We start from the raw sequence: 72,089 nt of genomic DNA, 5'->3' as shown, positions 1-72,089 counted from the left end.
TCTGAGCACTATGGGACTTAACATCTATGGTCATCAGTCCCCTAGAACTTAGAACTACTTAAACCTAACCAACCTAAGGACATCACACAACACCCAGTCACCACGAGGCAGAGAAAATCCCTGATCCCGCCGGGAATCGAACCCGGGAACCCGGGGCAGCATCTGAAATATGAACAAATACCCTTTCATCTGAAGAAGATTCTGGAAATATATTTCTAATACCCGCATTCACAAATCTGGCGATTGTAGAATTACTTACTTTTTCAAGTTCTTTGCAGGCCGCGAAATTGGAAGAAGAGAGGTTCTTCTTTTAATGCACTAACAATAAAATTGGTAATGTAACGGCCATAAATGTCTGTAGTGTCGTCAACTGAAATCCATATAATGCTGTCCTTGAGTTGCGTATTTCTTCCAGAACATCGATGTAAAGTACCTATATGTAATTTTTACGCAATGTTGATTCCTCTGGTATATTTTGATTTAAGCAATATTTGCGCAGGAAGCCTTTTTCACTTTGTCTGCCTGTTACTATTCCTCCTCTGTAATGATTTCGCTAGGCAGTTGCCTCTCGGTTAGCGATTCCACTCAGTTCTAGGTCTCGGTCAATCTGTGAGACATCAAAACTAGATCGAGCTAGGGACCACCCGCCTAAATTATTAAAATATTGTAAACAAAGAGCGAAAATATGCATCGTCACTAGTTTTTAGTTATATTATGCAATAACCGGTTAAAAGAAGCCAAATATGCAAATGCATATGCAACATGCAAATGCATATAATCTGGTCTCTTGTGATGTGTACTGCATTACGTCATAATCAAAAACTTATTGTGGTCACTTATGAACCGTTAATGTCACCTACAACGAATGACACTTTAGGCGTTAACGAGTTACTTTCGCGCACACACAGGATTTTTAGTTTTGCTGTCGAACCTCTTTCATTCTAAACTGCAATTCATCTGATAATGAAAAACATGGCTTCAGCGTGATAAATACTTACTTAGGATGTATTTACACTGAAGCTCGAAAGAAAATGGTATAGGCATGCGTATTCAAATACAGAGAAATGTAAACAGGCAGAATAAGGCGCAGCGGTCGGCAAAGCCCATATAAGACCACAAGTGTGTGGCGCAATTGTTATATCGGTAACTGCTGCTACATTGGCAGGTTATCAAGATGTGAGTTCGAACGTGGTGTTACAGCCGGCGCACGAGCAATGGGACACAGCATCTCCGTGGTAGCGATGAAGTGGGGATTCTTCCATACAACCATTTCATGAGTGTACCGTGAATATCAGGAATCAGGCAAAACATGAAATCTCCGACATTGGTGCGACCGGAAAAAGATCCTGCAAGAACGGGTCCAACGACGACTGAAGAGACTCGTTCAACGTCACAGAAGTGCAACACTTATGCAAGTTGCTGCACATTTCAATGCTGCACGATCAACAAGTGCCAACGTGCGAACCATTCTCCGAAACATCGTCTATAAGGGCTCTCGGAGCCATAGGCCCAGTCGTGTACCTTTGATGACTGCACGACACAAAGCTTTACGCCTCTCCTGGGCCCTTCAGCACCGACAAGGACTGTTGATGACTGGGAACATGTTGCCTGCTCGGACGAGTATTGATTTAAATTGTATCGAGATGATGGACGTATACCAGTATGGAGACAACCCCATGAATCCATGGACCCTGAATGTCATCAGGGGACTGTTCAAAATGGTGGAGGCTCTGTAATGGTGTGGGGCGTATGCAGTTGGAGTGATGTGGAATCCCTAATACGTCTAGATACGACTCTGACAGGTGAAACGTACCTAAGCATCCTATCGGATCACTTGCATCCTTCATTTCCATTGTGCCTTCCGAAAGGAAATACCAGCAGGACAATTCGACAAACCACACGTCCAGAACTGCTACACTCGTCTGAGTTTAAACACTTCCACTGGGCACCAAACTCCCCAGACAAGAGCGTTATGAGCATTGTTGAGCATATCTGGGATGTCTTGCAATTTACTATTCAGAAGGGATCTCGACCCCCAAGTACTCTTACGGATTAATGACAGCCCTGCAGTATTCATGGTTTCGGTTCCCTCCAGCACTACTTCAGACATTAGTGAAGGTCGTGCCTCGTCGTGTTGCTGCACTTCTGCATGCTCACGGGTGCCCTACACGATATTAGGAATGTGTACCAGTTTCTTTGGCTCTTCAGTGTAGGTTCATGGCGTTAGAGCCAAATCTTCAACTTACTTTAAGTGCTGACATTCTTCACGGGTTAGCAGCCGGACCATGTCGTCGTCCAGGCAATATTTCGGCGGACCAGCTGGCCGCCATCTTCAGGTGCGTTAATGCTCGTGAACTGCCTCGCCGGAACTGAATTCCAGCCACAACGACGGAAACCTTTTAACACCACGAACAGAGCACCGCTCCTGGGCGAGATGATAAGCAGCGCCTCCTGGCGGCAAGTAGACACGCAGAGCGCCGGTAAGAGAATACGGCAGAAACGATAAATCACAAGTTAGCACTAGTTAGAAGGATCCAGTGGTCGAAAAGAAGACCGTTGTTGTTTAATGTTGGACGAAATCGGGTTCCATATGGAGGCAGTGCACGAGCATTAACTCACCTGAAGATGGCGACCAGCTGGTCCGCCGAAATATTGTCTGGAGGACGACATGGTCCGGCTGCAAACCCGTGAAGAATGTCAGCAGTTATTACGCCGGGAAAGTCTAAGAAATCATACGTTATGTGCTAATTAGTAGATGATTCAACATTCTCTATGCAATTGTAATAAAATGGACAGGAAGTATTGGTTCTTCTACTGGTTACCGCTTGAGTTAAGTTATTAAATAAATATATGTCGCTAAAGTTGTGGCTCTAACACCCTAAAACTACCTGAATGATAAATAAAACAGATTTATCATAAGTCGTTTTGTCATCATAATACAATTGCACAGCCGTGGAAGCCCACAGTAGGAAATTTTCTCCAATTCGTCTGTTAAGTCTGACCGGACTTTCGTGAGTAAAATAATGATCTAAACAAGAAATAGGATGACTTCACTGTAAACCCTCCCGTATCTCAATTCGTCACGAACACTGGATTGCGCCAGAGACGGTATCCGGTCCACCAGCACACGAGTTCGACTTGCAACAGCTCTTGTTGCATTGTTAAGCTTCGGTAACCACCAGGGACAGAATCTGTCTACAGTACAAGCACTTGCTTACGTCATTGAGAATAGTTGTGTGCGTCAAAGACGGTGTGTGGTCAACATGTTTACGAGCAGCTTGTGGAGTGCAGAACAAGCGGAGTTGGCGCACGGCCTGGAGCCACGCCGGACTGCACAAGAGAACCCCGCCGTGTAACAGGGCGGCGCTGCGCAGCGTTGCGTGGGAGGAGAGGCGGCAGGTAGCGGCCAGCCCGCGCCACGAGTGACGCCCCGGGGACGGCGGCCGGCGCCATCGGTTCGCGGCCGTGCTATATTACAAGCGTTAAATCTCCCGCCGGCGCTCGCGCTTGTTCCCCGGGCTATCTCACTCGCCGCCCGAGCAATAAATTGGTCGCGGACGACCGTACCCCAAGGATCACTCGTCCCAGGATCCACCGTCCCTCAAGAAACCCCATTTGCGTCGGCTTTCCTTCTCCACTCCGATTTGCAGACCATAAATATTGATCTCCCGCCAAATTTTTAGCTCGTACAGTGCCGTTTTGATGTTTACATTGTTCAACAACATACACTCCTGGAAATTGAAATAAGAACACCGTGAATTCATTGTCCCAGGAAGGGGAAACTTTATTGACACATTCCTGGGGTCAGATACATCACATGATCACACTGACAGAACCACAGGCACATAGACACAGGCAACAGAGCATGCACAATGTCGGCACTAGTACAGTGTATATCCGTCTTTCGCAGCAATGCAGGCTGCTATTCTCCCATGGAGACGATCGTAGAGATGCTGGATGTAGTCCTGTGGAACGGCTTGCCATGCCATTTCCACCTGGCGCCTCAGTTGGACCAGCGTTCGTGCTGGACGTGCAGACCGCGTGAGACGACGCTTCATCCAGTCCCAAACATGCTCAATGGGGGACAGATCCGGAGATCTTGCTGGCCAGGGTAGTTGACTTACACCTTCTAGAGCACGTTGGGTGGCACGGGATGCATGCGGACGTGCATTGTCCTGTTGGAACAGCAAGTTCCCTTGCCGGTCTAGGAATGGTAGAACGATGGGTTCGATGACGGTTTGGATGTACCGTGCACTATTCAGTGTCCCCTCGACGATCACCAGTGGTGTGCGGCCAGTGTAGGAGATCGCTCCCCACACCATGATGCCGGGTGTTGGCCCTGTGTGCCTCGGTCGTATGCAGTCCTGATTGTGGCGCTCACCTGCACGGCGCCAAACACGCATACGACCATCATTGGCACCAAGGCAGAAGCGACTCTCATCGCTGAAGACACGTCTCCATTCGTCCCTCCATTCACGCCTGTCGCGACACCACTGGAGGCGGGCTGCACGATGTTGGGGCGTGAGCGGAAGACGGCCTAACGGTGTGCGGGACCGTAGCCTAGCTTCATGGAGACGGTTGCGAATGGTCCTCGCCGATACCCCAGGAGCAACAGTGTCCCTAATTTGCTGGGAAGTGGCGGTGCGGTCCCCTACGGCACTGCGTAGGATCCTACGGTCTTGGCGTGCATCCGTGCGTCGCTGCGGTCCGGTCCCAGGTCGACGGGCACGTGCACCTTCCGCCGACCACTGGCGACAACATCGAAGTACTGTGGAGACCTCACGCCCCACGTGTTGAGCAACTCGGCGGTACGTCCACCCGGCCTCCCGCATGCCCACTATACGCCCTCGCTCAAAGTCCGTCAACTGCACATACGGTTCACGTCCACGCTGTCGCGGCATGCTACCAGTGTTAAAGACTGCGATGGAGCTCCGTATGCCACGGCAAACTGGCTGACACTGACGGCGGCGGTGCACAAATGCTGCGCAGCTAGCGCCATTCGACGGCCAACACCGCGGTTCCTGGTGTGTCCGCTGTGCCGTGCGTGTGATCATTGCTTGTACAGCCCTCTCGCAGTGTCCGGAGCAAGTATGGTGGGTCTGACACACCGGTGTCAATGTGTTCTTTTTTCCATTTCCAGGAGTGTATATTACCATTCAACATCGTGTGACTGCGTTGTTTACATGGAGGCGACACAAACCTCGTAAATCATCACACATACTTCCGCAATAAAAACCATCAAACGCCTCAGCTGCGTGACCATGGAATCAGTCACTACTGTATAAGTAGTGTGTTAATTCTGATACTGTGCGTGCAACTCCTCATAACAGTTTAGCTAATGGCCAAGTGAACGAATATCGAACGTAAAATTGAGATGTGATAAACAGAAGATCAAATGTCTCCGCCGATAAGTGTAGATGAACGACAAGGACAGTAAATGCGAATATCTTTCAGGGACATACGTATCAAGGAACGGGCGTTGCCGGTTGGTATTATGATGTTGAAAATACAGTATATCAACATAAAAGACATCATATGTACGCCAGTGCCTATAACACTTTTTTTCACGATTGACATTTAGACCTTGGGCCATTATGAAATGCAGCCGAAAAATACAGAATGTTTATAAATTATTTAACAAAATCGTTGTGTATCTTGATAGTCGGCCGATTATACAGAAGGAAAAATGCAATTGCGTAAGTATGTTACTTACATTTTTGGGGCTTCAAGCCATGTCAACTTAGAGTGAGCTGACACATTTATATGTTGTTTATCTGTTGTTGTCATTACTATTAAATAGATTCGTGACGCTGTTACATATTGCAAGCACACATATTCATATGTCATAAAACAACGTAGTCTGTAGAAACTCATGTTCGTTAGCCCATGACTAGGCACTTATGTAACAGCGTCACGAATGTATTTAATAGTAATGATAACGACATATAAATGTGTCAGCTCATTTTAAGTCGACATGGCTTAAAGCTATAAAAATGTAAGTAACATACATAATTACGCAACTGCAGTTTTCATTCTGTGTAATCGGCTGAATATCAAGATACACAACGATTTTGTTAAATAAGTTATAAACATTCTGTAACTTTCAGCTGCACTTGAGAATGGCCTAAGGCCAAACTGCAGTCACTGGCGTAAATACGGTGTCTTTTATATATTTCTACATGACTGTGAATCCCAGGTATAAAAAGTTAAATATCAATATACTATTTTCTGATGACACCATTATTCTCAATGAGAGTGAAGATGAATTATACGATCTGTTTGAATGGAATGAACACTTTACATCTAGATCTACGTTTACATTTACATCTACGCCGACATACATACTATACAAGTCACCGTACGGTACATGACGGATAGTACCTTGTACCATGATCCTGTTCCATTAGCAAATACAACGAGGAAAAACGACTATCTACAGGGTGTTTCAAAAATGACCGGTATATTTGAAACGGTAATAAAAGCTAAACGAGCAGCGATAGAAATACACCGTTTGCTGCAATATGCTTGGGACAACAGTACATCTTCAGGCAGACAAACTTTCGAACTTACAGATGGCGCTGCAAGTGATGTGAAAGATATAGGGGACAACGCAGTCTGTGGGTGCGCCATTCTGTACGTCGTCTTTCTGCTGTAAGAGTGTGCTGTTCACAACGTGCAAGTGTGCTGTAGACAACATGGTTTATTCCTTAGAACAGAGGATTTTTCTGGTGTTGGAAGTCCACCGCCTAGAACACAGTGTTGTTGCAACAAGACGAAGTTTTCAACGGAGGTTTAATGTAACCAAAGGACCGAAAATCGATACAATAAAGGATCTGTTTGAAAAATTTCAACGGACTGGGAACGTGACGGATGAACGTGCTGGAAAGGTAGGGCGACCGCGTACGGCAACCACAGAGGGCAACGCGCAGCTAGTGCAGCAGGTGATCCAACAGCGGCCTCGGGTTTCCGTTCGCCGTGTTGCGGCTGCGGTCCAAATGACGCCAACGTCCACGTATCGTCTCATGCGCCAGAGTTTACACCTCTATCCATACAAAATTCAAACGCGGCAACCCCTCAGCGCCGCTACCATTGCTGCACGGGAGACATTCGCTAACGATATAGTGCACATGATTGATGACGGCGATATGCATGTGGGCAGCATTTGGTTTACTGACGAAGCTTATTTTTACCTGGACGGCTTCGTCAATAAACAGAACTGGCGCATATGGGGAACCGAAAAGCCCCATGTTGCAGTCCCATCGTCCCTGCATCCTCAAAAAGTACTGGTCTGGGCCGCCATGTCTTCCAAAGGAATCATTGGCCCATTTTTCAGATCCGAAACGGTTACTGCATCACGCTATCTGGACATTCTTCGTGAATTTGTGGCGGTACAAACTGGCTTAGACGACACGGCGAACACCTCGTGGTTTATGCAAGATGGTGCCCGGCCACATCGCACGGCCGACGTCTTTAATTTCCTGAATGAATATTTCGATGATCGTGTGATTGCTTTGGGCTATCCGAAACATACAGGAGGCGGCGTGGATTGGCCTCCCTATTCGCCAGACATGAACCCCTGTGACTTCTTTCTGTGGGGACACTTGAAAGACCAGGTGTACCGCCAGAATCCAGAAACAATTGAACAGCTGAAGCAGTACATCTCATCTGCATGTGAAGCCATTCCGCCAGACACGTTGTCAAAGGTTTCGGGTAATTTCATTCAGAGACTACGCCATATTATTGCTACGCATGGTGGATATGTGGAAAATATCGTACTATAGAGTTTCCCAGACCGCAGCGCCATCTGTTGTTGAAAATTGTAACTACTGTAATTTCGAAAGTTTGTCTGCCTGAAAATGTACTGTTGTCCCAAGCATATTACAACAAACGGTGTATTTCTATCGCTACTCGTTTAGTTCTTATTGCCGTTTCAAATATACCGGTCATTTTTGAAACACCCTGTATATGCCTCTATGTGAGCCCTAATTTCTCGGATCTTATCCTCGTGGTTCTTACGAGAAATGTGTGTTGGCGGCAGGCAGTAAAATCGTTCTGCAGTCAGCTTCAAATCCGTGTTCTCTAAATTTTCTCAATAGTGAAAGAGCTTCGCCTTTCGTCCAGGGACTCCCATTTGAGTTCTGAAGCATCTCCATAGCACTTACCATTTCTTCGAAACTACCGGTAACAAATCTAGCAGCCCGCCATAGACCTTCGATGTCTTCCTCCAATCCGACCTGGTACTGATCCCGAACAGTCGAGCAGTACGCAAGAATAGGTCACATTAGCGTACTCTGCTTGGTCTCCTTTACTGATGAACCACACTTCCCAAACATCTATCAATAAACCAAAATGGATCATTCGCCTATCCAACCGTAATCCTCAGCAATTCGTTCCATCTGCTAAACGACGCGACTTTGTCAAGGAGGATACAAATAATATTGTATCAGAACATTAGTTTCTTGTTTTTCCTAATTAGTCTAATGAAGACAGAATATGGATTTAAATAGAAGAAAGACGAAAGTAAAGATCAGTATCAGAAATGAGAACAGCGGGAAACTCAACATTAATACACGTTATCACGAAGTAGATGAAGTTAAGGAATTCTGATACGTAGGCAGCAAAATAACCCATGACGGATGGAGTAAGGAGGGCGTAAGACGCAGACTAGCGCTGGCAAAAAGGCCTTTCCTACCCAAGGCAAATCTACTAGTATCAAACATAGCCCTTAATCTGAGGAAGAAACTTCTGAATATTTGCGTTTGGAACATAGGGTTGCTTGGTAATGAAACATGGACTGGAGCAACCAGAACAGAAGGGAATCTAAGACTGAGATTTGGTACTGTAGAAGAATGTTGAAAATTAGGTGGGCTGATGAGGTAAAGAATGAGGAGGTTTGAGCCGTGGTGACTAGCACTAGTCTTCCTCCACTAGCGTCGCTGATATCGACGCTCGTCTGGTCTTGTATCTCTGACTGTTCCGCCTTTGGTTTTCCGGCTTGGCGTGTGTCTGTCTCTCGCTGGTCGGCATTCAACGAGCCAACATGTTTTGCATGTTTTGAAGGCAGGCCCTCGTCTCTATCCGCTGTGACTAGGCCCCGCTGTCCTCTCCATCCTCGCCGTTTTGCCGCATGCCGGGTGTACGGTGCTGATTAGTCGGTGCGTTAGCGTGCGAAACGGTGGCGGGTCCGTCATCTTAGGCTAGACATCTTCTCATCGCGTAACTGGAAGTATTAAGTTACGTATGATTCATATTCTGCTGTTAACCTGTGAAGACTTGTGAAACTTATGGTGGCATGTTGTATCTGTTGGAGATCAGTTAAGGATGGTTCTGAATAAGAGAGTTATACTGAAGTTACGAAGTCTAAGGCTTTGAAGTGTTGTTCACTGCTTGTTTTAAAGGTTCCTTGCAGTGTTGATTTGATGTAGTACGTTAGTTAGTGAGCTCTTCGCCCAGTTTTGGTTTTAGACTTTCTTTTAAGATGAAGGGCAGAGCTTTGTAAGTTAGTGTAATTTTAATTGTTATTTTATTCGGTAAATCTCTTAGTTTGGTTGTCAGTTCTGTTACAGATAGTCGCATAGTTAGTAAGCCTTGCATGGTCTTGAAAAGCTGAATCACGAGTTAAATTTGTGTGCCGCGTGAATTATTTGATGTTGCAGAAATAGTCTGGTATGTGGGGCAGATGGGGTTTGCCGCCTTGGCGGGCAGGCTCAGATCGTGTGTATGTGTGTGGCGTGTTTTCTGCGCTACTTTGCAGCCTGATCATCTTTGAAATTGCTTGGTGGTTGCTTTCTACTCGTTGGTTCCGAGTACCACCGTGTACAAGCTGTGGTCCCAACATTTAGTTAAATATCTGGCCAGTCCACCGGGACAGACGAGATCTGTCTATAATCAACTCAAAGTGAATCATTAGTGTTGTGTAAATTTTGGTTACGTAAGCAATGAATTGAACAGTGGGCTTATGGTGCTGACTGTCTGTGATCCTTTTGCAATCAGATGTAATTATTATCTTTAAAATATTGTTCGTTATATTACCTCATGGCAGACGGTTCTCTTAAGAGGACAAAGGTCCGAATTAAATATTATGTTGTTATTCTGATTAGTAATAAATAATGAAATTGGCTCTATAGTGTGACAACCACAAGTTTGTCCATCAGCAAAGATGCCTAGTCAAATGTTCAAATGGCTCTGAGCACTATGGGACTCAACTTCTGAGGTCATTAGTCCCCTAGAATTTAGAACTACTTAAACCTAACTAACCTAAGGACATCACAAACATCCATGCCCGAGGCAGGATTCGAACCTGCGACCGTAGCGGTCTTGCGGTTCCAGACTGCAGCGCCTTTAACCGCACGGCCACTTCGGCCGGCGATGCCTAGTCCTATCTCCTTTGAGTAGCTGTGGTTAAATTGTAATTTTGATTTTTCTAGCACATAAGTTGAGCAGTCACACAGCTCAAGGTTCTCTGCAGAATCGGCGAGAAAAGGAACATATGGAAACCACTGACAAGAAGAACGGACAGGATAATACATCTGTTAACGCACCAGGAAATAACTTCAGTAGGTACTAGAGAAAACTGTAGAGGGTAAAAATTGTGGAGGAAGACAGAGATTGGAATAAATCCAGCAAATACTTGAAGACATAGGTTGCAAGTGCTACTCTGAGATGAAAAGGTCGGCTCGCGTTAGAAATTTCTGACGGGCCGCGTCATACCAGTCAGAAGATTGATGACTAGAAAATAAAATCTCCATTACAATCACCTCCTTTTGTATTTGGCTGAATGAACAAGAGCTGGATGCTTAGACATACGAATGGTATTCATATATTTTAATTGTCACACTCCCTCCATCCCTCCATCCACCATGTAAACGATATGGTTTGTAGTTAATTCTTTTTTTCTTGCAGATACGTGCCTTGGAACACACTAAAATCATCGCGCCACAGTACCGTAACACACAGACAGAAAAGCCAGAACAAAATAGCGCCGCCAATTTCCGCTTCATCAGTGAGCTGCGCCCATTTGGTTAGGCTGCTGTAGTGGGATACTACAGTTGAAACATCCCCTTTGCAAAATTAGAAATGACAGTGCTGATAAACCTCTTGCGTTATTTGATTTTCAAACAGCTGAGCAAAACTGAACGTACTTAGACATTTCTCTCTTTACTTATTCTGATGAACAGTAAACTGACATAAATACATTTTTTAGCGCAACGCAGTCTGACTTTCAATAATCCGTACAAAATAATGGCCCTGACTAACAATACCCTATACCTTTCATGAATCACTTACCTCACAAAAATCGTCGTTACTCGAACTACTGCAATACAGCGAGAGCCAATTCTGCCAGCTAAATAAAAGATTCTAACTACTGAAGGCACTAACTACTTATAGGCATTGTTAGCAAATGAAAGATTTTGATAGAGAACAAACAATGTATTTGCCCTAATAATGTTCTAAAGTCATATATATATATATATATATATATATATATATATATATATATATATATATATATATACACACACACACACACACACACATATATATATATATCCAGTATTACAAATTTACTCTTTCTGATGGACACACGTCGAGATCGTCCGCTCTCAAAATTCTGCCATCTCTCTCCCCACATACACCACTGCTGGTGGCTCACCTCCAACTGCGCAACGCTATGCGCTGTTCACATCCAGCTGCCCAACACTACAATAGCAAATATTCCAACAATGCAAACCAGCCACAGACTGCGCACAGCACAGTCAGTGATTTTCATACAGAGCGCTACGTGGCGTTACCAACATAAAAACCTAAATAGCCTACTTACATAGTACTACGCCGCGTGGATTTCACTGTGTGCCATGACTGCTAACATAGACGCTGTCCGATCAAAGATATCCGGACACCATATGTAATGCAGAATTGAACACTAGATGCAGTCCTGTTACTATAAAAGGAGTCAAGAGAGTGTTGTATTTTCAGCAGAGAAGCAGATATAGCTAATGGCTTGGTTAGGAGAACTCAGTGACTTCGAATGTCGAACAGTCATTGGATGCAACTTCGCTTACGACTCTATAAGATACATTTCAATCCTGTCCCCCTGTTTAGCTGGGTGGTAACATGTTTGTCTAACATACAGTCTGCCCGTGTTCGATACCCGGTCGAACTGGAGATTTCCCCGCTCGTGGGTTGGGTGCTGTGTTAGCATCATTTCATCATCACCGACACGCATGTCACCCAATGTGACGTCGCCTGAAATAAGACTTCCAACTCGGCGGCCGAACGTACCCGGATGGGGTCTCCCGGCCGTCAATGCCACACGGACATTTCACTTCATTTCAACTCTCATGCAGCTGTCGAAGTCTGCCGTTTGCGATGTGAGTCCGGTTGAAAACGCAGAGGAACTAACACAGCGAAACAAAGGCTAGACAGACCTCACATACAGCGGAGCAGGGACCGTCGCCGTCGAGCTATCTAAATTAATAAATACAATTCATGGGTGCAGGGTGACAGTCAAAAGCAATAGGAAAGAGCGCTGCACATTGGTGGAACCAAAGTAAAATTTCCTTCCTTTCGTTATCAAATTAATTGAATGTGCAAACCAGTTAAAGCAAGAATAATTAATTGTCGTAGAGCATTGCTTTTTAACACACAGTTACAGCCCAGGAACTTCAGTTGATCAGACTAGTAACTACACCTAGCAAGTACACAAACGACTTAGGACCCAGTGATAAATGGACACGAAGGCGAAGCCCTTTCAAGAAATTAAATGTTACACACAAATATGATTAAGGAACAAGATGCCTGTCCCCTAAGGAAGACCACCTTACTACAACACTGACCAGTCTTAGACGGACCAAGTTTTACTAATCAAAAACCTTAATATGATTACGACAGGTACAGGACAACAGAATTAATGTCCAATGTGACGATACCTAACGGTTAGGGCTGCTGAGTAGTTCCAAACAGAATCCGATAAGAGCAAGTTGCGTCTTCGCCAGCGGTTACCGCTCGGCCCAAAATTAGTCACCTAAACCCCCCCCCCCTCCCCCTGAATATATACCTTGCCGTTGGTGGTGAGGATTGTGGGGACGTGCAACCACAACGGAGTGGTATTTGTTGAGAGGCCGGACAAAGATGTGCTTCCTTAAGGGTAGCAGCAGCCTTTTCAGCAGCTGCAGGAGCAACAGTCTGGATGATTGACTGATCTGGCCTTGTAACATCAACCAAAACGGCCTTGATGTGCTGGTACTGCGAACGGGTAAAAGCAAGGAGAACTACAGCCGTAATTTTTTTCCGAGCGCATGCAGCTTTACTGTATGGTTAAATGATATTGGTGTCCTCTTGGGTAAAATAATCTAGAGGCAACATAGTCCCCCATTTGGGTCTCCCGGCGGGGACTACTCAAAAGGGCGTCCTTATCAGGAGAAACAAAACCGGGCTTCTACGGATCGGAGCGTGGAGTGTCAGATCCCTTAATCGGGCAGGTAGGTTAGAAAATTTAAAAAGGGAAATGGATAGGTTAAAGTTAGATATAGTGGGAATTAGTGAAGTTCGGTGGTAGGAGGAACAAGACTTCTGGTCAGGTGAATACAAGGTTATAAATAAAAAATCAGATAACTATAATGAATAAAGAAATAGCTACTACGAACAGCATACCGAACGCATTATTGTAGCCAAGATAGACACGAGCCCACGACTACCACAGCAGTACAAATTTATAAGCCAACTACCTCCACAGATGATGAAAAGATTGAAGAAATGTATGATACAATGAAAGAAATTATTCAGGTAGTTAAGGGAGACCAAAATTTAATGGTCATGGGAGACTGGAATTAGATTGTAGGAAAAGGAACACAAGGGAAAGTAGTAGTTGAATATGGACTGGAGGTGAGGAATGAAAGGATAAGCATCTGATAGAATTTTGCAGAGAGTGTAACTTAATCATAGCTAACACTTGGTTTAAGAAACACAAAGAAAGGTAGTATACATGGATGAGGCTTGGAGACACTGGAAGGTTTCAGACAGATTATATAATGGTAAGACAGAGATTTAGGAACAACGTTTTAAATTGTAAGACTTTTCCAAGGGACAGATGTGGACTCGGACCACAATTTATTGCTTATGAACTGTAGATTAAATCTGAAGAAACTGCAAAAAGGTAGAAATATAAGGAGATGGGACCTGGATAAACTGAGAGAACCAGAGGTTCTATGGAGCTTCAGAGAGAACATAAAGAAACCATTGACACGAACAGAGAAAAGAAATACAGTTGTGGGTGAATGGGTAGATTCGAGAGATGAAATGGTAAAGGGAGCAAATGATCAAGTAGTAAAAGACGAGGGCTAGTAGAACTCCTTGGGTAACAGAAGAGATATTGCATACAATTGATGAAATGAGAAAATATAAAAATGCAGTAAGTGAAGTAGGTGAAAAGGAACACAAACGTCTCAAAAATGAGATCGACAGGAAGTGCAAAATGCCTAAGCAGGGATGGCTAGAGGACAAATGTCAGGATGTAGAAACATGTATCATTGGGGGTAAGACATATACTGCTTATAGAAAATTTCAAGACACCTTTGGAGAAAGAACGACCTATTTGAATGTCAAGAGCTCAGATGCAAAAACGTTATAAATAAAGAAGGAAAGCAGAAAGGTTGAAGGAGTATATCGATGGTCTATACAAGGGCTATATAATTGAGGGCAATATTATGGAAATGGAAGAGGATGTAGATGAAGATGAAATAAGAGATATAGTACTGCGTGAAGAGGCCCGTGAAGTTGACAAGATTCCATTAGAACTACTGATAGCTTTCTTATGTCTGGTGAGCAAGATGTATGAGACAGGCGAAATCCCTTAAGATTTCAAGAAGAATAAAATAATTCCGAAACAAAAGAGAGGAGTTGTTGACAGGTGCGAAAATTACCGAACTACCAGTTTAATAAGTCACGGATTCAAAATACTAACACGAATTCTTTACGGATGAGTGGAAAAACTGGTAGATGTCAACGTCGGGGAAGATCAGTTTGGATTCCGTACAAATGTTGGTACACGCGAGGCTATACTGACCCTACGACTTATCTTAGAAGATAGGTTAAGGAAAGACAAACCTACTTTTCTAGTGTTGCAACTGTGACCAGGACGGTCGTGGGGTAGCACTGACAGAAGGCGCGGCGGGACCCACGGAGAGGCCCGCGAACAACAACTGTAAGTAGGCGGTTTAGGTTTTTTTATTCGTAACGCCACCTCTGTATGAAAATCACTGGCTGTGCTGTGTGCAGCCTATGGCTGCTTTGCATTGTTGTAATACTCGCCATTGTAGTGTTAGGCAGCTGGCTGTGAACAGCGCGTAGCGCTGGGCAGTTGGAGGTGAGCCGCCAGCAGTGGTGGATGTGGGGAGAGAGATGGCGGAGTTTTGAAATTTGTCATGAACTGCTATATTTATAAATGATGATATCAAGGTAAATACATTCTTTGTTCTCTATTAATATCTTTCATTTGCTAACTATCCCTATCAGTAGTTAGTGCCTTCCATAGTTTGAATCTTCTATTTAGCTGGCAGTAGTGGCGCTCGCTGTATTGCAGTAGCTTGAGCAGCGAAGATTTTTGTGAGGTAAGTGATTTGTGAAAGGTATAGTTTAATGTTAGTCAGGGCCATTCTTTTGTAGGGAATTTTGAAAGTCAGATTGCGTTGCGCTATAAATATTGTGTGTCAGGTTAAGCACAGTCCTGTAAAATTGTTCAAAGGGGACGTTTCACAACACAACGGATAAGGACGGACACGACTAACATAGGACAGAACGAATACGACAAGACTGAACAACAGAGTCATAAGGAAACAAACTCGTAAATGAACCAGGAAGAAAGCAGTCTAGCGCAAAGGAGATGTAAACCGACATAAGCTAGATTAGACTGACTGGCTGAGCTTTTTTTTTCTTTATTATGATTTCATTCCCCTGCCCCATATGGGCCGGGGAGGGCTGTCAGCGGCACAATCCGCCGCTCTTCAGCCGAGTGCCATGACAAACGTAAAATAAGAATAAAATGTTACATTCATATGGCGATAAAGGGGAACAGAATAACGGTAGAAAATGGAGGTAAAAAAAATAGACTAACACGGAGACGTTCATGGAGGACAGTTATAAAAAGGCGCCAGAAAGTTTAAAAAAACACAGTTGGCGATTCTTCAAAACTGAATGGACAGGCACACGTTAAAAGTCGGCCACAGTAGTAAAAACACTCTGGAACAACACACTTAAAACCCTCTTGGAGCACACACGACTAAGAATAAAAATTGCCAGGCTGGATATGCCGAGGGAAAGGGCAGAGAGGATTGAAAAGGGGCAGCAGGGGAAGCGGTGGGGTAAAGAGAGGAGGGGCATCAGTGGGTACATGAAGAGGCGGGAGACACGTGGGGCAGTAGATGAAGAGGGAAGACAGGGCAGGAGGGAGTGCAGAGACACTGAAAAGAGGCACAAGAGATGGAGGGGAGTGGGAGGGGAAGCCGCTCAGAAGGAGGGAGGGGGAGGAGAGGGAGCCCTGGGGAGGAGGCAGGAAGATGGGGTTAGAGTTGGTAGGAAGGGTAGATGTCAGGGCGAAGCTCATCATCCAGGAGGGGTAGACGGTGGAAGTTGCGTCGGGAAAGATTAAGGGTGTGGAGATGGAGATAGGGTGGGACACAACGGTAAAGGTGCGGCAACTGGTTGGTGGTCGAGAGGAAGGGAGACACCAGGGGGTGAGGGGGATCAAGGTGCGGACAATATATAGTGTGCGGATGTGTTCAAGGAAAAGGAGAAGGTGGGGGAAAGGGATGAGGTCGTAGAGGATGTGCGTGGGGGATGGAAGGCGGATGCGGAAGGCGAGGCGGAGCACATGGCGTTCGAGGATGTGGAGGGCTTTATAGAACCAGTGAGGGGCGGAAATCCAAGCTACGCTGGCATAACCGAGGTTGGGGCGGATCAAGGATTTGTAGGTGTGAAGGATGGTGGAAGGATGCAGACCCCACATCCGGCCGGACAGGAGTTTCAGGAAGCGGAGGCGGTTGTGAGCTTTGTTTTGGATGGTAAGGAGATGGGGAATCCAGGTGAGGTGGCGGTCGAATGTGAGGCCTAGGTATTTGAGGGTAGGAGTGAGGTGGATAGGACGGCCATAAATGGTGAGGTAGAAACCATGGAGGCGGAAGGAGCGGGTGGTGTGGCCTATGATGATCACCTGGGTCTTGGAGGGATTAACACGGAGGAACCACTGATTGCACCAAGCGGTGAATGGGTCAAGGTGGGTTTGGGGGGTACGTTGGGACCGTTAAAGGGTAGGATAAAGGGCTAGGAAGGCGGTGTCATCAGCGAACTGGAGAAGATGAAAAGGAGGGGGAAGTTTGGGCATATCACCAGTGTACAGGAGATAGAGGAGAGGGGAAAGGACAGATCCTTGGGGCATGCTGGCAGAGGGATAGAAAGTACGGGAGTTGAAATTGTGGATCGTGACATAGGAGGGACAATGGGAGAGGAAGGAAGCAACAAGACAGACGAAGTTGATGGGGAGAGCATAGGTCTGGAGTTTGAAGAGGAGCCCGGGATGCCAGACACGGTCATAGGCGTTCTGGAGATCAAGGGAAACAAAGATAGCGGAGTGACAGGAGTTAAGTTGGAGGGAAAGAAGATTGGTAAGGTTAAGGAGCTGGTCGTCGGCGGAGAAGGAAGGCCGGAAGCCACATTGGGTAATAGGAAGGAGGCGGTGCTGGTTAAGGTGGCGGTGAATACGGCGAGAGAGGATGGCCTCGAAGACCTTACTGAACACGGAGGTGACGCAGATTGGACGATAGGAAGAGGTATCAGAGGGGGTTTGTTAGGTTTAGGGAACAGCAGGAAATGGAAAGTTCCACAGGTCAGGGTAAAATCCAGTGGAGAGGAGGACATTGTACAGGGTAGCAAGGACAGACAGGACGGATGGAGGGGATTCCTTGAGGTGACGGTAGGTGACGCCATCATGACCAGGGGCGGTGTTGCGTTTGGAGCAGAGGACGAGTCTGATGTCTTGTGCGATAATGGGAGTGTTGATGTCTGAGGGGGGTAACCGATCCAGGTACTGGAAGCTAGGGGCGAGGGGGGGACAGAGGTTTCAGTGCGGTCAAGGACGGTGGGGAAGAGGGAGTAATCAAAATGGGGATCGTCAGGAATGGAGAAGATCTCGGATAGGTGGGAGGCAAATTGGTTAGCTTTACTGAGGTTGTCAGGAAAGGGTCGATCGTCATGGAGGATGGGGTTATGCAGGGTGGGATGGCTATCAATAAGGCGGTGGAAGGTTGACCAGTACTGGGAGGAGTTGACAGGGAGGGTGGAGTTGAGGCGTGTGCATGTCCAGTCCCGGCGTTTCTCTGCTGTAAGGATGTTCCGGATATGTCACTGCTAAAGGGTAGTAACTACTAGCTTCTTGCTGTGGGAGGGGGGGGGGGGCGGGTTGAGGGGAGCGTGAAAATGTGGAGCATGTAGTGGGGAGAATGGAGAAGGACAGAGGAAGTACAAAAAAGGAGATGGAGATGGGAGGAGGATATAGACTGAGAGTGAAGAGAATAGGGACAAAGAGAGAGGGGAGGAGGAGCAGGAAATAAGAGATAGGAGAAGACAGAGGGGGAAGAAGCAGAGGGACAGAATAGGGAGTAGGAGATTGACAGGGAATGGAGTAGGTGGGCATGGATGAAGAAAGTGGTAGGAGGTATGGACAGACAGTTGGGGGTGGATTTGGGGTGGCGGAGATAGACAAAGGGAGGGAAAGTTGGACAGAGAGGTGGTAAAGAAGAGGTGGTCTGAGGGGAGTAAGGAGAAGTTGAAGTAACAGCGGACTGGAATAGCTACATAACCAGGCTACATTTTGTACTCACCTAGTACACACACACAAGCGCACATACACACACACACACAAACACACACACACACACACACACACACACACACACACACACGCGAACATACAGAGATATGTTCACTGTTAACAACACACACACACACACACACACACACACACACATACAGAGATATGTTCACTGCTAACCCTTCACTCATTACATTGGGATACAATAATCGTCATGCCTAATGGTTGCTTAGGTCATATAGGCACGTCGGACATTGTGAGATTTGACTTACATTTGAAAATGACTATAAGGCCGAATTCATGATTGTGTGAAATAAATGAGCAGTAATTTCCAGTGTAATGGTGGAAATTTCTTTCAAAAAGTTGCATGTGTAGAGGAACTTGCGTACTCGTTCTCCCTTCTTGGCCACTCGAGTTCACTTGTACCCGACAACAAACGCAAGTGACAAGTGGGCAGCGGTGGATTCTCACGAGTCCAGTCTACGAGCACACTGAGTTTGGAGATGACCTCACAGAAATTAAAAGCGAATATATGCAGTTCATTTCTGATCTCTAATAGGTAGACGGTTCCTTGTCGTGAAAGGCACACAGGGGGTTTGCTGCGAACCGGAACTCCCTTCGCACTTTACAACGAAACTTAGCGCAGGTTTCTGTCATGGCCGACGGGGGCATCGACCATAGCCTTTGAATATTGTTGACAAAAGCCAAGGATAAGCCGTTTCCAGAAATATTCGTCCCAGCTGTAGTCCTGCACGGCCATCCTCAGTTATGCGTTTGCCAAATCTGTCCAACACTCAAGGGTGGAGCGGTAACTGTCCAGTTCTGCGTGAAGTGCTGCCACACATCGGCAGGCCTCCCGGACCGATCCAAACATATGCCGCTCTTTTTTTATATAGGATGGCGCCCCCTCCACGCTCACACCGGCATGATGGCCAACACAAAGGGCCTACTACCATGTCCACATAGGGGTTAGTGTTCGCTAAGTTAGATCTTTGCAGGGTGCTGCAATGTTTATGTACGTCTGGTTATGATTAACCACTAATACACGCTCGTCAGGAGATAGATTGGTTCGAAAATTGAACTAAAGGTAGTGGTACGAAGTGCAGAGGAAGAAAAGTGCCAAGGCAATAGCCAAGGGAAGAAAACTCTGTGACAGTCGTGGCGAGTAGTAGGAGCAGTAGCGGATTGCTTGCTATTTGTGACAGGTGATGCAAGGTTTAGGTAAGTTTGTAGTGGGTATCATTCAAGCGGATACCTTTGACGTTGCGAGGCGTTGTAACTCGGTGGCTGCAGCTGAGTAAAGACGTTGTTTTGTCGGCCAGCATCACTCTACCTGAAACAGATGAGTACATCATTGGTTAGAGTCCGACAGGTCACATACCGGATGCACAGTGTAAGATAGTGCAGGGGGTTTAATTGGGTATTAGTGTGTGAGTTTATCGGCTTCCTTGCTGTTGCCTGTTGGTCGATTGTGTTAGCAGCTGGCAAGCAATATTGCTGAAGTGCAGGGACTTGCCGATTTGGTCGCTTGTGAGTGTGCCTTTGCTCGCTAAAGGTGGTTGGGCAGTAGCTAGTAGTGTCTTTGGTTGCTTATGCTTCCACGTATGGTCGTGATCATATACCCCCCAGAGTAAGGATGAAAGGGCTGTTAACGTGCCTCGAGTTCCTGTATTGTCGTGTGGCGAGGTTTTTTACGGGTTTCAAGGCCTTATTCATTGTGAAGATACGTGCGGCTTCGGTAGCGTGGAGCGTTGATATACGTAGCACTTTGTTCTGTATGCAGGCGGCGCAGATATTTAGGAACTGCATATCCGCAGGCAGGAGCTGCGTACGCCAAAACAGGTGAAAATCAAAGTCATGTATAAGGACCTCGATACCCTACTATTTAGTAGATTATTCCCAGCTGATCATTAGGTAGAGTTGTCTGAGTCTCAAGTGCGCCCTATTGGCAACGTATTCTATGTGGTGAATACGAATATGACTACGAATGCTTTCGGGCGGAGTCCTTGCATAAAAAGTTATCGGTTTACTTGCAATGTCAAATTTGGATAAAATCCCGAGCTTTCAGTGGCTACCTTCGTCATCTTCGTCAGGGGTAAAACTGACTGTCGTGGACCGGTGAGACTACCGCTTTTATAAGCAGTGGACGGCTTCTCATTGGCTGGATGACGTCACGGTGAAAACGGCGCTTACAGAGATGGCGGCCTCAATGTCTATGTGGTACTCCTACTTAAGTTTCCAGTCCAGGCTGACGCAGGTATCTTTCTCTCGGAAACTTATTGGCTTATTGGACTTCCACGTAATGTTACATGTTTCAGTGTTGATGTTTGCGCAGTTATTTCTTTCTGCGTGTGAACAGACCTGCTTCGCACTTGTCGACATATACTTTAAATGCGAACATTTTTCGTTAGGCTTTACCGTGACTTATTGACATTAAATGAAACAACAAGTTAACTGTTACCAGTCACTGTTTATTTATCTCCAAGACGCGTTTCAAAGGATTAAACCTCCACCATCAGGTGGATTTACATTTGTTAGTATGACATTTGTGTGTGTTTTCTTTTACGATATTTTGGAAGAACTTGTGGAACTGCCTAGCGGGGAAACAAAACACTATATCAGAACATGGTTTTGGGTTTCTTTTGCCAAAAAATTAAACGTATATCTAACGGTAAACATAAAATAAGTAAGGTTCCTTTCACTGTCATAACACACCACATGTACACTGTGATATTTTGTAAACAAATATGGCGCCTGGAAACTATTGGGTGCAAGGATCTTATAGCAGAAGAGAAAACATTATCACAAATTACAAATAATTTATATCGTAACAACATTACTAAAGAATAAATGTTAAAGGATGTGGAGGTTTTTGTTTTGAGGTGTCGAACACATGCGTTGGAATAAATACTTCAAGTGGTACATAAATCCGAATTTGACCAGTTAAAATGGCTTAAACTTCATACTCGTTTGTACAATCAGGTGAAATGCTACAAACTTTAAGGACAATAATCTTATTGACTACAGCTGTAAAATTATACACAAACAACAATTTTGGTTGGAATTCACAGATAGATATGAAAGGCTGGAGGGAGAGGGAGAGGAAGAGAAAGAGAAAGTGAGAGGGGGGAAGAGGGTGGAAAGAATGATTGTATGAGAACAAACTTTACAAAGCAAGGGGTCTTAAGTTTATATCTGTTACATGTAATAACTGCCTAAATGTTGAGGCAATAATTGGTTAATGCTTTAAAATATGCAGATGGATTTGCAATATGTGACAGTAATTGATGTACATATAGTTTCAAGCTGACAAGGGGTACAAGTTGTTGGTGTGGTGATATATCTGTAAATGAGAACAATCTCTTATACACTTGGCAACTGTCATGGTAACATAACTAAATATTTATGGTAGATATTAATATGTATGTGTGTGTGTGTGTGTGTGTGCATGTGTGTGTGTGTGTGTGTGTGTGTGTGTGTGTGTGTGTGTGTGTGTGTGCATTGCAATTTTATGGACGTAGGCAGTTGCTGGAAACAGAGATGATACTGTTGTAAATATTATCATTTTTGTCATTTAAGATCTATTCAGGTTGTTTTGTTTGATGTTTGTATATTTGGAGTGTTTCAAAGATGTCTAGTTTTCTGCCCTTTGGTTGGGTATAGGATGCTGATACTTGTGTTGTTAACATGGTGTTTTGTTTCATGCAGGTGAGTGGCTACTGCTGATGTGTGGTACTTTTGGTGTTTTAGTGCTGCCATGTGTTCCTTGAATTTAATCTCAAATGATCAGCCTGTCTGCCCTATGTAGAAGCAGTCACAGTCCAAACATTCAATTTTGTATACAACTGTGTGATGAAGTGGGTTTTCGTGTGCTGGTGTTGTGGGGTAACTTCTGTCCAATCTTGTTGTCTGTGGCAGAGTATATGCTTATGCCTTTTCGTTTGAAGAGGTTGGAAATATGACATGAAATGTTACCTAGGAATGGGATTGAATGTAAAATGTTAATTTCTTTTGTTTTCAGTGTTGAGATTGTATGGAAGATGTTATTTTCTTTTGTTTTCTGTGTTGAGATTGCTTAGCCATTATTAAGTGTTTTAGGGTGTCTACTATGAAGCTGTTATAACAATTTGCAATAGCTGTTTGTTTTATTATTTCAATTTCTTGATCACATTTGTCTTCAGAGAGTGTTAGTTGGATAGCTCTATTGATCATGTACCGGAGTGACAAGAGGAGTTAAGGATTGTGGTATGTGTTGTGGTATTCTCTATTCTAATGGTAAGGTCTAAGAAATTTATACTGTCATCTGTTTGGTGTTCGAGAATTTTATGTTTTCATGGGAGTTGTTGAGTAACTGGTTAAACTCACTGATGACATCTTTAGTATCTTTGATTAAAATGATGACATCATCTACATATCTGTAGTTGTAGATGATATTTTTGATAAGCTGGTGACTGGAATTCAGGATTTTGTCTCCTAAGTTACTTATAAATATTTCAGCTAGCAAACTGGAAAGATTCGAGCCCATTGCCAGACAATCTGTTTGTTTGTAGATTTTATTGTTGGATTTAAAATAGATATGTGAAAGTGTGAATTCAAGCAAGTCTGTTAGTTTAGTAATGTGAGTTGAAGGGATTTTTTGTGCTTTTGTAGGTTGGCATTGATTTTCTGTAGTGTGGGGTCTATTGGCAGATATTGTATGTCAAATGAGGCAAGTGTGACTTCACCAGGTACTTCTATGTTTTCGACATGTTGTATAAGCTCTGTTGTGTTTTTAGTGTTCTTCTATTATTGAATGTGTATGCCTCTTTGAGAATTTTGAAGAGCATTTTGTTGAGTTTGAACGTTGGGCTTTTCCTACAATTCTCTATAGTCTTCATGGGGGTCCCATTTTTATATATCTTTGGTTGTGATCTAAGGCAAGGTGCTTGTGGGCTCATTATAACAATATTTATTGATTGTTGGATCGTAAGTGGAATGTTGATGTTGTTTGAAATGTGTTTAACCAGCATCGCTTAGTTTGCATATGAGGCCGTTGTGCCAGAGACCCTCGAAAGCATTTTTCGATGTCCAGGAACACGGCCCCTGTGGCGTTTTCGTGATGTAGCCCTGTGTTCTATGGTCAGCTACGCGAAGGAGTTGTTGTGTTGTTAAGTGGTGATTCCTAAAGCCGATCTACTCTGGCTTAGGATGTCACTGGCGATGCAGTGCCTAGTGATGTGTTTCAGTGCAACCTTATCGACAGTCTTGCTGAGAGAGCACCGTAGACTGATGGGTCGATAATTCTGTGAGAGGGACAGGTCTTTCCCCGTCTTCCTGAATGTTAAGGCTTTTGCCGCCTTCCAGAAGTCAGGGCAGTGTTTGTGTTGTAACATGGCATTCGTTATGTGTGCAGAGTATTAAACTCCTCTATCTGTGAGCTCCTGGAGTACACGATTTTGAATGTGGTCTGAGCCAGGGGCTTTCCTAGCATTTCAATGCTTAATATCCCATGTGATTTCGTTTCTGCTAGTACATCTGACCTCGTAGCGCGTTGGCTGGGCTGCAAGTCGTGTATCCTCCTGATCCATTCCAAGTGTGAATACTAGTTCTGTTGGAACGATATTCGGCAAGAAAGACGCTGCAAGCGTTGTGGCCATAAGCTCTGCCTTCTGCTTCGTGGAGTATGCATGGCTGTCTGTGCGTTCTAGAGTAGGAATGTGTTGTTTCTCCCTGGTGAAGTGTCTGGCTAACTTCCACACACCAGGACGTGTGGCATCTAGCCTTGCGGGTTTTTGACCCCTCTGGTCGTTTATAAATATTTGTATTTTCTTCCTTACTATTCCCTGGAGTCTGATAACTTGCAGTGTATAGATTGGACGCCTGGTAGGGTTTCAGTATTTCCTGAGGTGGTCCTCATTGAGATAAGGCCCAGGATTTCGTGGGGCAGAGCCGTCGAGTGTTGTTGAGGTGCTGTATGTGGAATGACGTCAGACAGCAGTAGTGAGAACCTCCATCGTCTTAGTAATTTGCTTTGTGTTGTTAATTTCTTGAGTGTACGGAATACGACTATCAAGCAGCTCCTTGAACAGAGTCCAATGCCCACGCTTGTATTTTGTCGTTGGTATCCTGCAGTGTTTCTTCCGTGTGAAGTATTACAGGCACGTGGTGTGAATCCAGATTTTTGTCAACCATAGAGTTGAGTGTGAAGGTGATACTCTTCATGAGGGTTATGTCCATCATGTGTAGCCTGAGTTGGGCCTGTGCAGTCACACACAAGGCGACACCCGGCTGTAGTACAATGTAGATTCAGCATAGTGCATGTTCGTATAGTTTCTTGCCGTTGGAGGTACGTATTCGTGAATTCCAGTCGGGGTGTTGGGGGTTTAAATCTCCAGCCGCAACTACCCAAGGTGCAATGTTTAGAACTGTGCTGATATCGCGTGTTACTATGTCCTTAGGTGGATTACAAAGCGACGCCTGTGCGGTGTTAGCTACGTTGAACTTGACTCTGGTGGCGATACCCTCCAGTCTCTCATGTGCAGGGAACTGGACGTTCGTGTCTTCATTGTGAACTCGTGTGATGACGGCTGGAGCCAGTCCCCTTCCTGCAGTCCACTCGGTCGGTACAATAGATGCAGAAATCTGGGATGTTAAGTTGTTTGTGAGGCGTAAGCAGTGTCTCGTTCAGTAGAGGAATTCGGGTGCTCTTTCACTCCATGAACGCCACAAGTTCGGTTCTTTTGGACATTCAAAAAACAATATCTGTGAGGTAGTGTTAACGTTTGCGTTATGGGACTGGTGTGGTGTCTTATCCAGTAATTGGTGCGAGCGAGCCCAACGTGAACTCTCTGAAGAGTTACGAGACACACCCTGTAATTTTCGCCATCACTTAAGTGGCCGTGACTCCAGGGAATAGTAACTCCATTATTCTTCAGAATGTAATGTTGAGGTTGGATGCGCCGGCTTATGAGTCATTGTCGGCGGTCGGTGATGCTTGTGTTGTCGTGGGGTTTGGTCTGGTTTGTGAGTGAGCCGTTTGTTGTGTTTTTGTGAGCGCCTGTGGCGAGTGGATGAGTAAATTGGGTCTTCAGGTAGGTGGTCGAGTTGTATACCTGCGTATCGGTTTCTTGTCTGTGTTCTTGTTGTAGTGTAGTCGTGTTCGCTCTGTTCCGGTTGCTTCCCTTCCTCCACCTCCTCTGTAGTTGTGACCATCCGTGTGTGGGTGAGTGTCTTGTGGCTTCTGGTGGACAGCAATTCATGGTACCTGCGGGTAGCGTCAAGTTGTTATTTGCGTTCTGTGGGGAAACAGATGCAGTTGTGGTGTTGGGTGTTGTCTGAGTTGGCAGTGTGTCTGTCGCTGGGGGGGGGGGGGGTCTGCCGTTTGGTTGCACATTTCTGGGGTTTCTCTGCCCACTCCACATTGCTGGGATTCCCAGCTACCACTCCAGCAAAGGATATTCCACTCCTTTCTGGACGCAGCAGGTGGAGGCTGTTAAGGAGCCCTAATCGTGGAAGGTTTGGCACGTTTTGTTGTTCTACGCCTCAGAGCCTCCTCGTAGGCACTGCACCCCCTGCAGTTGGCTGATGGGCCCCACCACAGTCAACTCATTTCTGTGGTGATGTTTGGGGGAATTTGCGCTGTGGTGTTGTTTGACCAGCAGCGCATTTGCGTCAGTATTGTGGGGACCGTGTCGAATACCCACATGTGAAAAAGGCTGGTATTTGTGGCGTTGTTGGGGGATGCAGAACGTGTTCTAGATCTCTATATTCACGGCCATGTGAAGAAAAAACTTCATCTTCAACAGTTTACAAGATTTAGCCGTGTTGGCCAGCTCAACCACTTAGTTTTTCGTAGGTCTAACCGTGCTGAACTCACATTCCCAACCTAGGGGGAGTACGATCATCGAGTACCGTGTTGGTCAGGGTCCAAGAATTTACTCCCTTAATCACGTATTGTTGATTTTTTTCTAATACGGTTCTTCAGGCGAAATACACTAACTTTTTTTCTCTCAGAAAGTTCAATAGGTTCATGTAGTCTGTTCTGTTCGCTACATCGAGTGCGGCGTGGTCCCCAGTGAGTTTTGAGTAATATGCTGTGGGGGTTGTGCTTTTTGCAAAACTTTATGTCACCGTGAGTCCACTTCCAGCACTCGCACAGTTGCTCTGATTCCCGCACAGGGAGAGACTTATTATACTGTAGCCTCGGCTTATTCATGCGTGTAATACTGTTTAGGAGTGTCTGTGTTTTACGGTGTACTATACAATTTTTATCAGACGTCATATATGTCCGAAGGAACACACGCTGCTACGATCTAAAGTTTTATGAGGTACAAGACATCAGTTCGTATTCTTCTGTTTCATAGAGCTGTGGATCGTAGCACTGTCTGTTCCTTCAAACGAGTACGCATGCCTGAAGGACATTGCACAGTACATCACAGAACGAACGACCTGCAACATAGTTTTAACTCATCTTTGAATGCCCTTTATCTTCTACACAGAACCCTATCCCATAAGGGTGACTGACAGTAAATAGTGACAAATTGGCCGAAGGTCCTTCCTTGGGATTTTTCCAGTGAATCTGAGTATGATATTAACCTTTCCTACTATTTATTTTTATTTGTGAATTATATTTTATGTGGTTCTGGATGGATATATCGTGTGGGATGGCACAGAGGTAAGATGTAGTCTGGGCATCAGTGTTTCAATTATCATCTGGCAATCTGGATTCAAGTTTTCCTTTTGATCTCCGAATCAATGGAAGCAAATACCGGGACTTTAAGAAGAAGAAGAGGAACACGACGTTTCCTTTATAATTCTTATCCAGTCCAAGCTTGTGTTCAATTTCTAACAATGTCGTTGCCGATAGGAAGCATACTGTCATCTGAAGCTCGTTTTTTTCCCCTGCTTGTGGATGCGTATCCCTAGGCGGTTCGCAACTGTTTCTTTATCCAGTGATTACGTCAGTTTTTGATCTGAACAATATTGGGTCTTCCTCTTCTGTATTAGCAATGCGTTACATTTTTTATGTGTTGAGAATCAACTGTTGATTCTTGGTTTTAGAATCTGAAGTATTTCAACCAGGACTAATATAACAATACTTATAACCGCTTGCAGTGGCGCTCTCGTCGTAGAAGGCATCGAGGTACGAAATATTTACCTTAAGCTAGAGGGTGTGTATAAATTAATTATAAAAAAAGTAACCTTTATGGAAATGTCTGATCCAGCCCTGCAGGCTGCATATCTTCATTAGGAAACGTAAAATGTGGCTACCTTCCGTAATACGAAAAAATCCCATCTGTAACCAATTTGCTGTCAAATCTTATGAAGTAAGTCTTGCTGTGTGGAGGCAACTGCTTGGGTTATTCATTGTCGCAGCACTTCGACGTTTAACGGGAGTGGAGGAACAAACACCCTGTCTTCAGTGTAATGCCATACACAGACGTTAATTGGGGTTCAATCAGGTGATAATGGTACCAGGATATCGTTCCACCACTTCCAGTCCAAATAGGCACATTCCTACGAAAATACACGTCACCTTCACGATAACAACGTGTTGGCTCGCCGTCTAGGTGGAAAAAGAATTCTGCGCCCATATCATTTTGTAACTGAAACATTAGATAATGTTAAAGCATATCCTTTTATTATATGTATATTACGTGACGTCGTTGCTGCTCACCCCATATCCGAACATCATGCCGATACACTTTACCTCAGGTGTGGAGGGTGGCCTCGTCACAGAACACAATTTTGTTTAAAAAATCATCTTCAGTCTGCATTTGGTTAACATTTCTACTCAAAATTCAGTCACTTTTTCCTGCAGCGTTCAACAGTTCAAATTTATAGGGTTTGAATGACAGGCCTTTCCGTAATACCTTGCACGCTGTAACAGTAGGCATATTAAAAGGCACGTCTCGTTGATTTACCGGGGCTACGAACGTAGGACCACCGAACTTGTTCATTTACTGCGTTAGAGACTGCTGCCAACATTGACACGACGTACTTTGTGATACGAAGCCACTTTCGGTAAAACAGTTTTACCGATTAATAACAGTTTTTCTTTGAGGTTTAGCTTGCGATATTTAGCCCTGAATTGTCTCCGAACTGTACTAGAGGATCTGAATTCATAAAACAATAAACAACACGTCGCATGCTCTACACCGTTATATGAGATCGTGATGACTGTTACAATAGCTCACCACCTAGCAGAAACGTAGTGAACTAACAGTGTTATGCAGGAATAATACTTCAAGGTAGACTGCATTCAGTGCTGCTTCAAACATTTGTGTAAGTTATTTACTCATTTCACAATTAAAGGTTGCTTTTGTGTGACTAATTAAAGTGTTAATGGAAGTGTAACCCCAACACATTAATGTCTCTACTATCCTGAACACATATAGAACAAATACTAAATAATGACTACTGAAGGTACAATAGTACAAATACAGTATAATACAAATAATAAATGTTGGAAAGTTACCACCTCAAATGTTTATATTCACCTAAGGTTCTCCGTGACATCAAAGTACATACGTCGCTGAGTGCACATGTACACTTGACAGCAAAAAAAGTGGGTCACTGTTGAATACAACCAACATAACGTAGCTGTGTAGCAGGTCCTCTAAACACCAAAGCCCCGTGGGGTACAGTCGTTTGACTACAGACAATTGGTACCACAAGAGACTACTAAGAGACCAAAGGTCTTTATAGCAGTCAGTCTAAGCGTCAACTAATATCGTCATACAAAACATATTAGAAAACACGTTCTTAGCGATGGGACACCCCATAACACTCATAAACTAACCTTAATTACAACAAGTGACATTTCAAAAGTTCTGAGAAAACGGATTATTTTACATATATCGTACAGTAATCCTTAGACAAAATTAAATACTTGAGACAATATATGGAGTTACAAAGCTGTACGGCAATTCGAAAAAAGTTTTTCGCTCTCTAAACGGTTTTCCATCCACGTGCTGAAGGTCGCTCAACGGCGAGTGGCTCTGAGAACTGGATATTGGACGAACCAGTAGAAAACGTGATTAACGGCAACAAGCACTCTAAGGAAATCTCAACATTAACAGTGAATCACCAGTAATATCACAGTTGTCGTAACACATCAACAGCTACGTGTACACAAATTTGAACTTTAAATGACATGACTAACGTCGTCGTTCTGGAGCTGGATTCAAACCCAGAACCTATAGCCATTGCTAACTAAGCTAAGCTTTGTTTGTGCCTTATTGAGACCGGATTACTAGGCATAATGAGACGTGAAGTATAGACGTTTGCACCAGTATCAGTTATCAATTCAGATCCTGAAAATAAATGACGCAAATGTTTGTACTGAACTGGGAATTCAGTCATAACAGTTACCGTCCTGGGAACTAGCCCCAACGACGTTTAATATGGTGTCATTCACAAGGAACAAGGTATGCTCATCTTTAAAATTGAAATGCCATCATATAAAGCTTGTGACTGGGATGCGAACCCAGCACATAATCGGATTGTTAACGAAGTAAAGTCATGCTCAAAAGTATCCGAACGACCTGGATTGCATTTCGCCTGATTCCCATGCAACCCTCATAACGCATTTGTCTAGCAGGTCCTCTAATCGCTCCTTGATACAGTCGTTTGACTATTGAAAATGATTCCAACAAGTTACCACTAGAAAACACTGCTCTGTATCGCAATAACTCAGGATTTAAAGTAATACCACGATACTAAAAATATCAGGGAACACCTCATTACAGATAAGACTGTCCTTAAGTCTTGTAAGCTCGCATTTATTGCAATAACTGACATACCTAAAATATTTACGTCAGACAGGTAATGCACGTAGTAAGTTCGTCGTATTCATGATTTCTTCTTAAAACTAACATACTATACTTGTTATTTAACACAAAATGTCATTAAAAGTTAACGTTATTCACGAGCAGCTAGTTGAGAATATGTATGAACTTCAAATGACACGACGAACCGACTCGTTCTGCATATGGATTCAAACCCAGTTCATGCAAACTAAGAGTTCGTGACTGACGTAAATTAACAGTCATTGCTGACTAGGCATAAAGAGAGTGATATAGCTCGATTTTAGACAGTATCAGTTAACAAATATCAACTTTAAATTACATAACGTAAACATTTTTAACGGTCGCGAATTCCTACCAAGCATCCATTGTCCCTGTTAACGAACTACGAGAGATGTTAAATACTGCTTCTTCACAAGTAACTTTCTTGAAATGCAGTGAGGTAAAGCTTTGTGTGGGACAGGGATTCGAACCCAGAACCTAATCGGATTGTTATCTAAGCGCAATCAAATTTGACATATCGGATTTTCTCGGCAGTAGCTAAATGTAATAAATGAAATGACGAGACGAAACATTAATTTTTCCTTCCCAGGACTCCAACCCGGCACGTATCGCTGTTATATTCTAGAGAAAAGGAGCGTTATGTATGGGTCTGTTACACCAGCAGCGACATGTGAGCATGTTTGAACTAGAAATAATTTGACGAAGTGTTCAGTGCTGGCTGAGAATCGAACCCCAAACATATTGTTGTTGACTGCACGCAAAGAAACGACACTTCCCGAATTTTCCTCCACCAGCAGCTCGGAATAACATCCTTGATCTTTTAGTGATCTCGCAAATGGTTCTGCGTCTCACTGGGAGTCAAAAACGTCAGATATCGTTAGTGTTGACAACGAATGAAAATGCATTGAAAATAAAAATTATTATCCTCCAGCAGATAGGTGTTCTCATGCTAGAGCTTGATAATACATAGTAAAAAGTCTAGTGCTGGGCCAGGATTCCAACCCATCCATGCGCAATATGTAGAGATGTTGAGGAATCTGCAGTTTTGAACAAACAACAAGTTGTAGTCGAGCTGTATTGTCACGAAGGGATCAGATTCCGCGTTAAGGGAGGCCTCGGTTGCATTCCCAGTTCAGGACCAATTTTATCGACATACAGAAGCTCAAATAAAAGACGGAAAAAGTGTCCTGTGACCATACACAGGGTATGTTCGTCACTAGAAATAAATAACTAGTATAAGAAAGGTTACTGGTGATAGAGTTTCTACGTGTCGCCACTGCTTACTTTATTGTGGTTCCACCTAACGTCTACTTGGTAGAAAAGGAATATCATGTTTAATGTGATTTTCAGACCACAATGCAATTATACCTTCTCCACTTGGCGTAGCCAGAAGAGAATAGAATCTGCCTCTACCTGTCAAAAAAATCCGGCCATATGCATTATCTCACAGCACTGTGGAATGCCGAAGTTCTGGAGGAACTGTAGTTCACTTTCAGAGGTGCTGTAGCTACGTCACAGCTAGTAGCATAGCGGTGAGCGTCGCTCACTGTTGATAAGACGTTGCGTGTTCTATTCCATCGCTACTACATTTTCTAAAAACGCAATCCTGCTGTCTGCGGAAGTTATCAATTTAATGGAACTTTGAACATAATTCTCTTCATTTCTCAACCCAAAATAGTCGCATGTGGAAGAAAGGCTAACTTCTGTTTCATTTTGTTCTTTTCAGGTTTAATAGATGGCCAGGCAGCAGATGCGTCTCGAAGCTTTTGTATTATGTATGGGGAGAGTGCATCGTGCCAAAATAGTCAGAAAAGTATTTTCTACATTAGCTGTCGTCTGGTAGTGGCATTTTATTCTTCTTCAAACGTTGTTTGGCAGCTTTAACTCAGAACAAGTTTTCAACATGCATGTAATCAATAAACTGCATGTGCATTGTCAGACTGTTATAAATAACATCAGAGATTTCGCATATATCGTTGATGATTAATTTCTCTCTCATGTTTAGTATTGTTTTAACAACACTAAAAGAAACGAAAACTGTGCACTGTATTGTAAGAAATGAAATAAAACTATCCACGATAACCTTACGACGAAAGTAGGTCTGTTTTAACCAAACTGAGTATCTGTACACAAGTGTGCCTCTATCTGCACGAATTAGTAAAACACTACTCACTTAGATTTCGATTGGGTCTGTGTTTAAATGATATGCTCTCTCATACTCAACAGGTATGCAAATGTGGCGTTTCATAAATAAAGTTTCGTATTCCTAGAAACCCAAAATTTGCTTGTCAGCAGCGGAAAGAGGCGTTACCTGTTGTGCAGCAATGTAAGTTTTTCACCATTGGGCTTTGAGCTGAAAGTATTTTCTTACGATTTGCTTATCGATGTTTGATCTGACTGCTTGCAGCTCTTACACAGAAGGGATAAGAACGTTACATTCGGCGAGGCTTGAACCTCGAACCATAACAGACACGTTTCCACACGTCAGCACGTCAACACAGAGCTAGCGGTTAAATATGGTTTTCGCCTTTCTCTTACGAGGCCAATAGTGGCTAGAACTTGTAAACCGCTATTTACAGGACGAGATTAGTTGCGATTGCCACGGTCAATGACTTTGCTGGGCTGAAAACCGTAAATTGACAATCTTCTGTTACACCTCAAGCGATAACAACTCAGGTTATTCAATGTAAGTGACACGAGAAATAAAGTGAACTTTGAGGCTTAATTCCGCGCACACCAGGAAGTAACTCGTCGATCACAGAGTTGCCAAACATACCTTGCGTTGTTGCCAAATCTCAGTTACATTACCAGCAGGAAGAAGACGAACCGATGAGATCCTACAACGGGCTGGGAAGAGACCATAGCTGACGCCTCAAAGACGCGGCTGCTACGGCCTGGAATGCGTAATGCGTCTGATTCGCATTTCTGTAACTAGGTTTAGGGACTGGAGCTTATTTACTAATAATACTCAGAACTGACTGCTACTAAGCATCATAAATCAGTAACTCTCATAGTTGTTTTTGTATATTTCTTTGGTAACTGTACTCAAAACTAAGAAACTCATTCACGGACGTTTTCGTGCCTCGCCGACAGTCGAGCACAACAAACAAATAAAAATAAAAAGAGAATGTGGGAGTTGGTGTGTGTGTGTGTGAGAGAGAGAGAGGGAGAGAGGGAGAGGGAGAGAGAGAGAGAGAGAGAGAAGAGAGCGAGAGAGAGAGAGAGAGAGAGAGAGAGAGAGAGAGAGAAGAGAGCGAGAGAGAGAGAGAGAGAGAGAGGGTAAAAATTTGTTGTAAAGAAGTTGAATAATGGTATGTAAAGAAATCTTTCATTAAAATGACTCGTTCCACATCATTACGAAATGTCGTATTCATGATCTATGGAACAAGTATTACTCTAATCTAATCTAATCACATCATATTGCTGACTATCCATGAAGAATCATGAAGTACCGAAATTTTCGCATATATCAGTAACCAAATCTAAACTTGAAAATAAAAGACGACAGTTTTTGTAGTAAACTGGGACTCCTTTTAAGACCCTTTCATCCCTGTTAACTATCCATGAAAGATGTCTGATATACCTCAATTCAGAAGTAACGAAGTGTGTATGAACTTAAAGATGAAGCGCATGATGTGAAGTTCTGCGACGGAGATACGAACCCAAGACGTAATCGGATTGTTAACTAAGTAAAATCAAATGTTAGGTATCGGTTTTTCTCGCCAGCTGCTAGGTGTTTAATCTAAAATAAGGACACAAATTCTTGTGCCTGAGCGACAATCGAACCGCACTCCTATCGTTGTTCACGAATATTGCTTAAGTATCAATTGCGTACTCATCAACAGTAAGATGTGTGTGAGTGTTTGTCCAGAAATTGTTGGCAACATGAACAAACATTAAAAATGCACGTTAAATTTCACTAGCAGGCTGGTCTGCACGTGATAGGGCTTGAAATGAAATTATGAATATTTTTGTACTTGATCAATATTCGGACCCACATATTTACCTTTGGAGGGGACCTAGAAAAGACTGAAGTCTTGGGAAAAGGAATGAAATGATTGAACTATACTGTTCCGAGAGATTCAGATCCTCGAAAGAGGAGATACGAATTCGAATCACAGTCCAGCACCAATTTTTTCAACGTCTCTAGTTCAATCAAGTACCAGTAAAATAAGAGCCCTGTTCCTTAAGACAGCTATCAGTTCATCAAATAAAATAAAATTGTATAATGTAAGTAAGTTTACTGGTGGCAGTATTTCTGTTTACCCTGACCTCCACCTATGTCATTTTCCAACGTAAACCGGCTCTGCCCAGTTTGGAATGAGGGAACGTGATGTTTGATGCGGAATCTGGATTATTTTTCAAATGGCTCTGAGCACTATGAGACTCAGCTGCTGAGGTCATTAGTCCCCTAGAACATAGAACTAGTTAAACCTAACTAACCTAAGGACATTACAAACATCCATGCCCGAGGCAGGATTCGAACCTGCGACCGTAGCGGTCTTGCGGTTCCAGACTGCAGCGCCTTTAACCGCACGGCCACGTCGGCCGGGATTCTGGATTATAACAGCTTCCTCTTGAGGTTACCAGAGGTAAAGTAATACTGTTTTTGTGCTTCATAAAAGTAAATGCCTGAACCACGCATTGCACTTGTGATAGTTCGTTCCACCAGACCATTGTGGCCACATTTCCCAGCCCCAGGAGTGTGCTGTAATGGATGATGTGCTTAGCTTACTAAACTAGTCACGGTGGAAAAAAAACGCGAGTCTATTAAATGGTTAAGTAGAAGCAAGTTTCTGACGTGGAGATTATGCTATTCTCATGTCAGCAGGATGTAAAGACTCTTCTAGGCGTCATAGCCTCGATTTGAAGCTATTTTGAAATTTTCACTAATTCAGGAAATTTCTTAGTTCGAGAAAATCAACTACGAAGTCTGAAGTTACTGGATAATTCGATTATCACCGTCATTATTACTATCATTTTCTTCATACCGCTGCTGGAACACCTGTGCTTGAAGATCATTTAAGTCCTTTTGGTCATTATAGAAGTAGTTGCCCAAGAACAAGTACTTTCCCTGTCTACGGAATCCTTTTCATAATATCAAACATCAGCAATTACTCGTAATTTACATTAAAATTAAAGTAATTGATGAAAACGTTACTTGATAACGCGCTGCCTTTCTTCATTTACTTGCGCCTAGAATTGGCTTTCGAATACTGCCAAACCAAAAGCAAAGGGATCTTACTGCCTTCCAATATACGTCGCTGTCGGTTCTTCCATATGATTTGGTCGACGTAACCTGTTTCAAGTTGTGTATGACACAGAATGTTTTAGGAAATCAATTGTTTTCCTTTGCAATAAACAGAAAGATTTTCATTCTAAGCTATCCATGTCCAAAATTTTCGCAATATTAGTTCAAATTTAATATTCGCTTCCATAATGTAAGGAAAGTATTTCACAGTTGCAAAACCCCCATCCGACTCACTGTCCTTACACTTAGTCGCTAGCCATAAATTCTAGCTCAAAGTGACGGCAGTTTAAGTAACCTAATGTAGCGAAGACTGTTTGCCAGTGCTCTTCTCACCGGAAAATATACAATTCACTCATTGGGCTCCATAAGTACACTGTAACAGTAATTTCTGTGTGTATGCAATGCATACGGATTGTAGAATTTAGTGGTGCTCTCTCTTCCACTTCTGTGTACAATATGCCTGGCCTAAAGGGACCCTTTATCATTACAGGCCCTGGGCGGTGCAACATCATATTGACAACAGTAATGTACTTATACTGACAAACTCATTGTTCGTTTTACCCGATATTGTAATCATTTAAATGAAACAACATGACCTTCGAGTGGGAGACGTTTCGTCCCCCTTTTCCTTCTGTGAAATATGTCAGTAAGCTTTTTGCCTTCGAACCAGCGAAATGCGGCAGAGTACGGCTGGTAAACGATTTACAAACCACGATTTAGTGCCGTTAACACGATTTCTTTAAACATTGGCGTAGCTGAATGAATTTAGTTTCTTCTTAAATCGTCTTATGCAGCAACGTTCACAGATATCTCAAATAGGAAAAGCTCTTTATCCAGGTACGAAGGTTGTAAATAAAACTTCCCACAGTTTGTGTCAGGTTGATCTTTTCGTCTGATAGCACTGCGTAAGTATTTTGTGTAAGAGGTATTAAAGTAGTGTTCTTGTAGCTGTGGGAATCATTGGTAGAAAACGAGTTTCACATCAATGGGTACATTACTGATAAATATTCAAAATGATTATCAACCTAAGTCTGAGTTCATCAACAAACTGAGGCGTATTTGTATTATTGAGGCTAGACTAGGTATCCTTGTCTTCCTTGAGTGGGCATTGGAAGGCGTTTACACACACGTATACGAGGGTAATCCCAAAGGTAAGGTCTCCTAAGCGACACGCAAGTGTCAACGCAGGCACAAACGAGAGATCCTTAATTTTAATTGCAAAAAGAAACCACAGTGTTGGCTGCATGGTCTCAAGGTGATGGTAGCAAGACTATGGATACGAAGGTCTCAGGTTCGATCCCTCACCAGTCCCACGATTTTTATGTGCCGTTTTACACATATTTCCCCTGTGTCAGTGTTTGTTGATGTGATAAATGCCGAGCTGCACTGTAGTCCGAAAGCCACGTAAAACTGTAGGTTCCCCAATTAACTGGCTAGGTAAGTCAACTCAAAGGTCGGATGAAAGCAACAGCATATCACCTCCAACAAGACCGTGCCTATTAAAGCACTGTGGCGTTCAAACCACTCTTGCGACTGACGACTGATTTACTTTCTATGGGTTCCTAAACTAATGATCTTTGGGTTATTAACATTTTTGTGTTTTCATGCTGTAGCGTTGATACCAGTAAACGTAGGTAACCGGCCGAGCACTGTCACCGTTCGAGTTGTCAAGGTGGAAGACGACGATGCTGTCGACCCCAGTTGCAATTTTGGTCATGGCTATGTTTCAGTCGAATACCTCTATGGGCCTTTCTGCGTATTTCAAGATATACTTTTATACACTTGGTACACTTCCAAATTGATATCTGATAGAGCTGTATTTAGCAACATGAATCAGATATGTTTCCCGTGCAATATATCGGACAACACGTCAGTGCAGCGAGATTTCGTTTATGTGTTGTGCATGGTGCAAGAAATATTTGTGTCTTGCTTGCTTCTGTGATAGGTTGCACCCCACCGAATGCGAGCAAGCTCACGAATAGACTGTCAATAACTGGAATTACGCAATAATACACTTAAAACTTGTATTTTTGCAATATGTATCCCGATGAAAATAACTGTAAATAGATTATATGCCTACTTGCTTATTGTCGCGCTTCTCGATGCTTTCCTCAAAAAATAAAAATAAAAGTAAAGATACAGAGAGACAGAGACAGAAAACAGAAATGTATTTCAAATATCAGCTCAGTGACGCCATGTTCGTCTCGTGATATAAAGCAAGGATAGTTGATAGGTAATATCTCGTTGTACTAGCTATATGTATGGATACGGGGTTCTTTGTTTTCTCTCTGCAAACAACTACGAGGGCAGTTCAATAAGTAATGCAACACATTTTTTTTTCTGAAACAGGGGTTGTTTTATTCAGCATTGAAATACACCAGGTTATTCCCCAATCTTTTAGCTACACAACACTATTTTTCAACGTAATCTCCATTCAATGCTACGGCCTTACGCCACCTTGAAATGAGGGCCTGTATGCCTGCACGGTACCATTCCACTGGTCGATGTCGGAGCCAACGTCGTACTGCATCAATAACTTCATCATCCGCGTAGTGCGTCCCACGGATTGCGTCCTTCATTGGGCCAAACATATGGAAATCCGACGGTGCGAGATCGGGGCTGTAGGGTGCATGAGGAAGAACAGTCGACTGAAGTTTTGTGAGCTCCTCTCGGGTGGGAAGACTTGTGTGAGGTCTTGCGTTGTCATGAAGAAGAAGAAGTTCGTTCTGATTTTTGTGCCTACGAACACGCTGAAGTCGTTTCTTCAATTTCTGAAGAGTAGCACAATGCACTTCAGAGTTGATCGTTTGACCATGGGGAAGGACATCGAACAGAATAATCCCTTCAGCGTCCCAGAAGACTGTAACCATGACTTTACCGGCTGAGGGTATGGCTTTAAACTTTTTCTTGGTAGGGGAGTGGGTGTGGCGCCACTCCATTGATTGCCGTTTTGTTTCAGGTTCGAAGTGATGAACCCATGTTTCATCGCCTGTAACAATCTTTGACAAGAAATTGTCACCCTCAGCCACATGACGAGCAAGCAATTCCGCACAGATGGTTCTCCTTTGCTCTTTATGGTGTTCGGTTAGACAACGAGGGACCCAGCGGGAACAAACCTTTGAATATCCCAACTGGTGAACAATTGTGACAGCACTACCAACAGAGATGTCAAGTTGAGCACTGAGTTGTTTGATGGTGATCCGTCGATCCGCCATTGTCACAGCTGTGCACGGCCGGCCCGCACGCGGGAGATCAGACAGTCTTGCTTGACCTTGCGGCTATGATGACACACGCTTTGCCCAACGACTCACCGTGCTTTTGTCCACTGCCAGATCACCGTAGACATTCTGCAAGAGCCTATGAATATCAGAGATGCCCTGGTTTTCCGCCAAAAGAAACTCGATCACTGCCCGTTGTTTGCAACGCACATCCGTTGCAGACGCCATTTTAACAGCTCCGTACAGCGCTGCCACCTGTCGGAAGTCAATGAAACTATACGAGACGAAGCGGGAATGTTTGAAAATATGCCACAAGAAATTTCCGGTTTTTTCAACCAAAATTGGCCGAGAAAAAAAATGTGTTGCATTACTTAATGAACTGCCCTCGTAGAACAGGATTCAGTAACGAAGTGGTAAGAACACTTACTCAGTGCGCCAATTAAACACTCAGCCATTCTTGGTTATTTTGTTAATCGTCTGTAATGCAGTAAACATCCTTGATTATTGATTTGTAATTACTACCATTGTTATTGTTATTCGTCACCCCACAACAGATTTCCTATCACTCATTGCCGCCGATCCACGTAACGAATGGATCAGGATGAATGGAATGTGGGATGTTTCATCACGGAGAATATACAAATTAACCTCGGCGTCTTTTGTCAGGGTAATATGAAAATCTCAATAAGAAAATACGACAATAACACCCAACTATTTCTGTCCACTTAACACCATGACGACAGACAAATTACCGTCTTACTGTATTTTGATTATAATTCGATAGCCTTTTTGCGACCTCATTTTAATACCTCGTGGGAGTGGGCATAATATTTTGCTTTTTGAACACCGAACAATAACACACAAAGATAGTAGATGGAAGGATACAAAGAAAAAATCAGACTCATGGGTGTGGATCCAGTTCATTATAAGAAGACTAAACAAGAGGGAAACATTACGAAAGCAATGAATACGCTCGTTAGTATACATTATTTATAAAGATCTGAAGATGAAAAAGTGCAGATCTGCACAGTGCCCGCATCTGCACTTTAGTTTCTGTCTTAATGGGCATAATTTTTAGTTTCTTCTCTTCTGAATTATCAAATGAATTGATTATTACGTGGTACAGAATAATTAGGTAACTGCGTTTCTTACAGCTTCCATTCGCACCAAAATTTTTCTACGTTCTCGTGCGATTCATGAAATTCTACTTGTATCATCACAAAACTGCACATAGATGCAATCGATTTCGAGGTGCAAAGTGTTTGTTATCTTACTTATCGTTACAGGTTGGCAAAGCTGATTTCAAAAGACTTTTTATTGTACTGAAATAATCTTTTGAAACAAAGTAAGAAGGTAAGTGTTTTATTCGTATATATTTTGTAGGAAACTGTAATCGTGATGGAAGATTACACACCTGAATGTGTGACACAGTTGGTAGGAGGAAACGCTGCATATTAACCAAACCCCGCGCCTCCTCTCAGTACCCTCCTATGACACAAGCACAGGATTCTCCTCCTATAACGCTACAGAGCTGTTCCTAGCATAGCTGAGATTTGGCAACATCGTCACAAACATTTGGCAACATTGAGACAGTGCAATCACTTCAGCGTATGGTACTGAACTGACTCGCTAAATTCATTTGATATTCCCTTTCCATTTGAATGACTTGTGGTATATAATCCTCACGTAAACTAAGACACTGAGAAGGAAATTTTAATTTTTTGGCTAAAGAAATGCTATTCTTCACATAAGTGACAACTTTTAATATCTTTCACGATGCGTTATGAGGCTGAGCGACAAATACCATGACGAGAGTGGCGTGCTGGCAGCAGTGTGTCCGTAGCCCCGTGGTACCACCCGTGTCTCGTGTTCCAACGGTTGAGAAAATCGTTAGATCCAACCGTGATAGGGGCAGCACGTGCGACAATTTTTTGTGTATTATTTCATGGAGCTGCGAATTCCCACAAAATATTCTGTAACAAAATCAGAAGAAAACCTTTACACATCAAATCCTCTTGGCAGCTCGACTCAGTAAGTTGTGTTAATGGTGGCAGATCTCGGCTTCCTGACTACCTAGCTGCTATACAATACAAGCGTCGCTGGAAAATTCGAATCGGCCGTCAACGATACGAAATTCAATAATGTTCTTCACTTAAGACTCCCATGCCAGGGTGATAACTATCAAGGAAATAAATTGATTAGCAAATCGCAAGAAAATACTTTCAGCTCAAACTGCAATGGTGAAAAACTTACAATGCTGCACAACAGGTAACGTCTCCTTCCGCTGCTGACAAGCAAATTTTGGGTTTCTAGGAATACGTAACTTTATTTATGAAATGCCACATTTGCATACCCGTTGAGTATGACAGAGCATACCATTTAAACACAGACCCAATCGATATCTAAGTGAGCAGTATTTTACTATTTTGTGTAGATAGAGGCACGCTTGTGTACAGATACTCAGTTTTGTTAAAACAGACTTACTTTCGTCGTAAGGTTATTGTGGGTAATTTTATTTCATTTCTTAAAATACGGTGCACAGTTTTCGTAAGGTTTTTTTTAGTGTTGTTAAAACAATACTAAACATGAGAGAGAAATTAATCATCAACGATATATGCGAATTCTCTGATGTTATCTATAACAGTCTGACAATGCACATGCAGTTTATTGATTACATGCATGTAGAAAACTTGTTCTGAGTTAAAGCTGCCAAACAACGTTTGAAGAAGAATAAAATGCCACTACCAGACGACAGCTAATGTAGAAAATACTTTTCTGACTATTTTGGTACGATGCACTCTCCACATACAAAATACAAAAGCTTCGAGACGCATCTGCTGCCTGGCCGTCTATTAAACATAAAAAGAACAAAATGACGCAGAAGTTGGCCTTTTTTCCACATGCGACTATTTTGGGTTGAGAAGTGAAGAGAATTATGTTCAAAGTTCCATTAAATTGATAACTTCCGCAGACAGCAGGATTGCGTTTTTAGAAAATGTAGTAGCGATGGAATAGAACACGCAACGTCTTATCAACAGTGAGCGACGCTCACCGCTATGCTACTAGCTGTGACGTAGCTACAGCACCTCTGAAAGTGAACTACAGTTCCTCCAGAACTTCGGCATTCCACAGTGCTGTGAGATAATGCATATGGCCGGATTTTTTTGACAGGTAGAGGCAGATTCTATTCTCTTCTGGCTACGCCAAGTGGAGAAGGTATAATGGCATTGTGGTCTGAAAATCACATTAAACATGATATTCCTTTTCTACCAAGTAGACGTTAGGTGGAACCACAATAAAGTAAGCAGTGGCGACACGTAACCTTTCTTATACTAGTTATTTATTTCTAGTGACCAACATACCCTGTGTATGGTAACAGGATACTTTTTCCCTCTTTTATTTGAGCTTCTGTATGTCGATAAAATTGGTCCTGAACTGGGAATGCAACTCAGGCCGCCCTTAACGCGGAATTTGATGGGCGCATGTTTAGCTAGACATCAGGCGACGAATAGTTCTGTGCTGAATGGAATTCAAACCCCGCAAACGTGGTTATGAAGACACTTTACCTATCAATTTCTTTTCTAATAATAGCTGGGAATGGCATGTTTGTACTTTCAATGATGAGATGGAAAATACTCTGCTTGCTAGAAGTTGAATTTATAACATGTCGTCGTTGGTGATCGCAACGAACACAACGTCAAACCCATATCCGTTTTCACCAGCAGGATGGAGAGGAATGTTTGAACTTGAAAAGATGTAAGGAAACGTTTGATCTTGTAATGTTGTGATAAAAAGGTCATCAGTTGGCTGTGAGATGAAACGAACACGTTACAGCTGACAACGCACCAAGAGACGTTGAAAATGCAACGATTTTTCACCAGTAGTTCGGAGTGCACATGCTAGGGCTTGAAATGAAATAATGAATATTTTGTGCTGATCAGGATTCGAAACCAGATAGGTGCCTTTCGAGGACGCCTAGAACAGTTTGAAATCTTCGGGCCTTACGGGGTTTCTCCATCTGTCACAGCTCAAACGAATGCCCAGTCGGCAGCGAAGGTATGTTATCTTTACTGCGCATATTGAACTACGGAGCTTACTGGCGTTCTGCACTTGGCGCAACTAGGGGTGAAGGAGAGCTACTTGTGTGTGTTAAAAATCTACGCCTGACGTGAGATGTGAACCTACACGTTTTACACATCAATACAAGATTAATCCACCAGACCACAAAACCCCTGCCAAGCACATAATTATGAATTGTAGAGTATTCATTTAGATGTAGATGCAGATATCAAGGGACGCGTAACAGGAAGGAGGGCGGGATCTGGGAATGGATAGAAGTGCAGAAGTGCAAAATATAAGCGTGAAATGCTTGCAAACTATTGCTTACTTAGATGTGTGCCACAGTTCGTTTTATCTTAGGACCGAGAGATAAGGAAGGACTGTTCTCAGAACGAAGAATGGGTTATAGATCAAACTATACGGTTTCATAGGTGGTGAGAGGAATGATAGAGAGTAAAGACAGCAGCAATTAAAAGAGAAAATGAAGCGTCATTGGAAACCGCTAGATTTGTTTACAAAGTTTTGGGGGAGTGTAATGGAAGGGCACTTGCGGCGATAGTGTCAGAGAGAGAGAGTGTGAGAGAGAATAGAAGAGATATTAACAACGAGTAAACATAAATGTTCAAATGTGTGTGAAATCTTATGGGACTTAACTGCTAAGGTCATCAGTCCCTAATCTTACCACTACTTAACCTAAATTATCCTAAGGACGAAACATACACACCCATGCCCGAGGGAGGTATCGAACCTCCGCCGGGACCAGCCTCACAGTCCATGACTGCAGCGCCTTAGACCGCTCGGCTAATCCCGCGCGGCGAGTAAACATAATATGAAATCGTTGGCGTATTGTGTGGAGGACGGAGGGTGTATTCATGGATGGAGGGGAAGAGAGAGACGTATTTGAAATATCAAAAACTACTGTGACTGAGTGCATCTACGCTGATTAGTTTGTAAGTATGTAGACAGGGTATAAATAAAATCAACATATAATACTTAACAAACTGTATATTCAAAAGAAAGCCACTTGAATTAAAAGGGCAACTCAAAGGAAAGCTAACCCATATTGCATCTTTTCTGTTGCCACGCGATCTTCCACTAGCTCCCGATGAGGAAAAATGACGAAAAAGAAGACACATCAAAACATTTTAAGAACTCTAATATTTTATCCAGAATCCTTCATTATTTTGTACTTCTATCACGCGTCTTAGCATAGAATGTATAAGCCGACGGACGTAACAGCCTGAAGAAGCAACTTCCTCCCAGGCTTCCAGGACGCAGTCCCAAAGAGCGTCCTCAATAGTTGGTTGGTTTCGTGGCCAGTTCTCTGTTAATGTTCTGGCGACCTCAGCCCACACGTTTTCCATGGAGTTCATATCAGCCGCCCGTGGCGGCCAGTCCATGAAGTTGACGCCAGTCGTGGAGAGCCGCTGCTGAACAAATGCAGACTTGTGAATGGGAGAATGGTCCTCTTCCAATGTGACGTCCCCTTCTGCGTACAGCATTCGCACTGACGGGAGCATTTTCCAATATGTGGGCATACTGCGCGCTGTCCAGAGTTCCTTCTATCCTATGAAGAATTCGCGCCCCTCCCGCAGAAATCCAATCCCAGCAGGTAACAGATAGCCGGCCACTTCTTCTCGTCGTAGTTACATATTCGCGTCGATGGCGAGTCCCTTGCGGCCTGTAAACGATTCGTGGACCGTCGTTATTGGTGAAACACACCTTCTCATCAGTGAAAATGACGTTGTCCCACGACGCCCTCAGATGGAGCTCCGAAAATGCTAGCCGGTATAAAACGTTGTCTTCGATGAGCTCTTGTTTCACGGCGGATCGTCGTGCATGCAGTCCAGCGTCCCTCAGCCTTCGGCGATTCGTGTCACTGGAGCCGGGGAAGTTGGTCTCCCGCCGCAACTGCTTCGCGTTCGGAAAGGGATTTTCTCTGCTCCTAGACACTAGGTCCCTGTCTTCCTGCTGTGAGATCCCTCTCTTCCTGCCTGAGCCAGGAGCCCTGTTGGTGGTGCCTCTTTCAAGGCAGATCCTCCACCATCTCGTTGCAGTGGTATGTGCTACGCGATACCGTCTGCCAGCTTCTCTGATGGAACATCCTCCTTCCTCAATGAGAGCGTCGACTCTACCTCGGCCGGCCGCAGTGGCCGAGCGGTTCTAGGCGCTTCAGTCTGAAACCGCGCGACCGCTACGGTCGCAGGTTCGAATCCTGCCTCGGACATGGATGTGTGTGATGTCCTTAGTTAGGTTTAAGTAGATCTAAGTTCTATGGGACTGATGACCTCAGATGTTAAGTCCCATAGTGCTCAGAGCAATTTGAACCATTTTTTGACTCTACCTCGAATAGACCTCTCCCAGTGAGCCATTACGGCAGACAGCCTGATGTGTATTTCTGCTTGCCGCTCTTAAGGTACGTTTACACTGGGATACATGTATCGCGACATGTATGAGCGACATGTCAATTTGACATGTCGCGATACATCACCTCATACAAAAATTCACGGAACTTGTATGCGGACCCTCGAGCTCATACATGTCGCGTATACATTTTGTATATCGCTTTTTGGCCATATACGCGACATGTATGAGCGACATTTGAACTCGCGCATGCGCAGTACTATCATTTCCTGTCGCCTTGTCGACTGCCGCTTATTTCGACGATTAGTGCATGCGTAGTACCAGGCTCTTTGGCGGCTGTTTGAGTTTTGAAGGTGCCGACTGTCGTTTCGACGTTAATGTATCTGCATAGAATATCGAAAAGTGCCATATGCAACATTATTCTTCGTGTTTGCGAGGCCATTGTGCAAGTTTTATCCCAAGAAGTGAAGGTAAAAGTTATATATATATATATATATATATATATATATATATATATATATATATATATATATATATATATATATATATATATATATATATATCAGAGTATGCAATACATTATATAATTTTTTCATGCATCTGGCACGTATATCAATGTTTTGCTATTATTCCGGCGGCCTCGCGTGATAATGTTGACAACGGATGCCGACAATCGTGTGTGAGACGTTGGCATTAGCAATCGCGCGACAATGCAAATGTTTTGTCATGAAATCTTCGTTTTACGAGGAATCCCCAGTGGCTAAAAAACGGAGTGTTACTGCCAACTGATCCTCTGGTGGAATCGCTTCCCGAAAGTTTGTGTTGGTTTTGGACACAAGAGGAGCCACAAGTGATAACAAACCGCGGAAATCCTCCATACTCATCCTAACATAATTTCTAAAATATGCGCCATCCTCTAGCGTTAATTCGCGAGAAACTCTCTGTGCCACCATCTACGCTTCCTCCGCCTTTTCTTCCTATCATCTTCCAAAAGAGCAAGTGTATCAGCACATAAAAATGTCAAATCTTCCAAATCGTCGTCGGAAGCTATCGCACAGTGATACATATCAACCAGTGTAAACGCACGCTCATACATGTATGAGGTTGATACTTGTCAACTCATACAAGTCGCGATACATGTCGCAAAGTCGCATATACATGTATCTCATACATGTGCCGATACAAATCGCAGTGTAAACGCACCTTTATACTGATGCCAGGAGAGAAGGTAAACTTATTTACGCCAAACGGAGCGGCAGAGGCAGAGGTATGCGGCGCAGCCGTGCTGGCTCGTCCCGGGCTGTTGGCCCACCAACGCCACCGCCAGCTCGCTAACTTCCGTCTCGCCTCGGCCAGCCTGGCTGGCCCGTAGCTAGCGAGCCGCGGCTAGTACAGACCCGGGCCACATGGCCACGATCACCCCTCGAAGGATCAAAATTTACACCTAACCTACCCAAGTCTGTAGTACAAACTAACGCAGCTACAGCTATTGTGCTATAACATGTGCAGGCACACCTACAGTTGACGATTTATTCAAATATTTGACGAACAATACTTTCGAAAATACATTCATTTTAAACATAGCTACCGCAAAATATTTCACCTAGCTAGCAATAGTATGACGCAGGAAACTATTCTTTCTTGTAAGCGCTGTGCATTAGATTTAGCCTTAAGAAAACCTGTATTCAACCACGACAATTAAGCGGAATGTAAAAGTAAACTGGTTTGGCGGCAGCTTCTAAAAATAATAGTATATACTTAGTATATAATACACGTTTTGTGCACTTATAACATGTACTCAGTGTCTCTCAAACAATACATGGTGCACGACGGAAATTACTTTCTGCCGAGGCACTTCATTTACATCTCAATGATACACGACTACTCGAGAGCATTGCTCTTTACGGCAGTCAATCCACTTGTAAATTAACATCATGATATCGCAAATATTAGGCAACACGTTACTAGGGATGAGTAAGGCTCTAAGGTTTGCAACTAAACATGCTACTCCTAGCTACTACTGAATATGAAGCTGATTATTAACGTATCTTCATAACCATGGGTGCGGCGTTCGACTCTCAGTCAGCATAAACGTTTTCGTCACCTTATTTCTAGTTAAACGTGTGGACATCTCGCTGATGGTGGACCAACATATGACATTTGTCGTCTGTTCCTGGTTAGACAACGACGGCGGTAGGCGCTGGGTTCGATTCCCGGTCAGGCAATACAACTTCAGTCGTCATTTAAGGTTCCAACCCCACTACTGGTGACAAACTGTGATCTACATTCTGATTTTACATACTTATTCAACAATCCGATTAGGTGCTGGGTTCGTATCCTTGTCCCCAGCATTACATGATGGCATTTCAATTTTAAAAATTTGCATCCTTTATTCCTTGACAATGCAACACTGTATAACGTCTTTCGAGGTTAATTACGAAGAAGGTAATTTTCATGTTAGGGTTCCTGCTTTCGTACAAACATTATCGTCATTTACGTTCAAGTTGAGAATTGATAACTGATACTGGTGCAAACGTCAATATTTGACGTCTCTTTCTGCCTAGTGATCGAGTCTCGTTAAGGCATAAAGCTTTGCTTGGTTAACAATGGCTTTACGTTCTGGGTTTGCATCCGGATCCAGAACGAAGACGTTGGTCATGTCATTTAAAGTACAACTTTGTGTACAAGTAACGGTTGATAAGTAATGTGAACAATGATATTACTTGTGATTCGCTGTTAATGTTGGGATTTCCGTAGAGTGGTTGCCGCCGTTAATCACGTTTTCTTTTAACTGCTTAGTATTACATAAAGTTGATGAGAAACCACTCCCCGTTGAACGTTGAACGACGTTCAGCATGTGTTGGGTAAACCTTTTAGACAGCAAAGAACTTGTTTCCAATTCCCATACAACTTTATAAATCCATATACTGTCTCAAATATTTAATTGTGCCTAAGGATTACTGAACAATTTATGTGACAAAACTAGTTGTCCCATAACATTTGAAATGTCACTTATTGTAATTAAGTTTAGTTTACAAACGTTAAGGACTCTCTGATCTCTTCTGTACTATCGTGGTGTTACTTTACATCTGGACGGATTGTCATAAAGACCGTGTTCTGTAGTAGTCTCTAGCGGTACCCATTGTGTATCTTACAACGGCTGTATTGTGGAGGGTTGTGACTATGTGCAACACAGATATGCTATGTTGGTTGCATACATTCAGGTGCAGCCTACACGTTGGAATTCAGGGGTGACCCACTTTTTTTGCTGTCGAGTGTACATATCAAAATGTTGATATGTACTACTGAAGATGCGATTTGTTTGGTATAATTATCATAGCAGTCGGACTCACATCCTATCTCTAACGATGCCAAATTTCGTACAACGATGTCTTAAGCAATTTCTGTGGTTGCTGAGAACAATTAATTCCAGCAGACGTACACTAGCAGTAAAAATAAGTTTAGAACACTACAGCCGGCTGCGGTGGTCTAGCGGTTCAGGCGCTCAGTCCGGAACCGCGCGACTGCTACAGTCGCAGGTTCGAATCCTGCCTCGGGCATGGATGTGTGTGATGTCCTTAGGTTAGTTAGGTTTAAGTAGTTCTACGTTCTAGGGGACTGATCAGCACAGATGTTAAGTCCCATAGTGCTCAGAGCCATTTGAACCATTTGAAGAACACTACAGAGGTCAACTAAGTTAAAGGTTATCCACTTTTTCATCCTCAGCGACCTTAGTCATATACAGTGAAATAATAGGCAACCAGTTGCATAAAAGAAGTATAAGTTCTTTACCGATTCTTCAGAAGGTTTTACATATCGCATTATTTGCGAGTTTCAAAAATAAGCTTATTTTTGACAAAAATAACGCAGTGGGTAGAAACTTCTTAAGAAGAGCACTAAGTGCCCAAAACCGGTAAAGAAATTCAATCTCTTTTAAGCAACTTGTTATGCATAACAGACTACCTGGAATCTCAAAGTCAGGAGTTAACCTGCAAAACTGTCAAAATACTCACAACATGTATCATTCAAAGATACAAAAAGAGGAACTACCCAAGTGATATGTAGATTTAATTTACAAAGAACATTACTATATATCAGCAGCATTCCTTCATGCCTGATGTATTCCCAGACGTCGATGGGATGTTCCTGCAAGATAAATGTCCGTGTCACAAGAGAGGAATCGTGTTACAATAGATTGAGGAGCATAACAGTGAATTTAACATCAACTGCAGCGCCTACAATAGCATTCACTTTACCATTATAAACAGCTTCAAAGAACTCCATGTGTTGATTAAAGTGAGCACTAGTGTTATTAACAGCAATTTACGTGAATGAATGCAATAAGTTTGTTTTCAAACTACACCACATGTCGTCGATATTTCCCACTTTTAAGCTGAAGTTTGGAGTTATTTTATGGGCGCAGTTCGGGTTCATACTTTAGGAATGAAATTAAGAAGCAAGAGAAACTGACAATGAAATGAATGTTTATGTTATACCAGCTAACTTGTTTTCGCTGTTTGTCGTTAGTGTGTTTTGAGCAAGAGTCTGCGTAAGCTGAGAATCACAGGTGGCTGAGAAGTTATCGGAGCAGCGGGCTAGGTTCTCGTTAGCAGCAGCGGCACGTATACGTAATCCGTTGCTCGCCGTCCTATGTTCCCCGATGGCGCCGTATAGTGCTCGCCCGACGCCATTAATCTCCCCGGGCTAGGAGTCGCAGGTTGGTTCGATCCACAGGCCACATCAAGTCGTTATTTATGATCCGTTTCTCTCGCGCAAGACTACTTGCGGCTAACTCTACTTCATCTTGAGACCGATAGTGGTTTTTCATAAAACTGTGGAAAGTTAAGAGAGATTAGCACAAGAATAACAGCTTTCTATGTTAAAGTGCTCAACTTCATGCACAGATTTAAAAGAGAGCACTCTTCCAATCAGTAGAAGCTACGTACTCCATTTATGACTTTACATTTTGCTCTCTATGCTCCACCCGTGAAGTGATTACCGTTTGCTGGGGACGCTGTGCAGTTTATTAGTGAAGACTGCCAAAACGTGTATTAGCGAACAAGCAGTTTCCTTCATTAGAACAGATTTCCAAAATTTCGAATCGTTCCGCAGATTAGACCGCAAGTGCACAAACAAGTGCACAAATTTGACGTGCGGCTCACGAATCCATTGATCCTTCTCTACCGAGAAAAAGCAATATTCAGTGTGTCCCAAAAAAATATTGCCCGCATCTCGTGGTCGTGCGGTAGCGTTCTCGCTTCCCACGCCCTGGTTCCCGGGTTCGATTCCCGGCGGGGTCAGGGATTTTCTCTGCCTCGTGATGGCTGGGTGTTGTGTGCTGTCCTTAGGTTAGTTAGGTTTAAGTAGTTCTAAGTTCTAGGGGACTAATGACCACAGCAGTTGAGTACCATAGTGCTCAGAGCCATTTGAACCATTTGAACCAAAAAAATGTCGACAAAGATTAGGGAGAGTTTCTTTGTACAGAAACAAGTAAAAATATCTAGCAAACTTGAGATCTAAAATGCATACTTTAAGCACCTGTTCATTTTCGATACTATGAGACAGATCTCGTCTAATGTAAGGTCCTTGCTTTCCATAGTTTGGGAGGAGGAAGTATTGACCAAATCAAGAAAAAATGAGTAGCAAACATGGAATCAAAAATGCATACGTTAAAAGCTATGAGCACTTGTTCTTAGTTAACGTGAAACACACCTCTTCTAACGAAAAAGTGCTCATAGGTCTTAAGGTATGCATTTTAGAGCCCATGTTTACCTGACATTTTTTCTTCTTTCATCCGTATTACCTTCTCCCAAAATACGAAAAGCAAAGTGCCTGCAGCAGAAGAGATGTGTTTCACAGTATCTGAGATGAACAAATTCTCAGATCTCTTAAGATATATGTTAGAGAACCCTAGTTCACTGTACATTTTTGGTGCAAGGAATCTGTCCATAAAGTATGTCAGTGGTATTTTGGGACACCCTGCGTATCTCAAAAATTTTTACCTGTAAACTCATTTTTCCCTTTTTAGTAATTTATTGGCAATGAAACCTGCAGAATTGTGTACTCCCTTCCGTATGGTGTGAAACAGTCCAATCCAAGCGGAGCTGGTATCGATTTTATGGAATGCAGCTCTGAAAATGTGGTTGTTACTTCAAGGACAAGTAGACACGTGACCTACGGTGAGCTGAAAATCTATGCCTTCAAGTATTTACACTTTTTGATATTCATATTTAGTGTAAACCAACACAGTACTGACAAAGAAACAAAAAGTAAGCTTTTTTTTAAATTAATTTTCATGGGTACACACGGCTCTTGTGTCTTCAGGGTCTGGCTCGGGTATTTTCTCCTTAACTAACTAGTATTGTCCCTACCACATATTGGGAGGTCTTGGAAAAGTTTTGCAGTCTGATGCGCCTATAAAAATATATTTGTGTCACCAGCAACACAGTTGAATTTGGGTGTGGAGTGACACATATCCAATGAATCTATTAGCGTCCTGGTAAAAAGCAGTGATGAGGATACAGGGAGGATACAGTGTATACGTATCCTCCAGTGTCAGTCCCGTTTTTAGCCAGCGGCGCGTGACAGTCACAAGGAGACATAATAGTGAGATGATACGCATCTCACAACAGTAGTTAATCCCCCCTACAATGTTCTATTTGTCGAACGGCGGGTGGGAAAAATAATTGTCAGTAAGCCTCCGTACTGGCTCTTCATTCTCGAGTTTCCTCGTCCTTGCCATTATGCAAGACGTATGTGGGAGGAAGTAATACGTTGTCTGACTCTTTCCGAGAAGTGCTTCTCGAAATTTCAATAGTAAATCTCTCCGTGATGCACAATGCCTCTTTTATAACGCCTGTCAATGGAGTACCTTGGTAACACACTACCATCAACTAAACGATTCTGTGACGAAACATGTTACTTTCCAGTGGATATTTTCTGCCTCTTATATCAGTCCTACCTGGTAATAATCCCATACTGATGAACAGTGAATTAAGAATTGGTCGAATAAATGCCGTCGAAGACACTTCCTTCATGGTTGAGCTACATTTCCTTAAGATTCTTCCTATAAATCTCAATCTGTCATCAGCTTTCCCTACTATTTGTTTTGTATGGTCATTTCACTTATGGTCGCTCTGGATAGTTACTCCTAAATGTTTTACAACATGTGCTGTTTCCAGCAGTCCGTCCTACTGGTTGTGCAGTAGTGGTTTTCTTTTCTGATGTATTCACAATATGTCACATTTATTTACATTCAGGGTCACCTGACAGACACTGCACCATTCTTCAATTCCCTGCAGGTCATTCCACAAAGTGATACTGCCTTCTGGTGTTGTTACTTTGTCACAGACAATCACATCATCTGTGGACAATCTTAAAGAGCATCTGACGATTTATACTCACATCAGTCATTTGTATACATTGTATTTAAAAATGGTCCTATTACACTTCCATGGGGTACCCCAGAAATTAGCTCTACATAGGTCGATTTTGTTTCATTAAGAGATGTGTTGAGTTATATCAGTATACTCGGTAGTACAGGAAAGCAGCACACTAATAGATAAAGTTTTCATAGACCAAGATAAATTTAATCAAATAAAAACTTTTCCTGTTAAGAATGGTCTGTCTGATCATGATGCACAGATAGTTACAGTATACGATATATCTCCATACAGCAATGCAAAACAGTCCTCCAAATAGTGCGTTCCATTAACGATTTAACACTTCAAAATTTTTGGGAAAGCTTGCAACAGTTAGAGTGGGATGAGGTATACAGGGAACATGATGCTAATTTAAAATTTAACCTATTACAAGATTCCTTTATGGGTATATTTGAAAACAGTTTGCCAGAACCAGTGAAATATAATTGTAAGAAACCACATAAAAAGCCATGGCTTACTAAAGGTATAAATACACCATGTAAACAGAAAAGGGAAATGTATCTTATAGCTAGGAGGAGTAATGATTCTCAAAACAATGAAACATTATAAAAACTACTACATTGTATTAAGAAAAGTTATTAAAAAGTCCAGAACTATGTGCATTATGTCTGAGACTAGTACATCTGATAATAAAATTAAAACAATTTTCAGTATTGTGAAAAGGGAAACAGGGCAAACGATAGCACAGGAAGACTGTATTTCTATCAAACACAATGAAAAGTTTGTTAACAAGAAGTCAGAAGTAGAAAAAATGTTTAATAATTATTTTTTAAGTGTTGTAGAGAAAACAGGTTCCAGCTATTAACTAGAAAATACAAGGCAGTATATGGAAGAGGCAGTACCTACGCAATTTGATAAAATTTAAATTCAACCCACCTCTCCTGCTCAAATTAGGTAAATAATAAATTCACTCAACAGTTAAGGCTCACATGGAATTGATGCCATTTCAACAGAGTACTAAAAGCTTGTTCCCCACAAATAAGTAGGATTCTCAGCCACATTTGTAGTAGCTCACTGAAGCAGGGAATTTTTCCAGATACACTGAAATATGCTATTGTTAAACCATTGCATAAAAAAGGGGATAGATCTCATGCTAACAACTACCGCCCAGTCTCACTTCTGACAGCTTTGTCCAAAACTCTTGAAAAAGTAATGTATTCAAGAGTAGCATCACATATTTGTAAAAATGAAGTAGTAACAAAATGTCAGTTTGGTTTTCAGTAAGGCTAAACTACAGAAAATGCTATATATGCTTTCACTGATCAAATGAAATGAATAACTGAACATCACCCAATGGGATATTTTGTGATATCTCAAAGGTTTTTGATAGTGTGAATCATGAAATTCTTCTACATAAGCTTAACTATTGTGGTATGAGTGGGACAGGGCACAAATGATTTAATTCATACTTAACAGGAAGAATGCAGAAGGTTGAAATTAACAGTACAGATAGTCTACAAAAACCAGTAGAGTCCTGTAATTGGGGAGGTATCAAGAATGGTGTCCTACAGGGTTCAGTCCTGGGTTCCTTATTGTTCTTAATATATATTAATAACTTGCCACTCTAAATTCATGAAGATGCAAAGTTAGTTCTTTTTGCTGATGATACAAGTATAGTAATCACACCCAGGAAGCAAGAATCAGCTGAGGAAATTGCAAATAATGTCTTTCAGCAAATGGACTGTCACAAAATTTTGAGAAAACACAGTTTATACAATTCGGTACAAAAATGGCATAACACCATTGATAAATATAGACTGTGAACAGAAGTATGTTGCTGAAGTAGAATACTCAAAATTTCTGGGTATGTGCGTTGATGAGAAATTGAATTGGAAGAAACACATTGTTGATCTGCTGAAACGGTTAGGTTCAGCTACTTATGCTATTAGGGTTATTGCAAATTTTGGTGATAAACATATCAGTAAATTAGCCTACTATGCCTATTTTCATTCACTGCTTTCATATGGCCTCATATTTTGGGGCAAATCATCATTTAGAGAGAAAATATTCTTTGAACAAAAGCATGTAATCAGAATAATAGCCGGAGCCCACGCAAGATCACTTTGCAGACATTTATTTAAGGAACTCGGGATAATCACAGTACCTTCGCAATACATATATTCACTTATGAAATTTGTCATTAATAACCCATCCCAGTGCAAAAATAATAGCGAGGTGCATAGGTACAACGCTAGCAGGAAGGATGATATTCGCTAATCTGGAATAAATCTCACTTTGGCAGAGAAAGGGGTGAATTATGCTGCCACAAAAATCTTCGGTCATTTGCCAAACTATTAAAAGTCTGACAGATAGCCAACCAACATTTAAAAGCAAATTAAAAGAATTTCTGATTGACTACTCCTTCTACTCAATAGATGAATTCTTAGATATTAAGTAGTTACTGTAAGAAAAAATTAATTAATTAATTAATTAATTTGTGTAAAGAAAACTTATGTTAAAGTGACACGTTCCACATCATTACGAAATGTCGTATTCATGACCTATGGAACAAGTATTAATGTATGTGTGTATGTATGTACGGAATTCTTCAGTCCAGTCACAAATCTGGTCCGATACTCGATAAGCTCGTATTTTTTTCCGTAAATGGCAGTACGGAGTGGTCACAAATGCCTTCCTTAAGTCAAGGAACGTGGCATCTACCTGAGCGCCTTCGTCTACAGTGCTATGGGTCTCATAGAGGAGCAGAGCGAGCTGAGTTTCATAAGATCTCCGTTTAGGGAGTCCAAAAACGTAATACTTGAGGATAAAACGTTTTCCTTCAACCCACAAGAATTTAATGTCAACGATATGGCTCTGTAATTATGTGTGTCCTATGTCCCTTCTTGTACACGGGAATAACCTGCACTTGTGTACAGCCGCTAGGTGCCCTTCGTTGCTCAGCAATCTCCGTTGAATTGCTGCTGAAAGAGGAGCAGGTACTTTCGCATCATCTTTCCAGAATCTTACAGACACCTCATATGGCCCTGATGCCTTCACTACTAAGCGGTTCTAGTTGTTTCTCTCTTCTGATAAGGATTATTTCTAGATCCGTCATATGAACGTCCGTATGATGGTTGAGAGGAGGGACTGTGCTACTGTCTTCCACGGTGCAACCATTTTGGAAGGCCGAAATAATGATTTCGCTCTTCTCTCTATTATTCTCCGTGATCGCGTTGTCTCTGAATGAATGAATGAATATTTTCGAACTGCTTACTGATTTTACGTAGGACAAAATCGTCTTACGGTTTTTACTCAGAGTGATTTACAAAATTTTATTTTCAGAGTCACTGAACGCTACGCCCATTGCACTCCTTAAGCTCATTTTCGCGTCGTTCGACTTTTGTCATCTAGGTTTTAACTTCAGTTTCCGTACCAGTTTTATTACACAGCTGTTAATCAATGGATTGGTCTTTCCCATCCCTAAGACCTTTATCGGACAAACAAGGTGTGGCGCTTATATCCGGACAAATGACACATTTTTTTAAAAAAGCAAATTTATTGAAACAGAATCCCAATGAAAATGAAAATCCTTTTGGGGATAAACAGTGGGATATTCAAATGTGTGATTACTCAATGTGATTGACTACCTTCAGCCGTAATGACAGCCTCCGTCCAGAAGCGAACACATGCACTCTTTAAAGCAGCGCTATCCATATTCGCCAATGCTGCTTCGATAGCCGTGATTAGAATGCGACATTAGAGTGTCTGGTTATTCTTTCAACTACTCTACAAACACACTAGTCGAGTTGGTCCAAATCCGAGCTATTCCGGGGGCCAGAAATCCTTTGACCAGAACTTGTCAACGTTATCCTAGAGCCATTCTTGGACTAAATGGCTAGTATGAGGTCCTCCTCTGCCATGCGAAGCTTTATTCGCTCACTGGAATTTAAAATTGACGCCAATTTCCTCAGCGGTGGCCTGGGGTCCTCCGAAATCAGCACATGAGCCTCTTCGGTGACTGCTGCAGTTCGTGAAACACGTTTCCTCGAATGAGAAATCCTCGCAGGGTTAGCAGAACCTTCCCCAGACTTCCCCGAACCATTATACGTAGCCACAATATCGTAAACAGTTGATGTCTGGTACCCGAAGAATCGAACTATTTCACTGGGCGAACGCCCAACGCGAAGACTTTCGATAATCGCAGGTCTTCGGTTCTACTCCGCACTTGTCCGTTTCAGCCATTTTGTGGTAATGAATGTTTGCTAGATGCCTATGGCTTTGAAGAACGCCAATCGAGTCCTCTAGCGGAGCTACAATATGGTGGGAAATTAAAATTGAAATTTGTCCATATTTACGGGCCACAATCTGCACTTGTTCAAGGTGTACTGAAGGATACTTTTCAACTATTTTCATTTGCGCTCTACACCTTCGTCCTAATCACTGAATATTTGATGTTGACTGCTCAGATACTCTGCCGTCTGTATTCTAACACTCTTGCTAAGTAAAAATATCTTCCTACTTTACATAACATTCCTTGTAGTCAAAGTTTATTAAAAATGCAGTGTATGGTAAACTTATTTGGTAGCTTATATAAAATGCTTTATTTACGATAAACTTTTTTCTGATGACTTTTCTACGTCGCTGTCAGGTATATTTACTTTCACCAAATCTAGTAGACAGAAAAACAACTTAAATACTTCGTTACTCTTTTGTTTATGTCACAATTGTTACCGTTTTACACAATATTTATAATTTAATCAATTTCTCTTTCAGGATTCTGTACACAATATTTACATTTTAATCATATCTTTCTGACCAATTTTTCTATATACAACGTATATGAAAGACGAGGACTAGCAGCAGCAGATGAAGAAAAACAACACCCGTACACACACACACACACACACACACACACACACACACACATATATATATATATATATATATATATATATATATATATATATATATATATATATATATACACCCAGTAGGTGAAGCTGTCTGTATCCTGCCACGCGGGATTAGCCGAGCGGTCTGGGCGCTGCAGTCATGGACTGTGCGGCTGGTTCCGGCGGAGGTTCGAGTCCTCCCTCGGGTGTGGGTGTATGTGTTTGTCCTTATGATGATTTAGGTTAGGTAGGTAAGTAGCAGTTATGTCCCATAAGAATTTACAGACATTTGGACATTTTTTTGTCTGTATCCAATAAAATAACCTGTGATCAGCAAATTTTTACTTCGCGTACTCATTTTTGAACAGGTGCACGTGTGCCCTGGAGATGTCCAGAACATACCTACCGATACGGACAGGATTTGTGAACTACTCTGAAACCATGGAGATCTCCACAACAGTTGGTCCATGAAATTTGGCCTGACGATCTCTTGCTCCGTAACTGAAATCCCCTTACATAAGATGGGGAAGGAAAAGGACATATGGAATGGCAGATGCACGATCATAGCATCAGCTTTCCTTTGACAGTTCACATTTATTTACAGAGCACATTACACTAACAAACCGAACAAAATGTTAACCATGTGGAAGAATAAACAGCAGGACAATTTTTTTGACAAATAATCGGTTTAAGCAACTGACCAAAGGTCCCAAACCACAAGCATGAATTCAGTAATAAATACAAAATTGCAAGATAACAAGGTAAGACAAAAGCAATTTGGCCTTGGAATAATTGAAAATTACCCTCCCAAGACTTTGAGAACAAATTCCCACTTATGGCTCTTAAAAGTGTTTTTAAAAAATTGAAATTTGTTTCAAGATTAATCAGAATAGCACTGGAAGGAACATCTACTGCTGCGATTGCTGATTACCGAATCACAAGTCCAAACATTCAATTTTCAGAACAGACCAACCATGAAAGTAAAGTGCCAGCAGTTACAACCACCAATATTTTATTTTAAATGCATGGAAGAAGTACAATATGGAAGTGATGGCAAAATAATTAGAAAAATATCTCAAATACTGACCACTAGAGAAAGTAAGTTCAAAGTTTCCATATATTAGCGCAATAACTACAGGCTGAAATAACTTGATATAGAAAATCTGAAGGTTAATCATAGACTGGACAATATAACTCATTTCAGGAGAGACGAAAAATGTTTGACACAAAATATTAACCTAATACCTTGTCAAAAAGGAAGTAGGCAAAACAAACTTAATAAATACTCTGATAGCACCAACAGCTCCACCAATGTAATGTGGTCAGCCACAAACAGTCCCGAAAAAACAATGCCGGTGTATAACAGCAACGGGCTCCGCGGTCAAGGGCTACTCCAAACCCACAATTCGAAAAATTTGACGTGTTAACAAACACCACTCAGGTGAAATATGAACTAAAAGATACAAGTTAAGAAAATGTAATTCGTCTACACCTTAACAACTGAACGGCATAAAACCTTCAAATGGGCCCTAATAATCAAACAGTAACATTACTCATAATAGCACAGAACAAAGAGTAATTAATAACATGAAACGGTAAGATGACGGATTAATAAACATCTCCCCTGAAGCAGCTTAATGCATAGGGTGAAATCATTCATCTCAAAAAGTTACTTCAAATAGCAAAACAACGTCACTTAGGCCAGAAAGCCAAACTTGTTGTGACAAAGTGAAATTTTTATGAGATACGGGAGGTGGTACTTAATTCCTAGCATTTACAAGTAAGGCTCTCTTCCAAGGTACTTTGATTTCAGAACGATCTAAAACACCATTTGAACAGCATACATTATTTCGTTAATTTTCTTAAAATAATTAAAAGGTTAAATAATAAATCCAAGATAATATCCCAAGGCAGTAAAAACAACTACTTAAGAAACCAGATTTAGCACAGAGCTAATAAGCAACTTAACAGCGCTAAATACCTAATTTCATGAAACACCAGGGTAACAACAAACGGCCCGACGGCTCACAGGGAAATAGCACTGATTTGAAGGCCACCATATTTAAAATACTAGACAGCTTGTGGCATAAACAAGTAAGAGTAAGGAAAAACTTCAAATAGCACCTACAATTGGAAGCAGCCACCATTACACCTGGAAACAGGCACTAATCATTAAATGGGTCAAACAGGTACACCAGTTGTCGTTAACAATAATTATAATGAGTGAAAAGTTTTTGAGATCAATAAAGTGAGAGTCACAGCACAGCGCGAACTATTCCAACCACTGCTACGTCACGAAGTCGTTACTCCATAATTTCAGCTCAATGCAAAACACCGGCATCCAAAAACTTACAGCATGGACATAGGGGCAGACAATTCAGCTGAAACACACTAAAGGGCATGTTGAAAACTTCGAGCAGCCGCTGACAGCATACTCGTTACTTGTCTCTGGTCTCTGCACAAACAGAGCCAACGGCCCACTCAGCCGACGGGCCGGCATTTGTCAATAACGACCTCCCCTCCTCCCGATAAACTAAATCACTTTCACGGTACTCTTTAACAATTCCTACTGTTATACTGGAAATAATATTGTTCTTTGATTTGCAAAAATCTTTTTTCTTGTTCAAAGCCAAACGTCGTGAGAGCCATCTGTTCGGTATTCATACTAATGTAATTTTTCTGCCAGCGATGCTGCTTAAATTTCAACAATTTTCAGATCCAACCTGAGTCAGTCAGGTTATTGCAGTGTAGAATGTATCGCTACTTGTTCCCACAGTTGTCAACAGCTTCATTTTGTAACCCGCCTGGATAGGCGGCGCGTGCATCTGCTCCTGTGAACTGCTTCTGTAATATAGGCCGAGAGTCAAGAAAGCGTGTAGGAGCAGGAGAGGTGAAGCACTTCGGTATTGCATATAAATTTAACACTTTTAATACAGTCAAAAACACAAGTAAATATCAAATGCATACATAACTTTGGTTAGGATAAGCACGTAGGTGTGAAGCCGTAGTCAACGTCTAATCATGTGAAGTATAATCTCAAAGCTAACAAATACTCGTTGCTGCCCAAACTTTAATTAAACGTAACTAATACAAAGTCTGAGTAGCAAGTTACCTCTCTTGGTGGTAGAAGAGATATTTCCAGACCATCTGCTCTTGATGAAATGGGGGGAAATCAAGACGGCACTCGCTGAGCTCCACAACGTCGGCCAGAGGGCGCTGTGATCGGCGTAGTTAGTCTTCTGTCGTAGTGACAACTTACGAGGGCGTGCACCTACGTTGTGGCATCGTAACTATCGACGCCGCACTTCGGGATGAAACCATTTGGCAGGAGTAGGAGCTCCAAACACAGCGGCAAGTCGCTCTGTGCCTCATGCAAATTTGCAGGATGTGACAGTTATACCTCCAGATCATATGCCTCACCAGAATCAGCTGCCACTTCATGGACCATTTTTTGCACGACATACCTGTGAAGATTGTTTACATACCAGTAAAGGATGTAACTTGAAGTATCAAATTGCCCCGGCTTCTTCCTCATTCATGGGCAATTCACCTTCACATGCCTGTGCACACACTACCAAAGCTTCCCGCAAAGCCCATGTTCGAAGAAGTGCAGCACACCAAAATTGGTCCAAAGTTCAGTGACTAATATGTTCTTCTTAATACGGCATCCCACGAAGCCCTGGCACAATGTACAGAAAGGAAACTCCAGGGAGTATCGACCCTTGCATACACTCCAGAGTTTCTTAAAAATATCTGTGAGCAAGTGTACATTGATGTTCATGTATAATTTAGCATATCCTCCAAAATTTCAGGCGCTGAAATTCTGCCATACATTCATTGCGTGCTCATAATCCGCATCCCTTTCGGCAGTGTCCTTTTTAGTTTACTAGAGAATGCACTGATATTGAGCAGTGTTGTTTCATGGAATCATTCAGTCGAATCTTGGTATTCCTATGGACAGACCCCTTTCTTTTTCACAAGCAGAACCTTAGCACTATCAAGATATGAGTAGCAGGGTAGTGGCGGTCTCGGTGCAATTTTGATGTAAAATTGATATGCAGATCAATTAACCTAATCAATTAATTACCTCATCCCCACCCACCACCACCCCTCACGACGTCCACCTCCGCCCCTACCAAACCCTCCCCCACCGCCGACCACACCCACCCCTGCCTCTGTATGACATCACATATTTTTGATCATACAATGTAAGCTTTCACGGCCGATACTGTCTTCACTTAAAAATTCCGAACTGATAGGCCGCGGTCGAATTATAAAACTCTCCTCTGACGATTCGTCTTCGACTGCGGGAGACATCCGCTGAGGTACAGCGGCGAACTGTGGAGAAAACTCGAGGAAGCGCTGATTATATTAAGAATGACCAATCGACTGGTGAAAGCGTCTTCATTCACCTCCGACGATAAGAAGATGCTTTGTAAAACTGAAGCGTACCCACCTAGACTTTATGGCTTACCCAAAGTGCATAAACCTGAGATTCCGTTGAGGCCAACTGTCAGCTCTATAGGCGGACCAACACACGAGTTAGCTAGGCACCTTGCCTCATTGCTGCAATCTTATGTTGGTAGGACGGACAGTCATATTAAAAATTCAGCTCATTTCATTGACAAGTTAAAGGAAACTAGCGTGAGCCCGGATGATATCCTCGTCAGTTTTGATATTGTGTCGTTATTTACCATGATTCCGGTAAACGAAGCTATCTTATGCACAGCGGATATTTTTCCTACCGATATTGTGGCATTATTCCGACACTGCCTCACCACAACCTACTTTCAATAATACCATTTATGAATAGATTGAGGGGTGGCTATGGGCAGTCCTCTTAGTCCTGCTGTGGCTAACATATTTATGGAGACTTTTTAAGAACGGGCGTTGCAGACTGCCAGTAAGAGACCAGCCAAATGATATCGCTATGTCGATGACACGTTCGTAGTATGGACAAACGGAGCAGAGGAGTTGGATGCTTTCCTGACACATTTAAACAGCATTAATCCGAAAATCCTACTTACTATAGAGACGGAAAGAAATGGGCAATTCAATTTCCTGGATGTGTCTGTGATTAAACGACGGGACGGAACGTTGGGCCATAAGGTTTATAGAAAGGTCACACATACTGATCGTTATCTACATAAAGATTCAAACCACCACCCTAGACAAAAAAGAGGCGTAATGAAAACCTTAGTAGACAGGGCGTACAAAATTTGTGAGCCTGTTTATTTACAATATGATACTGAACATCTACGGTCAACTTTCATGAATAATGGCTATTCTAGCAAGGATATAGATCGAGCACTTCGCTCTAGGCACAGAATCATGAGCGACGACGAACTACAGTCGCCCAATGGCAAGGTTTTGCTTCCGTTCATTAGTAAGGTCACAGATCGCATTGGGAAAATTTTAAGCAAGTTTGGGGTGGAAACTACTGTCATACCCACCAGAAAAATAAAAGAATATTTAAGATCGGCAAAAAGTGCACGACACCCTTTGGTTATCCCTTGTAGTTTTGGCCAGGTTTATATCGGTACCACGAAGAGAAGTGTGAACACCCGTCTTATTGAACATAAGAGGAATTGCCTCCTGGGTCCGACGGATAAATCGGTCGTAGCGGAACATGTTTACCAGGAAGGTGATCATGAAATAAAATTCAGCGAGACGAGCGTCATATCAGAAACCTCGCATTATTATGCACGCATATATAGAGGGGCTATCGAGATTGATAGGCACCATAATAATTTTAACAGGAAAGTCGAAAGTGTTAAACTGGATAAAATTTGGTTGTCAGCGTTGCACCACAAGCGTGACAATCAATTACTTTCAATCGAGTATGTTGGAATTACCAGAGACAATCTCATAGCCGACGTCACGTGATCGACAGTGGAGCCCTCTGTACTGCCTATGTAATCAGCGCTTCCTCGAGTTTTCTTCGCAGTTCGCCGCTGTACCTCCGAGGATGTCTCTCGCAGTCGGAGACGAAACGTCAGGGGAGAGTTTTATACTTTGACCACGGCCTGTCAGCCCGGACGTTTTAAGTGAAGATCACATGTTTTTCTCAGTCTGCATGTGTGCCCCAGGCCCCTCCCCCCTGTACACCTCCACATCTCCCACCCTACCCTATTCGCGAGAATTACGAATTTCGGCGGGAATTTCGAATTTTGGCTGGAATTTCTTTGCCCGAGGGCTATGCTGTTATCCCACAACACTCCAAGCTCTGAAATTCGCAGGAAATTAAAAATGGAGGTGACGTTTCCGGGACGTGAACCCTGATCCTCCCAGACGGAAAGACCACGTTCACCTCCTAACACAACTAAACCACCAGAGGCGCTTGGAATTGACTGGAAATTAAAAATAGCGGTGCCCTTTCTGGGACTCAAACCCTGGGTCTACTAGATGGAAAGCGTCCCCCCCCCCTCCCCCAACACATGGAAACTGTCCAGATGCGGGAGAGGAAGGTTACGTTGAACTGTTTTGTTTCGAAAATTACCGATCCACGCAGAATGTCCTCGTCAGTTCGAAACCCTCATCAGAGTAAAGAAAAAGATGGAATATAAACTCCGAAAAAAGAAATCTATATTAGGCATTTTTTTCAGCTTGTGGAACAAATTACACTACCTGAGAGCATTTGTCGCGTTAAGTGTCTGTCATGCACATGCGTATTATAAACATTTCAGAGAATCTACCTCGCTATTGGCTTATATGTCGGATAAAAACACATTCATGTGCATTCCATATTTTCGCGGCGCAAATAGCGATCCATCAAATTTCGGGCGTGCATCCGCATAAATCTGACTTCTTCTTCTAATATTTTGGCTGAATACAGTCCAGTCATCTTCAGAGTGAGCCGAGGTGACTGACACTCCAGTACTTGCTCCGTCCTTTTAAAGCCGTGGACCGCACCACTGCGCATGCGGCCACAGATACACAAGACGCCAGAGACGTTAATCGGCAGCAAAGACGTATGGCATATGCATGGAAACAGATCTATGGCTGCGCAGTCGATCCATATGGCGATATCGACGTATCACTGGAGCTGCACAGGTGTGACGTTTGTGATTTTATTACAGAAATTGCCGGATTCCAAGATTTGTCCAAGCTGAAGCCGCTACAGCTATAATTAAATTCGTCGCCAAGCGAATTTCAGTTGCTTCCTTCACTACTGAGACCCAGAAAGATAAAGTCGAGGCTAAAATTTCGACGTTATCGTACACCGTGGAGTTCCCAGTGTCAATACAGTGCTCGGCCACAACAGACTTATTAGGTTGTAAGAGCCGGGTGTACCTGCGGTGCTCTGTGCATCTCTCCTGGATAGTACGTGTCGTCCGTCCGATGTATGAACGGCCGCCCTCACAGGGGATCTTGTAAACTCCCGGCTTTCGAAGCACCAAATCATCTTTAATAGAACCCAGGAGTGCTGTCGTGGTTGGTGGAGGGCGAAAAATCACTTTCACTTCATGCTTACTGAGGATCCGTCCTGTTTTTGACGATAGGCTTCCCACGTATGGCAGAAAAGCGTTCGATTTAAAACTTTCTTTGTCTTCTTCTGATTTTCTTATACCCACAATTGGTTTCATTTGTAGGTGTAAAAGCTCGTTCTCCAGACTGCTCTCGTCAGCAATGACATGTGCTCTGTGTACTAGAGTTCTGAGTACACTCATCGTCTGTGAAGAATGGTGGCAGCTATTTGGCGTAAATATAAATCCGTATGGGTCGGTTTTCGATAAACCGCGTGTCCCATATGTCATCATCTTTACGCCATACCAGCACATCCAAAATGGAAGGCATCAATCTTTTTCTGTTTCATCGTAAACTGAATTTGTCTGTGGATGGAGTTCAGATGATCTAAGAATCCTTTTAACTTGTCTTCACCATGGGGCCATACTACAAACGTGTCGTCAACATACCGCCAAAACACTGTGGGCTTCAATCTTGCAGATTCATGCCGCATATTGCGAGTGACCATGGAGGGCCTGGTGAGATCTACGGCCACAGAGGGTTCGGCATTTGAGCCATAGAAAAACTGCAAAGGGTGGACAGTAACCTGCCCATGCCATGAGGCAGTCGGCAGAGCAGCTGGCCGTTCGAAGAAGCTTGTGTCTTTCCCATAGATGGATGCATGGAGGGAGGCAGGTGGGGGAGGAAGAGGAGGCGTGAGGGGAAGTGAGAGGGTTTCGGTTTTCGACAGTTTGTGATTGTACATCGAGGAAAACGCACGTTCATCTACCACCCCATTTGCAGTGTGTTAGGATGATGATTTTCCCTAGTGCATGTGTTTCATGATGACCCATTCATTTTTCACGACAATTTCGACGTGTAATTACAACTGTGACGCATTATTTTCCATCAGCTGTGGTAGCGTATATTGGCTTCAATTACGTCGGTTGCAGGATGGTTTTTGAGCAGGCATCTGTAGCGAACTCTGATGTCAAACAGTGATAGATACTGTATAGTTTTTAAACTGCTCTCAGTTCAACACCCGCATCTCGTCAGTTGAACATATTTCCTGCCAAAAAGAATAAAGATAGTACCTTACACCCTTGCCTTTTTCCCGCCAGCTTGTAGGTGAATGGTAGAGTTTGAGTGTGTCTGACACTAGTTTCAAGTGGTATTGCGAAATTTTTTTCCCAGCAGGATAATACCAGCAGCACAGTGTCGCCAATTTTTGAGTTGTATTGCGCTTTTATGTCGTGCTTATGTAGCTGTATGCACATAGTGGTGTAATTAGGCCCGATCTTTGTAATTATTTACGGAATTAGGATCGATCTTTGCATCAGTTTCATGACTAAAATAAATAAAGTACACTAACATAACCTTCCTCTCCCGCATGTGGACAGTTTCGATGTGCTGGGGGGGGGGGGGGGTGTCAGCACATGGGCTTTTCATCCAGTAGGATCAAGGTTTGAGTCCCACAAAGGGCAGTGCCATTTTTAATTTCCCGTCAGTTCCAAGTGCATCTGGTGGTATAATTGTGTTGGGGGCTTGCACTTGGGCTTTCAGTCCAGAAGGACCAGGTTTCGAGTCCTAGAAAGGACATCGCCATTTTTAATTTCCCGGCAATTCCAGGGGGCGGGGGGGGGGGGGGGGAGGGGAATGTCAGCATAGCCCTGGTACAAAGAAATCGTCACCAAGATTTGAAATTTCTGACAAAATTCGAAATTCCTGCCGGTATTCATTAAAACAGTAACATTTCCCTTGTCAGCGGCAACTATAATAACATTCTTGTCTGCATTGATCTCCCGCAAAGCTAAGCCACCCAGCAGCAATCTGTCTCAAGGGGAAAGGAAGGCATTATAGTTGCCGCTGACACGGGAAATGTTACTGTTTTAATGAATACTGAGGATTATCACAAGAAGATCAGTGATCTCCTGGAACCCAGGACATACAAGAAGTTGAAAAAGGATCCCACAACGAATGTGCTGAATGCCACCAATCGTCCGATAAAACAGTCTTCCATTCCTACAGAAGTTAAAAAGTATCTTTGTAAAACGGAGGCGTATCCTCCGAGATTATATGGATTACCAAAGATACATAAACCTGATTTTCCTCTGAGACCAATAGTCAGCGCAATTGGAGCTCCTACCCAAGAGCTAGCCAGACACCTTGCCTCTTTGTTACAACCTTACATAGGCAAAACTGAGAGTCATATTAAAAACTCTCTATACTTCATTGAGAAATTGAGGGAAATTACTGTCGGTCCTAATGACATCCTTGTCAGTTTTGATATAGTGTCTTTGTTCACGATGGTTCCAGTTGATGAAGCTCTCTCCCATATAGCCGATATGTTCCCTACTGATATAGTAGCCTTGTTCCAACACTGTCTATCCTCGACCTATTTTCAGTACAATGGTGAATTTTATGAACAGATCGATGGGGTAGCCATGGGAAGCCCCAAAGTCCCGCGATTGCGAATTTATTCATGGAATATTTTGAACATAAAGCACTGCAGTCGGCCAAAAAAAGCCCCTCGAAGTGGTATCGGTATGTGGATGATACCTTTGTAATATGGAATCATGAGCAAGAAGACTTGAATGATTTCCTGGTACACTTAAATAGCATCAACCCAAAGATTAAATTTACTGTGGAGAAGGAGAAGAATGGAGAACTTAACTTCTTTGATGTATCAGTTATCAAACGGGCGGATGGGACATTAGGCCATAAGGTCTACAGGAAAGGTACACATACTGATCGCTACCTCCATAAGAACTCAAACCACCGCCCTAGGCAAAAGAGGGGGGGGTCATAAAATCACTAGTGGATAGGGCAAATAATATTTGTGAACCAGGCTACTTACAAGAAGAACTAAATCATTTACGAATGGCCTTTACGAAAAGTGGTTATACGAAAAACGAGATTAACCGAGCACTTCACCCAAATAGAAAAATGCCTAAAAATAGGAGACAGCAACAACCATCAGCTGGAAAAGTATTTCTTCCGTTCATCCATAATATCACGGATTGCATTGGGAAAGTACTAGCCACGTTTCAGGTAGAGACCATTTTTAGACCTACTAAGAAAATTAGTGAATCCTAAGATCAACAAAAGATGCTCGTCACCCCCTAGCCACCCCAGGGATATATAAAATTCCGTGTAGTTGTGGCAGGGTTTACATAGGAACTACAAAAAGAAGCATCAATACACGGTTGACGGAGCACAAAACAAACTGTCGCTTGGGACATATCGACAAATCGGCAGTAGCGGAACATGTTTTTAAGGATGGAGATCATGAAATAAAATTTGGTGAAACAAGCGTCCTAACGAGGACGTCGCACTATTATACACGTATGTATAGAGAAGCAATTGAAATCCACAAACATCAATACAATTTTAATCGTAAAGAAGAAGGATTAAAATTGGATAAGATATGGCGGTCGACGTTGCATCAATCACGTGACAATCGATTGCCAGCAATCGAGAGAACAGACGATAGCCAGAGAAAGCTGCACAACGACCACACGTGACGTGTGGTGGCGCCCCCTACGATATCCATATAAGCGGCGGCCCCAGCTCCTAGCAGCCACCTCCACACCTACAAATCCTTAATCCGTCCCATCCTCTGTTATGCCAGTCCTGCCTGGATATCTGCCCCCCCAAATTCTATAAGTCCCTCCAGATCCTTGAGCGTCATGCACTCCGCCTCGCCTTCCATATACGCCTCCCGTCCCCCACGCGGATCCTCTATGATCTCATTCCTTTCCCCCATCTGCTCCTATTCCTCGAACATATCCGCATCCTCTACACCTCCCGCCGTCTTGAACCCCCTCACCCCCTGATTGCTACTCTCCTCTCCGATCCCCGCCCCCTGCCACATCTTCACCGTTGTGTCCCCCCTACCCTCCATCTCTACACCCTACATCTTCTTTCCCAAGGTGGCTTCCATCAACTCCCCCTCCCGGATGATGCCCTCTCTCCCTCCATTTATCCCTCCTATCAACTCTGATCCTCACTCCCCCTCCTTTCCTCTGTCCTTTTCCCGGGCTCCCTCTCCCCCCCTTCCATCCTCTTTCTTCCCCACCTCCCTTCTCTTTGCCCCCTTCTCTCCCCCGCGTCCTTTTACATTTCCCTCCTCTCATTCCCTCTCGCATCGGCCCTTCTCCTCCTTTATTAGTCCTCTCCCTCCTTGGTTTCCCCCCCCTTTTCGTATTTTTTCCTCTCCTCCCTCCTTGTTTTTCCCCCTCCTGCAGGTCCCACCCCCCCCATCTGCCTTTGGCTCGGGAGTGTCATCTTTGTGCTGCCACTTTCGTGCAGTGTTCTCCAGTGAGTGTTCTACAGTGCGTGTTTTACAGTGAGTGTTCCGTGTTGTGTTTTTTGGGACTTGTTGCGAACGGCCATCATACTGTTGCTGGGTGTGCCTTTTATCTCTTGCGAACAGAAACCAGACTGTCGCCGTGTTTTTTAATTGTGTGTCTGCTATGTTACTTGTCTGATTCCTGTGTATTTTATCTACATTGCCAACCCCTTTTGCTTTCTGTTTTAACTTTCCGCATTTTTACGTCATTTTACATTTTAAATCACCATTTTATCGCCTGTTTTACCTTGTTTCTTTCTTCTTCCTTTATTTAAAAAAAGTCTGTAGGCTGTAGAGCAGCGTAGTAAGCTGCTGCCAGCCCGCCCCCTTCGGGGGGAATTGAAATTCAATAAAGAAAAAAAGAAAAAAAAACTCCTAGCAGCCAGTCGTTGACTCACCTCGGAAGATGTTCTCCGTAGTTGAGAACGAAACGTCAGGGAGAAGAAGTTGTACAGATCGACCACGGCAACTTAGCCCCTCAATACACTGTCTAGCAACCTCTGTGGAGCGTTTACAAACCGAATGGCATTCTAATGAATTGATAAAGGTCTCCATGTCTAGAGAAAGCAGTTTTTGGATGATCCTCTGGAGCCACCTCTAACTGATGATAACCACTTGTCAAATCCATCGTAGAAAAGTACTGGCACTGTCCTAAGTGATCCAAAGTCTCCGAAAAGTTTGGAATGGAGTATGCGTCCGTTACTGTCTTATTATTGAGGTATCGGTTGTCACAACAGAACCTATATTTCTTAATTCCATCCTCAGATTTTTAGACACAACGACAAAGCGCGCTCACCAGCAACTCTTACTATCCTCTATAATACCGTCCGCAAGCTGCTGATCAATGAAATACTCCACAATCGGCTGCAAATACCTCGGTATGCTGTATGGCTTACGGTAAACAGGTGCTTCATTCCCTGTTGGTATCCTACGTTGAACTAATGGAGTTGCTGGTAATGGCCCTTGTGGAAAAACAAATCCTTAAATTTCCACAATAATTCTTCCGTCTGCTCTCTTTCTCCTCCTTTCATATGCTTAATTTGGTCACGCAATTCGGTTCTATCGCCAGTTTGTGGTTAATCGCTTTACCTACCTCTCAAACACCAGTCTTCGTCATCTGACATATCCAGATTTCCTACCAAAACTCCTTTCCTCAAATTCGCGTCTACGGCGCTAAAATTATCCACATTCACGGGAACTTCTCGCCCGTCGTTCCCCTCTTGTCCGCGTTCAACACTACGTTTCACAAAACAACCCAATGAACCCAAAAATTCAGTATCCTCCACTGGTTCAATAACAGGTAGATTTGACTCCACACTTACCCAAAGCGACTTCCTGGTGCCACTAGATACGCACTCATGCGAATTAAGCCTTAATGCTAATGTACGCGGTTCAAGTGGTTTGTTCATTACGTTGAACTCCCCTCGCGACAGCTCTGCATTGACAACAGTTTCTCCTAGCGAAAATAACATTCCACCAAGTACCACAGTTCGTTATCCAAGGTCAATTTTGGCATGATGTTGATGCAGGAAATCTACTCCTAGGCTGATGTCGTAGCCCTCGCTCACCCATGGTGCTACCTCCATGTATGCATTAAATCAGACTTTCCCTATGCGAAAGCCTACTGTCACTGACCCCAAAGGTGTGACCTTATCTCCCACTCCACGCAACCTATAACATGGTGGGTCTAACTTCCTTCATCACATTATATTCTTAGTAGCTACTGACATTTGCGCCCCTGTGTCCAACAAAATCTTAAACACTTTTGTTCCTATGGATCCTATCACTGAACATTCCACCTCTGCATACGTATTCGTAGCACTGAAATTAAATGGGAGCTCCATTAGGTGGGTCTTGGGCCCCCCTGCCGTTTGACGCTTGTCCACGTCTCCTATCTCTACATCTCCATCCTCCACGCTCCTGATTTCCAACCCTTCCTCTATGCCAGCCCTGCTGCTGTTTCTTCGTCGCTGGCATAGCTGAGAAAGTGGTGGCAATGAGTGCCTGCGATCCGGCATCTAAATCTATGGCCCTCGCCTCAGAAGTTTTCGGCAAGTGTCACAGCCAAGACGACTGCCCGCAGTAGCGAGCCAAAGAGTGGCCCACCATTAGCTGGCTGCGGACCCCACATCAGCCTCGAAGGGTAGAACCAATGACCCGCTGTGGATTGGGAAGCTGTCGCCCCATATGTTGCTGCATGTAGCCCGGCAGTGTGACACACCCCGCCGTCCAGGAGAGCTGCCATACTTGAATCACTCTTGTTAGAAAAGAACACCTATTTATACTCAGCTGTGTGGCTCTGTGTTGCTAACGTGCCGCTTTGGGTCACATATGCAAAACACTTAGGTCATCCAGTGGCCCTCTTCTGCCTGTGACTTGCGCCATGGAAACTTCTGTATGTACCCTCTCCAGCAGTGCTGCGCCCCAGTGGCCTCAATTTGCCTTTGCAACTGCTGGTATGCGTAACTTACTGCA

This window comes from Schistocerca nitens, chromosome 5 (genome assembly GCF_023898315.1).
Source record: "Schistocerca nitens isolate TAMUIC-IGC-003100 chromosome 5, iqSchNite1.1, whole genome shotgun sequence".
Classification (NCBI taxonomy): Eukaryota; Metazoa; Arthropoda; class Insecta; order Orthoptera; family Acrididae; genus Schistocerca; species Schistocerca nitens.
Note: the sequence above shows the minus strand (reverse complement) of the source record.